The 72089-nt window shown below is 37.1% G+C and overlaps 1 protein-coding gene across 1 annotated transcript; it reads right to left on the reverse strand.

The window, feature by feature from the left end:
- Positions 1-27155: 27155 nt before the first annotated feature.
- On the reverse strand, positions 27156-27975 carry LOC149193806 (uncharacterized). Its single transcript, XM_089407442.1, has 2 exons — positions 27947-27975; positions 27156-27585 (listed from the first exon to the last, which is right to left on the reverse strand). Exons 1-2 carry the CDS (start codon positions 27973-27975, stop codon positions 27156-27158), a joined length of 459 nt encoding a protein of 152 aa, XP_089263568.1.
- Between the last annotated feature and the right edge of the window lie 44114 nt (positions 27976-72089).

Consider the following 72089-nt stretch of genomic DNA (forward strand, 5'->3'; position numbering starts at 1 on the left):
TGATCTCTACTATCCTTATGGTTTTATGGTTGAATTTCTGAAGTGTAATTTTTAATTGATAAACTGTAATTGTTAAAATAAGATCTATATCATTAGAAGTAGTTATCTGTATTTCAAAAATTTGTGCTTGTATCTATTGCATTTGAAAAATCAACAACATCAACATGGCGTTCCCATCAAGATATATGAATATACATCAAGAGGAGAGAACTATCCACATCAATTATACTCCCCTAAAAGTTACTCGATTCATCTATCCTTAGCCAAAATCAATAAATAAGATAAAATTACATAAATTCCATACTTGCTAAGGGATTTCTCCCTAAATCACTAATGAGAAAATGAAAGGCAATGCACCTCTATTTATAAAGGAGGTGCTCAACTTCCTTTACATTAAAATAATATTTTTTTATGCTAAAATATCATATTCTAGCCTATGGAGAGGAAAAGGCCTCTCTTTTATAATTAATAAATAAAAAATATACAAAATGAGGGGCATTTGTGGCACATATACAAATATAAGGGGCCAAAATTTCCCATTCACAACCATTTTCCATAAATGAATTGAAAAGTAAGGATTTTGGTTCAGTGTCTAGCCTCAAAAGGCCCTTCAATAATGCTTACTTGTACAATCGAGTCTTCTTTTCCCATCCAAAGTGGGTACATAAGTCCCATACACCAACAACTTCACCTAAGAGGGATTCCTCAAACCATGTTCAAGAGAAAAGATAGGGTTCTAATAAGATTTGAATTTGTTTCTCCTAATAAACCATTTTATCACCATTTTGCTTATAAAAACAACTTGTTTCATCCATTTTCATCCATTCCTATTCCACTTATTCATCATAATTATATTGATTGGGTCTAATGGTAATTAACAATTTTTTTTATAATAAGTTAACAATTTGCTTGCTCTGGTTAATCTTGATTGGCTATAATTTCCATTGTGAAAAGAGCGACTGCAAAAATATTCATCAATAATCATGAGGCTGGGTAGATCTCTTGGACAATATCCACGTTGAGGATTTTCTCTACAACATTAAAGTATGCACCAATCTATACAACCATATTATGGAGATTCTTTGCTGCAAAAAGAAATTTCAAGAAAATAAATCATTGTTGTTGAAACTTTTGTCAGTAGCAATGTGTTTTTCCTTTTCTAAATATTTACTTTTTATTATCATTACTATAATTTAATGCTATTTCAGCCTTATGATTTTGTCTCAGCCCACTTCATGCCAGACAGGAAAAGTATTTAAGCTAGTTTCTGTTTTGGATATGTGATAATTTTTGAGACATCTAATTACTATAACTGAATATTGTTTGCCTCTTTTATTCTGGGAAAGAACGATTGAAAAATAACAAACAATTCTATCAGTTTTTGTATATAAACTATGAGAACCAAAAAAAGGGTGGGGTGTTTTGGACTTTATTATTATCATCTTGTGTTAATAGAAATTAATTGTTTTCTATTCTTGTGAGTGTGTAAGATGTTGCAACCCACCAACAAACTGTAGAGTAAGGGCCACTTTATAGTCGTAGTGGTTATTTTCTTGTTGCTATACATTTCTACATTTTCTTATAATTTCATTTCTTTATTGCAATACTTTCCATTGCACATATTTACTTATTTTACATTTCAAGCATATTTCATCCATTTCTTAGTGCAAGAAATCAATTGCGTGTATATTTCAGTTTCATAACATTTATTTTTCAGCGACATACTCTGATTTCTGTTCTTTGCATTTTTACTTTTAATTAGTTGTATTTTATTTCTGTAACAACTTTATGTTGATTTATTTTTCTTTAGCATAATATATTAGTTATTTTTGCTCATATTTAGTTTCCTTTGCTAATTAGTTAGCATTGTTGTAGTTAATTTTGTTTTCTTTTTCTTTTGTGCTAAAATAGGAACTAATTTAGAATTTTCTTCATAATGGTTTATACAGTTTTTCCTGCAATTAATTGTAGTTATTTGTAAATAATTATAATTGATTTCCTCACTGCCTTTGTAACATCCCTGGTGAAAATTTCATGTAATAAAGGTTAATAAAGGCAAAATAAGACCACGGTTATGGGACATTTATTCCAAGAGGAATGTTGGGAAAATATATCTTAGTGGGCATCACTGAATATGTTTTGGCTAAGGAAAATTGGCAAAGGCTAGGGTAAAGGCATTAAAAGGCAAAAAATGAATTTTGGCACATTTATTTATGTAAGTAAAGGAAATTAGGAGAAAAGCAAGGTGAAAGGTCACAGGTTGCATGTGAGGAGGAAATTAAGGAAAATAATGGAAAATGAAGAAATTAGAGGCCTATTGCATAAAAGGGCTTCTGAGGATCAGTTCATGGCTTTTGTCAAGTTCAAGTTTGGAGCTCTCTTATTATTCTCTCCCTCTCTCTCTCACTTTCTTGGTCACTTCTAGTTTTCTTCGAGCACTCTAGCTTTGGATCAAGGAAGGAAAAATAAGCAAAGGGAAAGGAAGAGAAGTAAGGATCAAGGAAAGGAAAGCGAGATCAAGCAACTTCAACAGAAATACTTGCAAGTAGCCTTTTGCATGTGTGATTTCCTAGATGGTTTGGACATGCATGGATTTACATGTTGATGTATGGTTCTCTTGTTGTCGGTGGCATGGTTTTGCTGGGTTATGACAGTGGTTTTCAGCCTAGCCTTGCCTTTTCCTGAATGCCATGGTGTTGGAATGTTTATTTCGGTTTTTGAACTTTGGTTTGTCGGATGTATTTCAGAATCTAGCGTGGAGGCGGTCTCAAGTTCTATTCCCAAAGGCATAGAAATCCCTTAACTGGTTTTGGCAGGATACACGGTAAAGCCTAAGGGAGATGTCTCGGTTTAGGGCCTAGTGATCCGGGATTGGATTGCGGTAAAGCCCGAGAGACAAAGAGATGGGAAATTCCTCAAGGATAGTGATGGATTCTGGATGGCATTCCAAGTTCTGTTCAATTGTGATTGGAGCACCGTGTTAGAGCCTAGATCATCCTCAGGCTGAAGGGAGGCAATCTTAGGATAACCACAAACCACACTTAACCTGGTAGCTAGCCCTACCAGGTCGGGAGAGGGTTCTCTCCTTATCAATCTCAGTTAAGATGACTGCAATTACAGCTTGAGATGACTGAAATGAAATTAGATTTTAGGCTAGGTATAGTAGCTCAAGGGTTTTTGGTTGATTTTGATGATTGGTTGTTGGATCAAATGGAGCAGGCAGATTGGGTCTGGGAAATCAACTCAGGGATACAGTCATGTTCTATGGGGCGAGGTCGACAAGGGTTTATGTATTAGAAATGGATTGAAATGGTAGTTTAAGATAGCTGAGGAGTTGAGGAGGGCATGAAGAAACCATGAATCCTCTTCAAATTGTTGAAAACATAGAAAACCAAATGCATTCTCTAGACAAAGCACTGTAATTTAGTGTATTTTGCCTTTTCACCTTGATTCATTTAGTTTTAGAAGAGAAAGAGAGATTTTGGATACATATACAACATAAGAAAAACTCATTACAAAGAAGAAACAATACATAAACTCACTATCACAAGAATCCCACAAAAATAGCTATAAAACCTCGTTTTATTCCTTGCCCAGCTGCAAATACAAATGTACAATGAGTGCTACCACTTCCACAAAAGTCCAACCTTTTCTAATGACTGAAAAAACACATCATATAGACATCAAAACCACCTGAGCTATCCATTAGGGGTCGAATCGATGAGAAAAGTGGTGGTTTCAACCATATCTAAACTAGGAACACAAAAGTAGGCAGTGGAACAGCTTGCCTCTAAATCCAAGGAAACTAATTCATTCAGCTCAAAACCACCTTTGACTTGATGTATCTACCCTATCAAGTGTTTTACATCCATAATTACATCAAGTTACATTATTTACCATGCTAATTTCACCAAGAGATAAAGAAAAAGTCAATTGTAGAGAAAACTAGGTGAAATTTGGCTTTCCTAGTAAAAACTGGCAAAATTCATTTAATGCGCAGCGCTAGAAATTTAATGGGCAGTGCCACTTTAGAGGTCATTTTGAAGGTCTTCCACTCATCCAAATTATGCCCAAGATGGCTTGCTGGAAAGCCCTGCCTGTATAGTTTCTGGAACAATTTGAATTTCCTAATTTGGAGGTCGTTTGCCCCTCCAAAAGTTGATTTTCCCAAGGCTGCTTCCTGTGGCTAAAAAAAAAGGCAGAGAGGGCACTTTTTGGGTGTTTTTTTGCCCTTTTGGAGGCCAAGATCTCATCTAAAACTTCTAAAACTTTTTGGGTTTTCATATTTTTCCATGCTGATTCCAAAAATGCAAACCATTTTGTAAAAGGAGGTCCCCATCAAACCTATGGAAAAATTTCCAAAATTCATAAATGACAAAAAATGCTCAAAATTTCTTCAAAATTGGCAAGAGGCATCTTCATTAAGTGCTTTGCTGATCTAATGAAGCTTCAGCCAAGATTTTGAGTTTATCATGCTCTTTTTTGCTCCTTAAGGCCTTTTTCAACTTAGCCTTAAGCCTTTTCGTCCTTGAGTTACATATCTTGTTCCAGGTCAAATAGTGATAGGCCATGTGGTGAAGCATTTTCTTCTCTTTATTGGCCTTCTCAAGTAGTTTCTCAAGGTGAATGTTCACCCTCTCTAACCAAGCTTCTCGGTCATTCTCAATTTCTTGCTCAATGGAGATCATCTTGACCTTTGCTTTCTTTGCCCTTTGCCGGTTTTCTTTGATCATTTGTAACTCCATGAGGTCTTGCTTGTCTGTCAACTGTTTGTTTTCCTACTCAAGATAGTTAATGATCCATTTGGCGCTCTCTAGATTTATTGACAAGGCTTGTACCTCAGCCTCTTTCTCTTTGATGATCATTTCTTTGATTCTTGAGCCTTGAGAGCATGGTAAACTTACTTGGCACAAGAATAAAAGTGATTTTTGAGAAGTTTGAAGGCGATTTGCAGTAATTTGGTCTTCCACAATAGGTGTGTAGCGAGAGTCAACAGGTGTGCAATGCACTTTTAATGTGCAACACCAGACCAAAATTTCACTGCCAAACTTCAATAGGTGTGCAGCTCACTTTTAATGCGCATCGCCGGGGAAATAATGCGCAGCGCATGTGAATTTCAGCGAAATTTTCCCTATTTTTCCTTGTTTGCTCATGAGGGTTAGAAAAACACAATTTAGGAGCTCTCCTTGGTTTTCAAACTTGCAAGAATGAGAAATGACTTGAATGAATGGGGTTTTATACCTTTTTTGGTTTTGATTTTTCACTAAACCAAACCCACTTTCCTAATGTTTTGATAGCCTTTAGAAATACTCTGTTTTTATGATATTTTCCTTTCTGACCTTTGTAGGTGAATTGATACTAATCTGTTTGACTTTTTGCAATGGCAGGAGCTGGCATTGTCACCAGGGGCAGCTTGTGGATACTTATTACATATAGGAACAATAAAATTACATAAATTACATGAAATGAAACTATTTAAGTACAAATGCTCTATTTTACCTCAAAACAGAGTTTTGAGGTTAAAGAGCTTTATTCAGTTTTCAAAAGAAATATAATGTCTTTATGAACTTTTTCATCCTCCTCATGTGTCTACTGACGATTTTTATTCATTTTGAATGACCATGATGATAAATGCTAAAATCTAAGGAAACCCTAACGCTAAACCTTAGGACTGGTAGAAAATGAAATTGAACTGATTATGGACAACTAAAAGATGTTTGAACAAGTCAGCAGGTATATGACATGATGGAAATTGAAATGAAACCACTATCATCAGTGGATCCATGACCTAATGGAATGCAGCTGATCGAATGAGACACCTAACATGGATGCAAAAGAGTAATTTTGATCACCGATGGCAGTGTGAAGACATTGACACTAACATTGGCTCCAATGGGGATGGTAGCTCCTTGGAGGTGCCAAGAACTGCAGATATTTGGGAGAGCAGACCAGTTCCTTATCCATTGGGCAATGGAATCAATATCTTGGCAACAAAAACACCAAAAACACAAGACTCAAGACTCAAAAGTCATAACTGAAATGACTAAAAAACCGAAACTCACTCAAGACTGATACTGACTCAAGTACTTACAAAGCTTTTTAATGGTAGTAGACCATCGAGATTTGAGGGCTTCAAATCATGATGACAACCACCCGCCTATTGATGAAATATGTACAATCATGTGAAGTGGGCCTTCCAGTGTAACCAATCCAGCAGATGGCTACTTATTGAAATTATGCTCTCACTTTCTCTGAGCAAGAAAAACAATGTACATGTAGGCAACTCACAATAACAACTAAAACCAAGGCTTATGCGAACAAACTAGGCAACATTCATCTTTTCTAATGATTGCAAAAGAATTCCAAAGGGATCTTGAAAATCCTGAAGCACTAGCTTGTCTTGAGATCCAACAACAAAAATACAAGTACTCCCTTCATTCTGATCTGAAAGAACATTTGGTTGTTGATTGATTGGAAGGCATATAGAGGTATAATCTTCTACCATCTGAGTGTTAGGTGTAAATTCCTCGAGCATGAGAAATTCTGATTCGATTTCTGGCATATTGTCTCTCTAAGGCTCATATTCCTCAATTTCATAGTTTAAGTCATTCTTAAACAGAAAACAATCTTCAAGATTATCAAACATGACAGCCCTATCATCTTCATGAAAGAAAACATTATATGTTCGCTGATCTATAAATCTAATTTCAAGATTGTCATAATTTTCAAAAGTGGAAGAAGTTTCACCAACACCTTCTTGACCAAATGCACACTGCAAACCTGCATTAGCTTGGGCTTTAACCTGACCTTTCAGGAGTTGATCTATCTCATCTTCAGATAGATGAGATAATAGTTTTTGTTTTCTTTTGCTCAAACAATTATTGTCGTCTTGAAATAACATTTCAAAACATGAAAAACCTGAATGATAGTCCTCAATTCCCTGGTCTTCTGAAATTTGAAAACATTGTTGATGATCTTCATATGTCATGGCAATCAAATTGTCATGTTTCTTATCGCACTCACCAGTCATACGAGGGAAACCTTCAAATAGTTCTTGAAGCTCAAAACTAACACTTCTATCATTTACCACTGAGTTATCCAAAGAACATTTTTCACTTACATGAACAAAGATCTCATCTTGTTTTTCATAAAAGCACTAGATTACCTCCTCGTGAAGGCTTTGTTCTAATGAAATGAGAACACTTGGGTCAATAACTTTGTCTTCTTCTTTCCAGATGATCTCAACAACAAAGCTCTCCTTCATGGGATTCAGAACAAGGTACTCTTCATCATCATGATCTAAATCTAGATCTGAAATAGCCAACTTGACATTATCACAATCTAAAATTGAAACTTGATTTCCTACATACTGTCTTCTTCTATGAGCAGATCTAAAATAAGACCTTGTCTTCCATCATTTCCCATTGTACTAAGATCTTGATCCCGCTACAAATTTTCCTAAGCAACTTGATAAGTATCCTCTAAGTTCTCTTTATGCTGCTGAAATGGATTTTCATATAGGGCTTCTATGATCTCATCGTCCATGAAATCATCATCTTCATAAACTTTCTCAATATTTTCAATAAAACTATAAGCATGTCTACAACAGTTCTGAACTAAATTTAAGGATAGATACGATTCTTTATACCTTTTAAAGAACATGGTATGAAAATCTTTCAAACAGTGAATATTAGCAGGCAGCAAACTTTCATACCAAGATCGGGCTTCTCCTTCCAGAGTGGCCATGAATATCTTCATCAAGTAGTCTTCAGGAAAATCAACCTTCAACTTGCGAATATGCATGTGAAATCTAACCAGATGTAAAGTAGCATCATTCCTATCATCATCTTTAAACATAGGAAAATTCCTTTGCCAATCTACCTTAGGAATTTTATTTGGGAAATCTGGAATGTGATCTCGGCTCATGGGAGCATACCTTCGATCCAGCGAATCCATTTTGATAACAATGAATTTAACCAAGAAATGCTTCAGGCTATTGATTCTTGAAGAGTATAGTTGCCATAAAAATTTTGAACCTTGGGATTTTTTGACACTGGAGTCGCCAGCTGAATGATTTCAGCATTTCGGTGTCTGATCATTGTCCGCCATCAACAATCAGATCTAAACTTGATACATTTTGCTGAGCAACATAAAACTACGTTCCCCAGTGTGGTCGCCACTATGTTAGAGCCTAGATTGCCTCCCTTCAGCCTGAGGTCGATCTAGGCTCTAACACATCGATTTTGGTGTGAACATGGTTTGATGAGGGTGGAGGTGGGTTAACTTATGGATTCCCTTGGTTGTTTTTGGATTGATTTTTCTATCAGATCCTATATTCATGCTTGGTATATGGCATGGGGGTGATTGGCTGAAAGAGAGATTTGGTTCAGCCATGTCTATGGTCGGGTGGTATGTGGAAGTACCAAACCTAGTCGGATTTGACTATGATTAATAAAATCTAAGTTCTCTTACTTTTGCACTGATTTATATGTGGATTTAATGGTTGTCTTATATATTATATTTACATGGATTTATGTTGGTTATAAGCATGGTTAAATGATTGGTTCATGTCATGATTATTTCATGTATTTACTTGTAAATATTAAATGGAGGGATACAAGACCTAATTGATGATGCAATAGTTCACTGGAGAAGGAGGTGATCCTTCTGGTTATGCTTTGTAAGTTGTTTCAGTCATTTATGCTCTATCTTGTATCCTATATTGTAAGTTGCATTGATGCCAAGTGTTTGATAGACTGTCAGTCCCGATTAGGGATGCTCAGGCCTAGTCATGAGGTTAATTTTGATTGATGAACGTTGTTATCATGTCTTTAATGAATTCTGAAAGTTGTAGCAAGTTTTGGGAAAAATCTAGAATTCTAGGCTAGAAAAGTGGATTAAATATCAGGGTCACTGACACAAAACTAGAAATTTTGGTCCATGGTTCCTAGTAGGCAGGCCTGTGAAAGTCACTTTAGGTTTTTGGTCACTCCCTTGCCCATAGCATGAGAGTGATTATGGCCTACGAGATCCAGAACAATAGTGGGACCCAAGGACAGGCTGTCTGAGTGGCTGAATTGTCTTCTAAGGATTTTTTTGATGATGTTGGATGACTATGTGTGATGTGATTCCATTTCCTTAAGGTCACCAAGGACATTGAATCCCTTATAGCAACCTCTCTCATCACATGTTTTCCTAGTTACTTAGCTGCTTGGCTGGACTTGGGAGGAGGGGGTGTTACAGATTGGTACCAAAGCATGGTTCACCCCTCAGACTAGATGGGTTGCGTGTGATGGTCATGCATGCATGTCAGTTGCATGTGTGCTCTTACACTTGTGTTCCATGTGCTTGTTGCATTGCATCATGTTGATCATGGTTGTAGTAAGGTTATCATGAGGAACTTGATGTGATTTAATGAAACATAACGTTAGAAGTATATGTCTGGTTACTTGATTATATGAAACTTATATACAACTTGATTATACACAACTTCATTACATCCTTTTATGTGGGTTGTACTCTTGATTGTTTGATTACATGTATTAGTCTTGTAGGTTGGTTACAAGAATTGATTGCTTATGCTCGACTACATGCAATTATGTGTATGTGTAGTTGATTAGGAATTTCTTATGCATGTTGATGGTTTCATGTGGCAATGTGTATGATGGAATAATGGTTGTTGTCATGCATAAGGTCATAGAATGCATTGCTAATATGGCCTTGCATTGATGACTGGGCCCTACCTAGAAGGATGTTTATGTGTTGATGCATTTATTCGATATATGTCTATATGATATTATGATTATGTTATATATGTATCACACTAATTTGATGATATTGCAGACAAGTTATCCTCCCCAAGTTATGCTAAGGTACGTTGGTTTATTATAATTGGTTTAGATGACATAGTATGCCTTGCAGGAAAGAGATCAGATGGCTAGCAAGGTGGTAGACTACATAGGATCTCCCTATGCATCAGATGAGCAACGTGGTGTGTGGCATTCTTCTGATTTGGAAAACACATTGAGAAGCTTGTGGGAAGGAATAAGCAAAGTGGAAAATGATAAAATCATGCAGGCACAAGAAAAACAAGCATAGCTTTAGAGTTTGTCAGAATTGTAGTGGCAAGGGACACTTCGTATCAGTGCTAGGAAAGAGGAAAAAACTAAGGGGGCATGTGGAAGTAGATCTCCTAGTAGACATAGGTCTTATGGTGGACACAGGTTGGATAAATCTGACACGATTAGATATGGCAAGTTGTTGGACACTCCAGACATGAGAGGTACTAGACATAGGTATTATTCTGGTTCTGGTTCTGACAGGCATCATGATCACCCTTATAGGAGGGGTGATAGGGGATACTTTCTGGATGAGTTCAAGAAAGAGAAGCCACCTACCTTTGATGGAGAGATGAAGAAATCACAAGATGCAGAGGCATGGCTGCTTGATATGAGGAAATTATTTAGATTGCATGATTATTTAGAAAACATGAAAGCAAGGATAACCCTTTTCAGTCTCAAAGGTAAAGAAAATATTTTGTGGGAAGATGTGAAGAATGTTAAAGGTAGTGATGAAGATGATTTGACATGGCATGCATTTGAAAGGCTCTTGAAGAATAAGTCAAAGATGTACTATGATGACAGAGCTAAGGAGAGTTGCATATGGGTTCCATGACAGACGAGGAGTATACTAGCAGGTTCTCAGATCTGTTGAGATATGTGCCTTACCTCAAGGAGGAGAAGGCCAAGGTTCAAAGATTCATCAGTGGATTTACAATAACATACAAAGATCAGATTGAGTTCAATGAGCCTAGATCGTTAGAGGAGGCCATCTGAAAGTTGAAGCATTGTTATGAGCAGTCAAAGCGCAAAGTTGAGCTGAAGCGTGACTTGAAAGGAAATGAGAAAGCTAAAGGAAAATGGCCACCAAAGCGAGGAAGACCTCAAGATGCAAGTGAGAAAGAGAATGCAATTCCTTACAAGAGATTCAATACAACTGAGAAAGGACATGGAGAGCAGCAGGCTAGAGGCGGTGGTAGAGAACCATTGCAGTGTTGGATATGTGGTAAGGATCATTGTAAGAAGGATTGTCCGTAGTATCAGAGTGGTGGTAGACCCCAGATCTACAGTGCTCAGGAGGCACATATAGTTGGTGATGTTGGTCATAACATTCCTCAGATCTATGCAACTGTTGACAATAGGTAGGTAGCTCATCAGGCATCGATCATTGAGATGGACAGTAATCTTTGTGATCAGGTTGTTTATATTTTTATTGATCTGGAATCTAACTATAGTTATATTAGTCTTGACCTAGTGGATAATTCTAGTTTGAGAAAAGAAGTGCATGAAAAATCTTGGTTGTTATAGTTGGCTACTGGTACAAAGGAGCGAGTTCACCATTGGGTAAGAGCTTGTGCATTTGATTTAAATGGTATGCCTACAACAACACACTTGAATGTGTTTCCATTGGGATCGTATAGCATGATTTTGGGTATGGATTGGCTATACCTTCACAAAACCAAAGTGGACTGCTTCGACAAGGCCATTGAGTGTGTGGATGATAGTGGGGAAAAGAGGACTTTGCAAGGAAAGAAGAAGCCTACATCAGTGAGGATGGTTACCACTATGCAGGCTAAACATAGTCGTAGAAAAGGTTGTGTGATGTTGTAGTGCACATTTATAGTGACAATGGTAAGGAGGTTGAGGACGCAGATGTGTTAAGTAAGTACCCAGTTTTGTAGCAGTTTTAGGATGTATTCCCTGAGGACATTACAAAGTTTGCACTTCATAGGGAGGTAGACCTTTCTATTGATTTAGTGCCAGGGGCAACTCCAGAATTAAAAGCACCTTATAGGATGAGCACACTTGAGTTGGTTTAGCTAAAATTGCGGCAGAAGGAAATGTTGGACAAGGGGTACATTAGGCCAAGTGTATCACCTTGGGGCACACTAGTGTTGTTCGTGAAGAAGAAAGATGGCACTCTTAGATTGTGCATTGACTACAGGAAACTGAACAAAGTAACGATCAAGAATAGATACCCTTTGCCAAGGAATCAAGATTTGTTTGATCAGCTAAAGGGAGAAACAACGTTCTCTAAGATTGACCTGAGATCGGGATACCATCAGGTATACATCAAGGAAGAGGATATATTCAATACTACATTCAGGACCAGTTATGGACATTATGAGTTTGTTGGTGTTCCATTCAGTTTGACTAATTCCCAACTACATTTATGTGTTTGATGAATAGTGTTTTGCGTCCTTATCTAGACAAGTTTGTTATTGTATTCATTGATGACATACTGGTATATTCTAAAAATGAGGAAGACAATGCCGAACATTTAGCAGCAGTGTTGAGGTTGCTAAGAAAGAATCAGTTGTATACTAATCTTAGGAAGTGCAACTTCTTTCAGACTGAGGTACACTACTTGGGACATGTTGTCTCCAAGGAAGGCATTGTAGTAGATCTAGAAATATAAGGGCTATCATGAAGTGGGCAGCTCCTAAGAATGATGAGGTGAGATAATTTATGGGATTGGTAGGTTACTGCAGGAGGTTCATCATGAACTTATCATGCATTGCATATCCTATCACATCATTGTAGAGGAAAGATAACAAGTTTGAATGGACAAAGGAATGTGAGGCTAGTTTTGAGCAACTTAAGAAGTTGTTGACACATGCACCAGTGTTGAATATTATGGATTCGAACAAGGAGTTTATAGTGTGTACAAATGCTTTCAAGAGAGGACTTGGTGGAGTTCTCATGCAATAAGGACAGGTAGTCTGTCATGAGTAATGAAAACTGAATGAGAATGAATAGAACTACCCAACACACGATATTGAGCTAGCAATGATTATACATGCATGAATATGTGGAGGCACTATCTTCTTGGAAAGAGGTTTACATTGATGAGCATCACAGTGGGTTGAGATATTTGTTTGATCAACCGAATCTGAATGCCAGGAAAGCTAGATGGTTGGCTATTCTTAGTGAGTTTGACTTTGAGATTAGATACATCAAAGGGAAGGAGAATTGGGTTGCAGATGCTCTTAGTAGGAAGGTACAGGTAAATCATATAATAGCTATGAGCTCTTATGGGGCAGAGTTATAGGATAGGATCTTGCAGGCAGGACAACGAGATGACAAATACATGGATATCATGCATAGGTTAAGAAGAGTACATGTAAAGGTGATCAAGATGTAGACTATCGTCTCACGACAGATGGTTTGGTGACATTCAGGGACATGATCTATGTTCCGAATTGTAGTGAGCTCAAGAAGCTTATCTTGAGGGCATTTCACGTCAAGCCATACTCGAGTCATCTAGGATATCAGAAGACATTGACGATGGTGAAAAAGTTTTACTATTGGCCAAATCTAAAGAAGGAAGTGGTAGAGTTCGTGGTTAGATGTTTAGATTGTCAGTAGGTAAAGGCATAATGTAAGCATCTAGGTGGTCTACTATAGCCTATTACGATTCTGGAATGGAAATGGGAGGTCATTTCCATGGATTTCATCACAGGTATTCCGAGGATAGTGAGGCAACATTATTCTATTATGATTGTGGTTGACAAGTTGAGCAAGGTAGCTCACTTCATTCCATTGAAGACTACATATTCAACCAATGGGGTAGCATAGGTGTTCATTAGAGATATAGTGAGACTACATGGTGTTCCAAAGAAGATTGTGTTAGACAGGGATGGAAATTTCACTTCCAAGCTTTTAAAGGAGCTATTTGTAGGCTTGGGCACAAAGTTGGCCTTTAGCAAAACTTATCATCCGCAAAAAAATTTACAGACAGAGAGGGTCAACATGATCTTAGAGGATATGATGAGGATGTACATGGTGCACCAACAGAGGAAATGGGAGGAGTATATTCCATTGGTCGAGTTCACATACAACAATGGTTATCAGGAGCCATTGAGGATGAGTCCTTTTGAGGAATTATATGGATGAAGTTGTAACATTCCCATCAGCTGGATTGATCCAGTGAATAAGGTACTTATTGGACCATATATTTTGGTAGACATGGAGAAGGAAATGCAGGTTATAAAGAAGAATATAAAGGCAACACATGATAGACAATAGATTTATGTGGATGAACACACGATATTCAAGGAGTTTCAAGTTGGGGAGCATGTGTATTTGCGCATCAAGCCCAAGAAAATCTCTTTGAGGAATGGTTCATGTGCCAAGATAGCACCACGATATTGCGGGCCATTTGAGATCCTTGAAAGGACTCAACCAGTGGCATATCGACTTGCATTGCCTCCAACAATGAAAGTGCATGATGTTTTCCATATTTCATTTCTTAAGAAGTATATAAAGGATCCTGATCATGTTATTGATTGGTATGTATTGCAAGTGCAGCAAGAAGGAGAGTTCCAGCTGGAGCCTATGTGCATATTGCAACAAAAAAATCTCATGCTCAAGAAAATATCCATAGAGAAAGTTAAAGTGTAGTGGAAGCACTTTGGGCCTGAAGAAGCTACATGGGAGATGGCAGATTAGACGAGGGCCCTATATCCTTCATTGTTTGTCAGTTGAGGCAAAGTAGTTTTGGTTTGATGTTGGTATATGTTTGGCATATGTCCTTTTGATGTTTTGGTATATGTATATGGATGTAAATAATGCCATGAGCTAAGTTATAAAGCTCCAATAAGTGGTAAGGGTGTCATATTATTATGGTTGTTATCTTTTCATGTTGTCATTATGTTTTTCTTTTGAGCAGGTCTTTCATTGTAAATATTGCAATGAGCTAAGTATAAAGCTCCATATGCAGTATGTTCACTTTTCAATGGTTTTGATGAGGTCATGGTTTGGTTTAACACCGAGGACAATGTTCCCCCAAGGGTGAGGGTTCTGTAGCATCCCCGGTGAAAAGTTCATGCAATAAAGGTTAATAAAGGAAAAATAAGACCATGGTTAAGGGAAAATTATTCCAAGCTGAATGTTGGTAAAATATATCCTAGTGGGCATCAGTGGATGTGTTTTGGCTAAGGAAAATTGGCAAAGGCTAAGGTAAAGGAATTAAAAGGCAAAACATGAATTGTGGCACATTTATTTATGAAAATAAAGGAAATTAGGAGAAAAGAAAAGTGAAAGGTCACCAGTTGCATGTGAGGAGGAAATTGAAGGAAAATAATGGAAAATGAAGAAATTAGAGGCCTCATGCATAAATGGGCTTCTAAGGATCAGTTCATGGTTTTTATCAAGTTCAAGTTTGGAGCTCTCTCATTATTCTCTCTCTCTCTCTCTCTCTTGGTCACTTAGAGTTTTCTTGGAGCACTCTAACTTTGGATCAAGGAAGGAAAATCAAGCAAAGGAAAAGGAAGACAACTAAGGACTAGGGAAAGGAAAGCAGGATCAAGTTGCTTTAGCAGGAATACTTGCAGGTAACCTTTTTCATGTGTGGTTTCCTAGCTGGTTTTGACATGCATGGCTTTGTATGTTGGTGTATGGTTCTCTTACTGTTGATGGCATGGTTTTTCTGGGTTATGAGAGTGGTTTTCAGCCTAGCCTAACCTTTTCCAGATGCCATGGTGTTGGGATGTTTATTTCAGTTTTTGAGCTTTGGTTTGTCAGATGGATTTCAGAATCTGGGGCAGGATACATGGTAAAGCCTGAGGGAGATGCATGGGTTTAGGGCCTAGTGATCTAGGGTTGGATTGCAGTAAAGCCTTAGAGACAAGGAGACAAAAAATTCCTCAAGGATAGTGATGGATTCAAGATCACATTCCAAGTTTTGTTTGGTTGTGATCAGAGCATCGATTTTGGTATGATCACGGTTTGATGAGGGTGGAGGTGGTTTAAGCTATGGATTCACTTGGTTGTTTTTGGATTGGTTGTTCTATGATATCCTACATTCATGCTTGGAAAATGGAACGGGAGTGACTGGCTGAAAAAGAGATTTGGTTTGGCCATGTCTATGGTCGGGTGGTACGTGGAAGTCCTGAACCTGGTCAGATATGCCTATGATTCATAAAAGCTAAGTTCTCTTACTTTTGAAATGATTTATATGTGGATTTAATGATTGTCTTATCTCTAACATTTACATGGATTTATGTTGGTTATAAGCATGGTTAAATGACTGGTTCATGTCATGGTTATTTCATGTATTTACTTGTAACTATTAAATGGATGGATGCAAGAAATAATTGATGATGCATTAGTTCAATGGAGAAGGAGGTTATCCTTCTGGTTATGCTTCATAAGTTATTTTATTCATTTTTGCTCTATCTTGTTTCCTAGACTTGTAGGTTGCATTCATGCCAAGTGTTTGAAAGAATAAAAATCCTGGTTGGGGATGCTCAGGCCTAGTCCCAAGGTTGATTTTGATCGATCAACATTGTTATCATGTCCTTAATGAATTCTAAAGGTTGTAGCAAGTTATGGGAAGAAGATGGGATTCTGGGCTAGAAAAGTGGCTTAAATCCCAGGGTCGCTGGCACATAACTAGAAATTTTGGTCCATAGTCACTAGCAGGTAGGCTTGTGAGAGTGACTTTAGGTTGTTGGTCACTCCCTTGCTCATAGCATGAGAGAAACTATGGCCTAAGAGATACAGAACAATAGTGGGGCCTAGGGACAGGTTTTTTGAGTGGCTGACTTGTCCCCTGAGGATTCTGTTGATGATGTTGGATGACTGTGTGTGATGTTTCATCGATTCCATTTCCTTAAGGTGACCAAGGAGATTGAATCCCTTAGATTAACCTCTCTCATCACATGTTTTCTTGGCAGCTTGGGTGGACTTGGGAGGAGGAGGTGTTATAGCCTTGAGCTAAGGAATTCATAAAGCCCAAAATGCATATATTTTTCTTAGATTTTTGTGAGTATAATGACTCTAGACTGGTATTAAAGTAAGGCTTATATGAGAACAATGTAGAAGCTCATCACTTTTTGGTGTTGTTGTCAGAGTAACACCAATTCTTGGAATATTTTTGGTATAAGAACTTTTTATAAGAGTGAATTGAGAATGAATGCAGAGAAAGAGGGATACATTGGGGTGCTTTCTTCCAAAACCCCTCCAAAATCAATTCCAAACAAAGAAGTAAAGCAAGAAATTGCTTCTAGCTCAATAGTTTTTCAAGAAGAAGCACAAACAATCATTAAGTACAAATGCCTAAAATATAGTCTTTTTGCATTTGAAATAAAAGAGGAATCATAATCCATTGACCATGAATTAGAATCAAATTATTTCAATACGAGTGGTCACGAGGAAGACAATATAAGAGGAATATAAGAGAAGAAATAAGAGATGATGAAGAAGAGGAATAGTCTCCTTTTCCAATAAGGGAAAGTAATGATGAGGCCAAAATGAAAAGTATTAACTATTTTGTTCTTCCAGTATTCTATGGATTACCTACAAAAGACCCCAATTCTTCCTTATTTGAATTTGAAGTTCTATATAGAACTTATGATTATAAGTCAAACTCTTAGATGTTAAGGTTGTTTCCTTCAATTCTTAAATATGCCACTTTAAGATGGTTTATGGGATTAATAGGAGGAAGATCCATATTTATGAAGGAAAGAAATGAAATACATATTTAAACAAGAACACAAATATACAATGAAACAAAACTTCAATTAATAAATAACAAGTGTTGAAAACTATTTACATACATAAGAGAAACTTGACTAGCTCGGGTGATGGTAGCTTATCTCTAAGGACAGATGCAACTACTACATTCCTTTTGAAATGTGTTACAATGAGGCTCGCTACCCTTTTTATCAACTAAAAATAATGGAAAACTGTAAACATCGAAAAACCTAACCCTAGGAGATGTATAGCCAAAAGCTTGTGGGCCCTGTTAGGGTTAGTTGGAACGTCAACTTCCCAGGGTCATAACTTTGGCATACGATCTCCGTTTGGCACACATGATACCTTTTTATAAATATATATATGAGGAAAATAAATTTCGACTAAAAACCCATGCCATAGAGGACAAACTTTTTAGAATGAATCAAAGACCATATAAAACTTTAGAAGATTATGTTGAACATTTTCAGTTTAGCTACAAAAGGTCAACATACAAATTGGATGATGAGTCACTAAAGTTAGTTTTGCTTAGGAGTTAGAGAGGAATTAATGGATGCTTTAATTATTATAACTACTAGAGACATTTATCAACTCACCTATTGTGAAATTAGGGAACTCTTTAGGAACTACTCAAGAGAAAACATGAGGTAAGATAGAGGAACAAGAAGTTCGGTAACTATGACATCTAAGAATAGTTCATGAGTAACAAAAGATGATATTAGAAATTTATTGGAGGATATGAAAACTGAAATATTAAATTCATTTTCTATGCAATTATATACTTTGCAAACAAAGAAGAAATAAGAAGACAATGAAAATCATCTAGCTATATTTTTCCTCGATGTACTAAGAAACATCCTAGGAATGAGTGCTTGTTAGATGCAGTAAATTTTTTCAATTTTTTTCCCTGAAAATCATAATTTCAATAACTACTTAGAACTACCGTGTTTGAATTAAATGTACCAAACAACTAATCAGCATGCCTAACAAGTTGATTTTATTAATCAACAACAATTTGGACATTTTCAACAATCATTTCCTCGAGGAAATTAAGATCCTCAATCTTTTAATCAACCTTGGTATAATCCTTAGATCAACCAAGGAAAACAATTACTTTCTTCTCAATTTTCCAACAATCCACAACCTTGGAAACCATCTATTCCAAATCCTTGGAATTATACACTTCCTTACAACCAACAATTTTATTCTAATCCACAATATTTTCCTATACAAGGTAATCAATGGCCTATACAACAATTCAATAGACCATATCAAAAATTGCCACAACAACAATTTTATCCTTTATAACAATGCATAATTTCAATCAACCACCTAGGCATAATTAATTACTTGCTCAACTGAATCCAAATCCAAATATTTTAATGTGTCAATAAAATCAACAACCATAATCAAATCAAGCGATTAAATCAATTCAAGAAATTTATACTAATGACTCTAGGGAATCTTCAACCCTTACTTTTGCTACAATTAAATCTCAAACCACATCTTTAAGATCAAGAAGTATTTTAGAAGACCCAAATCTACCTAGGATTAAGGATGCAAGTGAAGAAATGAATCAATCTAAGGAAGAAAAAGATGAATATTTATTGTTGAACTCTCAAGATTCAAATCAAATAGAAAATCAACAATCTGATCAGTTTCAATCTCCACCATTTCTTGAAAGGCTTACAAATACTAAGATATCTATGCAACTAGTATTTGATATATGAGAATAATCGAAGAATACATGTGTAAAAATCCCTATAATCCAAGAAATAAGGGACATATTGATATTTAACAAGGTTATAAGGGATTTATGTATTAGGAAACCAAGTAAACAGAAACGAGATCCTCCTAATATCCAAGTAATTAGTCAATTGTTTTGAAATTATGCTTGGAAAAAATTTAAATTTGAAATATGTGATTTGGGTACTCTTGTTGTCCAAGTAATTCTAAATACTCTAATTTATCTTGAGTAGCCATTAATTTGATAAGTGATAAAATTATGAGGATTTTAAGTCTTCAGGGTCTCCTAAGGCAAACCCCAACTTTATTGCAAATGGATGATACATCAATTGTTAAGCTAGAGGGTAATTTGGATGATATAGTTATTATTGTAGATTCATGGGAATAACCTACCGATTTTATTATCTTGAATACCAAACCAATATAGGAGGATATTCATTAATCTTAGGATGACCTTGGTTAACAACCATAGATTCTTATATTTGATTTTGGTCAAGAGATATGACAACTTATCAACAAGAAATAGTGAAGAAAATAAAGTTATACCCTCTTACAAAATCTATTGAAGAAATTGAAGAACCATTATGGATTCCTGTAGATGATGAAAATTATTATCTTGATGAATATTCCACACCGATATTTACTATAGCCCAAGCACTAACTCTAAAATAACCAATTTATGAAAGGATGATATATAACTATATGCATAATATTTATTCCTCCACAGTTGACATAAGAAAATCCAATAGATGAGAAGAAAAAAATAAAAAAAATTCAATTCATGAATCAAGTTCATCAAAAGCTTATCTATTGATCATATTGAATTTTTAAGAGAAGAAGGAAGCATACATCAATATCTGGAAGAATATTTTACTAATGAATATGTAAATGCAAGAATTAAAGAAATTGAATTATTTCTAGGAAAGTGTTGACGATGCTAGATTTTGCCAATATAGGGGGTCTCCCTAGTATGTAGTCCCATTATCAGACCTCACACTGTTTGGAGTAGGAAACCGATTTAGATAATGGATTTGACCACCATAACTTAATGTTTTTCCTTGGCTACAATAAACAACATAAGAGAGTATTCACATAACCTTTGAAACAAGCAAGTTGACATTGTGGAGCATACAATTGGAATGTATATGAGCTAATTTCACAGACGAAAGAGAGAAAGTGGGATTCTAGAAGAAAAGTAATAGTACTATCCTAATAAAGACACATGGGAGCATATAAATAATTGTTGATTAACTTGCAAAAATCATTCACAAGGTAACAACAATAAAAAAAGCAAATAAAAACGCACATTCAACAAGATTTATACCAAAGCCAACGAAATAGTTCATTTTCCTTAGTATATATCAACCAAAAAATATACTGCAAACATTAAAAGAATAGTTTTACAACATCCATGATACATGGTTGAAAGTGTGCTAGCTTTGAGAGTGTTGGGGCAGGTTCCCCTATGGTAAATTTTGTCATTAATTTTGTTATAATTGTAAAGTCTTCGCATTTTGTGGGAGTGGAGCACGAAGGTCATAGGAGTCAAAAGGGGATTAGTTTGTTAGTTTGTTAGAAGATAGGTGGTTTTGTGATCCACCCATGGTTCACAAACCATGATATTGTAAAAGAGAAGGCTATATATAAAGGAGTCATAACGAGTCTAGGAGATCATCATAGAATAGAAGATCATTGTATGGGAAAGTAACCTAAGGTAGGAAAGTTTGTTTCCTATACTTAGGCGAAGGGGAAGGATCCTGCTATTGAGTGCACAGAGACCTTGGTAAGACTACAGGCTGAGTGTGCGGGCCCCTATAGCTGAGTGCACAGGGAAGAAGAGTCTGTAACAACAAAGAATACATCTAATAAAGACTATTTTGAGCCATAATTGTGTATCTGTGCATTTGTGTTTACTTATGAAATTTTTGTATATTCATTGTGTTATTATGAAATTATATGAATAAATGCTTAATTGATGCACGAAAGTAGTAGATCTGCTTATTTACTTACTGTTATGAATGTTTAAAGCATTTCACAAAGACCTTGATTCAATTTCTTGAACGTTACTGTAAATTATCTATATTATAAGGGTTAGGGTTCACGAAGTTTGAAATAAGCCCTAGAAACTGTAGGAACCCATCACACCAATCTCTGGCTACATAAACCTCATTATGTCATCCCCCAATACTACTTTGGGTGAGACTATAGCCTACGGTACGTGGGTTGTTTCCGAAAGGGCCAGCAGTTTAGGGTTTTGTTGGTTGGCGCATCTAACTCTGAACCTGGGTCAGGACCAATTAAGTGAACAAATGGTTTCATTGCTGGGACTGGGATCTATCTAAGGAATGTGTGATGTTGAATAAATGGTTCCCAACTAAGAAATAAATTGAGAAGTGGATGGATCAGAAGCTGCATGAATTCGCGACTCAAGAAAACAGGAATTTGTGCCTGTCAAAAGAAGAGTGGATGAATAGATACCTATTCACAGAAGAACATGAGATCTTCTTTTGCTCTTTTCTATGCAAATTACATGAGTGGTTGTCTAAATTAGAGGATAGTCAGGGTACCTTGATGGACCTATTATGTGGACCCTAGAACTGGTGATGCACTTATAGGCTTCAGAAAACAAAATCACGCAGGCTATGGACTACTGGATCAATAGCATTTTGGGTGGATTCATCCATGAGTTTGCGATCGATACATTTGTAAGTTATAGCGAAGTTGAATGACGATTCTTCAAGGGACCTAGAGGTAAGTATCTAAAATCCCTAAAGACTTGGATTAAAATGTTGTTGTTCGAAAAGAGGGTTATGACACTAAATTAATGTTTAGAAGGGATTTGATGGGAGCTATGCAGAGTGGAAAAACATTCAGAAGAGACCTAGACTTAGGTGCTGAATACAATCCCTTGTTAGGAACGTAGGACAGTGATGAAGAAAGCAGTTTTATGAGGACACCGCTAGGTGCACTATAGGCAGTAAGATAGGGTATCACAAGGATATCGAATCCATCCACTTTACCTTCACCATCACCTCCGCCTCACACCCCTACACCCACACCTCCGCCTCCACCTCCACCTCCATCATTCAACATGGTGAACGCGATGAAGATGCTTGTCTTTAAGGGTATGGGGACTGAAGACCATGAATAATTCTGGGTCGCGCAGATTACAGATGATGATATAAACAAAGTGTAGTTGGTTACAACGCTATAGGATAGAGCGTTGAGTTGGTATATCAATTTTTTTGCGGGTAAACCCAATGCAACTATGCTGGAAACACAACAAGCACTAAAAATGAGTTTAAGAAGCCTAAATCACAAGCCTAGTTAGTGATGAAATTTAAATAAATCCAGCAGAGGGTAAATGAGTCCGCGCGGGAATTTGATCAAAGACTGAAGTGTTTGATTCAACAGGCTAATATGAAGATCACATATGATTAACACAGAGATTTGTTGAAAATAGCAACAAGAAATGCTAAATATAGAAGTGCTAAATTTTGTACTACTATAAATAACATTTCAGGATACCTTCCTATTTTAGTTGGTCCCTGAACTAAAGTAGAGAAGTAAAAAATTCGAATTTTATCTTAGCAGCTATTTGTAAAATAATTAATTAGTTCACCATGAGTTAATTAGTTGTAGAAAATCAAACATGACGTCTATGTGGGGACATGCAACAATTTCTCCATTAATTGAGGAATTTATCCTTCAGTTAAAGAGATAAGGCTGACTTGTAATATTGAGTTGTAATTAGTTGGCTCAGTTAACTGAGTCAAGTCCATTTAGATTAATTCAAACAATTCGTTGAATTAATTATGAGTTTAGTTAGTTAATGCATGTATGCATGTAACTGCTACACTTCAGATAACTGAATATTCTGTCATAAATAACTCATGCATGTCAGTTCAGACAGAGACGCAGTTGAGATCAAATGGAGGGGCAGTGTACTATCAGTTGTAGGAATATTCCATTGTGAATATCTCTTGCATGCAGAAGGAATTATTTCCTTGAGGATTGCGCAATTACTTCTTCAGTTTAGTGAGTGTGACGAGGTCAATTCACACATGTGAGATCATTGGACCCCAAGAAAAATTGTGGAAGGAAATAGGAGGCTTGGAGGGCTGAGGGAAGGCATATCTAGTGTCTACTCAGTTTGTGAGTTGTATTGTTTGATTGCAGAGAGAGAAGGATAGCTTGAGAGCTGATTCTTTTTGTAACTTGAACATATTTCCACTTGTATGATAATACAGAGATTGGGGTTTTAGGTTGAGGCTTTCCCCAAGTTATTTCTTCTGTGTTATGTGTGATTGATTTCTCATTCTCAATTATATGTGTTCTCATTGATCTTGCTCATATTCGGTTAAGCTTCCGCAAGTTTGTTTGTAGAAGTAGATCAAGTATTTTGCTTTAGTATATTGCATTATCAGGTGATCTATAGTGGGAATTTCAACATGGTGTGAGAGCAAAGGTGATCAAAGCGAAGAAAAATATACAAGAAGGGAGAAGTTCGAAGTTTCAAGTTCCTGAATATAGAAATCGAGTTCTTATCACATCTCAATTTCACCAATGGTGTTCAACGGTTTAAGACTCGAGTATGCCCTTGATGGCAGCTCAAATTATATAGCCTGGAAGGATCACATGGAAGTAGTATTTGTTAAAAACACATGGGAGCGAGAGAAAATATGAAAGATAAATCATGCAGTACATTTTTTATTAACATGAGATATACATTTATAGTACAATACGTGACTCTTGGGTTTCAAATCCCAAGGTCTCTTGGACTGCTTTGGTCTATTCGGCTTCCACACTAACCCATTTAGGATTAGGTGTCCAACATTCCCCCCTTAATCCGAAGGGTTATGTATGAGTCCAAGAAGAGAGCTGTAATACAAAATGTGCAAAAAATGCATGGCAGCACTAGGCTGAATGTGCTCTATGAAATGTTGGTATAAAGGGCAGTGGTTTAAGGATGACCACCAACACTGGAACGCTTAGTGCAGTTCCTGGAACTCTTCCAAAACTGGCAAGAAACTGAAGTTTTCTGCTAGAGGAAGTGATCCTATTCTTTTAAAGAGGGAAACCTTCAACCATAAAAGGGAGGTCTCACCCTGCATAAAAGGTAAAACTTCAACCTGAAAAGGGAAGTCTCAACCTGTGATGGTTTAAGGATAACCAACAACTCTGGAATGCTTAATGCAATTCCTGGAACTCTTCCAAAACTGGCAAGAAGATGGAGTCTTCTGCTAGAGGAAGTGTTCTCAATTTTGTTACTGGAATTCTTCCAAAGCTGGCAAGAAGCTGAAGTCTTCTGCTAGAGGAAGTGTCCCAGATTGCCAACTAAAGGCATGTTCATGGGCATCTTTGTCTCTGGCTACAACTCTGAAACTGGTGTGGCAGGTTGTGGCTCAGGCTCGCTTGATGTGACTTTGAAGCTTGTGGATGACCATCATTTCCCCCCCTGTCAGATACAAGGTGAGATGATGGAGAAAACTCAGCTGCAAGACTTTTCAATACTCTGGAACAAGTTCTGACATGTGTTTTGAATATCTTCTTGGCTGTTGATGCCCATTGCCAAGAAGCGATCCATCCAAGATGAATCTTTGTTCTTGCAGGACGTTTGTTTTTGAAGCATCTGTGTGAAGAATGGCTAGTTTTATGACAGTGCTTACATGGATGAAGATCAAAACAGTGATCTTTTAGATGGCCAACTCGGTCACAGTGTTGGCATTTCACGATCTATTGTTGTTGTTGTTGCTGTGGAAGAGGGGCAAAATCTAGAACAGCTGAAGGTGAAATGTCATGAGGAGCAGGTGAACTGTCATGAATGAATCCAGCACTCTGAAACTGAATGGGCTTGGCATAGTCTGGAATATGAAAGGACAAGTCCTTGTCATATCCAAGACCAGTTCTGTGCTTGTTGTGGACAAGCTTTTCCCAAGGTCTGATGATGGGCTTAGGAAGTGCAGACTGAGTTTCTGCATTTGCATGTACAACTGCTGCTTTATTTGAATGAACTGTAACATTATTGACTTGTTGTTTATGGGAGTCTGTTTCAATCTTCTGAATAGAAACAGGTTCAGAATGATGACTCCATTGCTGTAGTTCTTCCTGCTGTAGCTTTGTCTCAAGCTGCAAAAACTCTATCTTTTCTTGTGCATTTTGTATACATTTTTGAATGTCAACAATAATGTCTTTATTGATTATGATTGCGCTGTCAGCAGTGGATACGATTAGAGTTCTCAATAACTCTAATATTCTTTCAAGCTTAGCCATTTTTCTACACCTTAAAAATCCTCCAAAATCCCACAGAAAAATGTCAGCTGCTAAATATCTTCAAGTTACACAAGAAAGCCCTGTAGCTTAAAGGGAAAAAACCAACCAGATATATCTTGAAACTATGAAAATTATACAAATATCACCGAGTCCTTCTATATTTAGCCGATAGTTACCCAAATCCTCTAATATTTTGAAGAAATCCCTCGACTGCTGCAAAACTATCAGCTGCTAAATATCTTCAAGCTACACAAAGAAAATCCTGCAGATTAAAGAAAACCACAGGGCAAGCCACGGATATCCTGAGATTTTTCAGAAAATCTCCAAGATATTATCCTTCAATATTTAGCCGAGAGAATCCAACATCATCCAGATTCCTTTTTCTGATTTGGTTATGGACACAAAGGGTTTCTCAACTGTGCCAGGGGTGAATTTGTGCAACTCCAACTCCTTTCCTTTACTCAGTTACTTCATTCGATACTCAATACTGCCATATAATATTCTTATGTTGATATTGTTCTTCTCCTCAGCAAGAAGCTCATCAAGAGATAGTACTCTCCGATATTACTCCTGAGAAATAGACAGTCAATGGCAGTCCACATACACAGCTCAGTCACAGAAGAAAACTCGCACTAGGGTAGTGGATAGGCTGTAGACATAAATCGATTTACTCAGCAGAAAAACCACATGGTACTCAGGTACAAACTTCATTTGTCACAGCCATATGGACTCGTCCTGTAAAATCCACTCCTTAAGAATACCTCTGTTCTACAATATATTTCCGAGTTTTATGGGTCCATTCTTTTTTTGGAATTCTGGCATATGAGTGGCAAGGTGTCTTCCAGAATTTTTGACCCGCTCCAAGGGAACTTCCAGCAGTGTAATCTCCAGGTGGCCGAACCCAACGATAATGCGTGTTATCTCCACTGATACGGTCTCCAAATTAACACTGCAAACACACAAAGCCAGCAAAGATATATGTGGAGCCTTAGACTGATATGCAGGGTCTCTTCATGTCCACTTCTTGATCCTAACTTGACCCATGGAGATGAATAACCTTTCCTCAGTGGCCACGCTCAAGCACTGAATGGTACACGGCCCAGGCAAACAACGGTATCAGCCCTTTGTAAACAGGTAATGCGTAGCTCCAGGACAATGCGTATTCAATATTTAAAACAGCGCACATTCAACAACGCATTCAATATTATTGAATCGTTTCATATATCAATCTAAAACTTCGATGCGTAATGGTTGTCATGCGGACACACTCGTTTGGAAGTTTGGTCTGCGTGAAGGTCGGGGTTTCGAGTCTGACGAGGGCGATTATGTTCCTTTGAAGAATTACTTGGATGCTCAGTACTTCGGAGAGATTGGAATTGGAACTCCAGCTCAGACTTTTACGGTCATATTTGATACCGGCAGCTCAAATCTTTGGGTGTCGTCTTCCAAATGTTACTTCTCGTTGGCTTGCTATTTCCATTCAAGGCATCCGAGTCAAGCACCTTCAATCTTCATCATCATTGTATACATAATTGCAAACCGCTGACAAAGCACCCGTGACCGGTGAGGATCGAACGAGGGAAATCACAAGACTGTGAATTAAGTCCTCAATTCGCCTGAAAGACCGTCGGAAGCTTTGACAGACAAATCTCTTTCAAGGTTTAATATTTTTTGCCTTATATACAAAGTTATAGTGAACCACAGGCTGGTTGCGGGTTCGTGCGAGCCATACTCCTGGACATTCGTCGGATGCACAGGAAATAACTCCAATGTCCGACGTTCACCCGAGTTGCCAGCGTTTAATCCCTCACTATCATCTTTAGAAGCATTCCTGTGCGATGTGCCGGCGAACGAATGTGGTTGAGGAAATTGATTGGTGGGTGACACTCTCTCTTCTTTCTGTCTCCGTTCTGCATTTTTGCGATTTTGAAACCAGAAGTACATGCTCTTGCTTTGAATGGCACCATACGTCTGCAGTCGACCGGCAATCTCATTAATTTGATCGGGAGTCAGATTGCGGATCCCTTCCCTGTATGCCCACGATGGCCTTATGTATACATTCGAAAATTCTATTAACTATCCATCGTTCGCATTACAAACCATAAACCCTTGCCATTCGTACCTTTTTCAAACCACAACTGTAAACACCTGATTGATTGAGTAGAGGAATGAGAGTTTACCGCACCAGCGTAGCTCGAATTTCCTGATACAGACGCCCACACAATAATGGAGAACGGGGAAGGCACAACCTCTTCCCGCGGGCCAGCTAATAACTCCTCTCAAGCATTTTGGACGCAAGAAGACACCGCAGATGTATCCGGGGCTGCTACGAATGTCGAGCTTCTAAAACGGGCCTGGAGAAATGAGAAAGCTGCTCTAGAAATTCTTACCTTCCAGAATGACCTGGTTCAGCGCTCATGGGGACACTGACCGCTACGAGACCCGGTTTCTGCAGCTCGAACCGCAACGGCACTCTCAACGCATCCAGATGAACAGAATGTAAGGTGAATGTCAGGCGACGGTTTAATGGAATATGGCAGAAGAGCAAACGTTCATCAGGCAGTCAAAGAGGGCAGGTAAGGAATATGGCAGACAGGCACAGGCAGTGTCAGACAAAGGTTATGCAGAGATGAGCAGCGCAGAGGACAATACAGGAATATTAATGAACAGCTGATTATATGAAACAACGTCAGGGGCAGCGCAGCGTTACATGCAGGTGATTATAAAAAACGGTCAGAGCAAAGCAGGAGCAGTGCATAAAATGGCGCTGGAGAAATGACAGGTCACAGCTAAAATTTAGCTGATAAAATATTCATGAGATGCAGAATTGATGGCAGAAATGATCTGCGCATAAAGGCCATAAAACAAGTGGCTCAAAATAATTATGCAGGGCAGGAATACGCCTGCTCTGATACCATGTTAAACACACATGGGAGCGAGAGAAAATATGAAAGATAAATCATGCAGTACATTTTTTATTAACATGAGATATACATTTATAGTACAATACGTGACTCTTGGGTTTCAGATCCCAAGGTATCTTGGACTGCTTTGGTCTATTCAGCTTCCACACTAACCCATTTAGGATTAGGTGTCCAACATATTATAGGATATCCGTCTAAAGGAATTCATTGATCAAGAATTCCCCAAGTTGACTGACGCTACAGAATTGGCGGAATGGAAGAAATGTGTGGCCAGAGCAAGGAGAATCCTCCTGGAGGGAGTTTGAGACCACGTTGTCTCGAGCCTCCATGGGAAGGAGACACCATTTTTGATGTGGAAAACATTGAAAGATATATATTAGAACAACAGTGATCAGAGGAAGCTGGCACTGAAAGACAAGCTTCAGAAAATCAAGTGTGAAAAGGGCGACATGATCTCTACATATCTGAACAAGCTCACCACCTACAGGGATGAGCTTGGAAGTGTAGCGATCACGGCCACTGATGATGACATGGTGAGTCTTGCACCCCTCAGTCTTCCTAAGTGTTGGAATAACTACCAAGACTCGGTTAATGGAAGCGAAAAACTACCAGATTAGGAATGACTTTGGTCGGATCTGATGCAGGAGGAGATAAGAAGAATCACCAGAGATGGATCCTCGTCAAATCAAGATGATGAGGAAAATCTAGCCTTAGTGAGTAAGGTGAGGAAAGGGAAAGGGAAGGCATCCCATCCCAAATCCAGTTCTTCCCATGGTGGGAAGAAGTTTAACAAATCGAAAGTGCAATGATTTCATTGTCATGAAGTGGGCCATTATGCTACAAATTGTTCATAGAAAATATCCAAGAAGGGATCCTCGAAGGGATCTGATGGTGAGGCATTGGCTTCACAGTTGGAGTTGGATTTCTCTCTTATCACGTGCATGGTTTCATCCATGGTGGGATGTGTGTGGTACCTGGACAATGGAGCTTCATTCCACATGTTAGGTGACAAGAATCTTTTCAGTACCTTGGAGAAGAAGGATCTCCAAATATGGATCGAGATAGGTGATGATGGAAAGTACCATGTTTCAGGTGAAGGTACAATTGTGTTTCAGAGGAAGCATGGAGCTCCCCTCACCCTGACTGATGTAACGAGTGTACCAGGTCTGAAGAAGAATCTTGTGTCTGCCGCTATGCTAGAAGATAAAGGCTATGATGTAGTCTTTAGTAAAGGAAAAATATTATTGAGGCATATTGGTATTGGACAAACAAAGCGATTAGGGATTCAAGTAAAGAATATCTACAAGCTAGAGGTAGACGACTGTGCTGTGTTGAGTTCCAAAGCTGAGATGGTGTAGAGCCAAGATGTTGGTGAGCTATGCCATAGAAGATTGGGCCACTTGCACCTTGGAGCCCTGAAGATCATGCAATAGATTTATACCGGACTTCCCAAAGGAAAACCGGAGCAGATGAATACATGCAAAGGTTGTACCTTGGGTAAGTATGCGAAATCTTCCTTTTCAGATCGAGACAGTAGAGCTGGAGCAATCTTGGAGTGAGTTCACTCAGATGTTTGTGGACCTTTCTTTATAGCTTCCACCACTAAACAAAGGTACTATGTTATTTTTATTAATTATTTTTCTCGTAGATGCTGGATCTACTTTATGCAAAAGAAGGATCATACCTTCTTGAGGCTTTGTGAGTTTAAAGCCTTGGTAAAGAAAGAATTTGGAAAGAAAATAAAAGCCTTGCGTAGTGACAATAGTGGAGACTATGTCTCTCAACAATTCAAAGAATTCTGCACTATAAAAGGAATTAAATGGGAATTGAGGGCACCCTATAACCCACAACAGAATGGGGTGGCCGAAAGGAAGAACAGATTTATTGTGGGAGCAGCTTGAGCGATGTTGCACGACCAAAGCCTACCACTGAATTAGTGGGCCGAGGCATGCAATACAACAGTATACTTGCAGAACAGAGGCCCGCATCGTATACTGGGAGTGAAGACACCTATGGAGGCCATTTCCAGGAATCAACCAGATGTGAATCACTTCTGGATATTTGGATCATCAGTTTACTACCATGTGACCAAAGATGCCCGAAAAAAGTTGGATCCAACAGCTGAGTTGGGAATACTTGTGGGGTATGCTGATACACCCCACAACTATCGGGTGTACCTACCTACCAGTCATAGGACAGTGGTACACAGGGATCTGAAGTTCAACAAGTAGAAAGCCATGCGATTATCACTTGAGAGGGAGCTCAAGTTGCATGCAGAGGAGGAACTTTCAGTTCCTAAGCAAGAGGAGCCTTAGATTGATGCAGAGGATTTAGGAGTGGAGACATCCACTCATGTTGAGACTTCTAGAGATGGGCGAAAACACTCAAGGGAAGCTGATAGGTTGATGCTGGATGTGCGGGAGAATGTGGGAAAACCATCTTCTCAGCACAGAAAAAGGAGGTTGCCTGAGTAATGCACTGGGTACATGGCCTTGGTTGGGGAGTGTGTAGATACCGAACCTTCCTCATTTGAGGAGGTAGTGTAGCAACCAGTCTGGGTTGATGCAATGGTAGAGGAATATGACTCTATCATTCGGAACAGTGTGCGGGATGTTGTCCCAAGACCTCAGGGCAAGTCAGTGGTGAGTTCTAGATGGCTTTACAAGGTAAAGCAGGTAGCTGATGGCAGTGTTGAGAAACATAAGGCAAAGTTTGTTGCCCGAGGTTTCTCACAGGTTGAGGGGATCGACTACGATGAGACATTTGATCCTGTAGCAAGGTACTCATCTATCAAGTCAATGTTGGCACTATCAGCTCAAGTGGGTTGGAAGATCCATTAGATGGACGTGAAGACAACATTCCTCAATGGGAAGATTGACAAGGAGGTGTCTATTGAGCATCCATAGGGTTTCGAGACCTTCGATCGTGAATCACATGTGTGCCGACTCAAGAGGGCTTTGTATGGGTTGAAGCAAGCACCCCGTGCTTGGTACACCAGGATCGATAGCTATTTCACCGGGTTGGGCTTCACCAAGAGTAAAGCAGATGCAAACCTTTACCACATCATGGTAGAAGGTAAGCCATTGATCATTGTTCTTTATGTCGATGATCTGATTTTGATAGGTGATGATCAGCTGATCCAGTCTTGTAAGGAGGACCTTGCAAGACAGTTCGAAACGAAAGACATGGGACTTATGCACTACTTTCTAGGCATGGAGGTGTGGCAGAAAGATGGTGAAGTATTTGTGTCTCAAGGAAAGTATGCCAATGAGATACTTAGGCGCTTTCACATGGAGAAGTGAAAACCCATGCAGACTCCTCTAGCTAGGAATTGGAGGAAGGAGGATGCTACTTCAGGTGAGGTAGTAGCTGCTACTGTTTATCAGCAACTGGTGGGTTCACTTATGTATCTGGGGAGCACATGACCTGATTTATCCTTTGCGGTGAACCAGCTGAGTCAAGCTATGGTTCAGCCTACCAAGATGTTTTGGAAGGCAGTGAAGCATGTGCTGAGATACCTCAGAGGCAAATCTCAGTTCGGATTGTGAACAAACGGACAGAGTGAGTGAAGCTTCAAGGCTTCACAGATGCAGATTGGGCAGGGAGTCCATCATACCGGAAGAGAACTTTTGGAGGAATCTTCAACCTTGGCTCAGCTGTAGTTTCCCGGTACAACAAGAAACAAAGGTCAGTTGCACTTAGCTCAAAAGAGGTTGAATACAAGGCTGCTAGTCAGGCTGCATGTGAGGCCATTTGGATGCGGAAGATTCTAGTGGAATTGTTTGGTTAGAGGATGGATCCAACCGTGATCTACTACAATAATCAGAGTTGTATCAAACTCTATGAGAATCCATTTTTTCATGACAGGTCCAAGCACATTGATATCCGGTATCACCATCTTCGAGACTATGTGGTCAAGGGGATCATGTTGTTGCTGTATGTTTCGACCGAGGAACAAGATGCAAATATTTTGATGAAGGCATTGTCAAAATGCAAGTTTGAGTTCCACAAAGACAGGATTGGGGTTATTGATAATCCATTTCTTGTTGAGAGGGAGTGTTGAAAATAACAACAAGAAATGATAAATATAGAAGTGCTAAATTTTGTACTGCTATAAATAGCATTTCAGGATACCTTCCTATTTTAGTTAGTCCCTGAACTAAAATAGAGAAGTAAAAATTTGAATTTGATCTTAGTAGCTGTTTGTAAAATAATTAGTTAATTCACCATGAGTTAATTAGTTGTAGAAAATCAAAGATGAAGTCTATGTGGGGACATGCAGTAGTTTCTCCATTAATTGAGGAATTTATCCTTCAGTTAAAGAGATAAGGACGAGTTGTAATTAGTTGGCTCAGTGAACTGAGTCAAGTCCAGTTAGATTAATTCAAATAGTTCATTGAATTAATCGTGAGTTTAGTTAGTTAATGCATGCATGCATGTAACTGCTGCACTTCAAATAACTGAATGTTCTCTCATAAATAACTCATGCATGTTAGTTCAAACAAAGACCCAGTTGAGATCAGATGGAGGGGCAGTGTATTATCAGTTGTAGGAATATTCCATTGTGAATATCTCTTGCATGCAGAAGGAATTATTTCCTTGAGGATTGCACAGCTACTTCTTCAGTTTAGTGAGTGTGACAAGGCCAATTCACACATGTGAGATCATTGGACCCCAAGAAAAAATGTGGAAGGAAATAGGAGGCTTGGAGGGCTGAGGGAAGGCATATCTAGTGTCTACTCAGTTTGTGAGCTATATTGTTTGATTGTAGAGAGAGCAGGATAGCTTGAGAGCTGATTCTTTTTGTAACTTGAACATATTTCCACTTGTATGATAATACAGAGATTGGGGTTTTAGGCTGAGGCTTTCCCCAGGTTATTTCTTCTGTGTTATGTGTGATTGATTTCTCATTCTCAATTATATGTGTTCTCATTGATCTTGCTCATATTCGGTTAAGCTTCTGCAAGTTTGTTTGTAGAAGTAGATCAAGTATTTTGCTTTAGTATATTGCATTATCAGGTGATCTACAATGGGAATTTCTACAAGATTGGTACATTGCTTCATTATTGCCTCGTTTGAGACTTCCACTGTCTCAATAGAAGATAGGAACACAAGCTGAAGCCTTAGATATTTCCATGAGATTGGAGGCTTCACCCATGCAGGATACAAATCTTGGGGTGCAATAGATTCAATCACAGTTGGATAGCTTACACATGGAGTTGCAGAGCCTCAAGAAGGGAAAGGAAGTTCAGCTGGAGGTGTGTGCAGAAGTCTGGTGCCTGAAATGCAAAGGCCATGGTCATGATAAGGACCATTGCCCGGTCTATCAGAACTATCTTATAGGGGGAGGCCCTATCCCCCTGAAGCCAAAAAATGCCACTGGGCCAAGTGCAGGAGTAGCATTATGGTGCACTATTTGTCAAATTTCTGGGAAGCACATGACGGATAATTATCATCTTTTGCAAAAGTTTGTACAAATCTTGTAACTTTTTGTACTTTCTGCAAATCGGTAGGTCATGATGAGCGCAATTGCCATAGTTATGAACTAATGATGGAGCGGACCCCTACGTATAGGATGTAGGCAGAATATCGGCCTCAGGATCAGGGCACAATTGTGGCATGTGGAGGATTCCAAGTCCGAAGAAGAGGGCAAGGAGGAGGAGCTGGAAGGGGTCGAGGACAAATTATCTATTACAACTATGGGGAAGCAGGTCATTTCACGCATGACTGTGAGAATCTGACACACCCCTCCTGTCAATATTGTAGGAAGTTTGACCATGTCATAGAAGATTGCTCGGTACTTATAGTGAAGATGCAAGAAAATAAGACTCAGACCTAGCAACCTAAGCAAAATATCTAAATGATGAGGTTGGAGCCTCGTGAAGATGAACCTATTGTTAATATCGTTACGTGAAGTGGTATCGCCATTGGAGAAGACAAGGGGAAGCATCCAGAAGTTGAAGAATGGGTACACAAGGCTGTTGAAAAATAATTTGGGTTTGATTTAAGCAAAGAAAAGGAAACCTTTATGGAGGCTAAGAAGAGCTTCGCGAAAGCTTCTACATCAGGAAGTCAGGGAAAATCCGAGGAAGCGATAATACACAAGACATAGACCCTTCGTTGCTAGCGACATTTTTGAAGACTTGCATGAAGCTTCTAAGGGATAGGAAGGTGGTAGAGGGGCTACAAGAACTAATAGATAAATGTACGGGTAAAAATAAACCTCTGTCAGAACAACATGCAGTACGCAAAGTGGGAAAAAGCAAGAAGCGAACCGGTCACGAGATGAGACTGACTGCGCAAATTGGAGAGTACGAAATGGATCAGGTAATTCTTGATCTGGGATCTGATGTGAACGTTTTGCCAAAGAAAACTTGGGAGAGAATGGGGAGACCTACGCTGTAGTGGTCTCCTATCCAGCTACGAATGACGAACCAACAAAATATCATTCCTATGGGCCACCTATACGGGGTAATGGTAGATATTGAAGGAGCAAGTTCTCTAGCTGATTTTGAAGTGATTGAGATAGTCGATCAGAGAAACCCTTACCCTGCATTACTTGGCATCGATTGGGCCTTTGATACAGACATGGTCATTAATCTCAAAAAGCACATAATGACATTCGAAAGGAAGAAGCTTAGGTTTATTATTCCATTGGTTCCAACTGAAGGTGCATGATATACTGAACCAGTCCGTGATTATGAAGAAGAAGACAACCTTGATCAGATCTATAAGATCACTGCACGTGATGAGGACTGGATCAACCCCACTGTGGATGGACAGATCACGTGGGATAAGGATAGTTCTTGCACTTCAGATTACAATGAGGAGTTTGAGCATTAGAAGAACCGACTATATGAAGTATCATCGCTGTGCTGTAACAGGCCTACAAAGTTGCTTCGATGCATATCCACTGAGGTATGGAATTTACCTTATTATGATGGTTTAGAAGATGTCAATTTGTTTTTGAATAAGTTTGAAAGGGATGTACTGGAGGAACATTGGTTCCAAGCTCTAGATATTGTGCTATGAGCTATGCCTGCCCGATGGTGGGGTACACATAAAGACAACTTTGCCAATTGGAAGGAGTACCAAAGAATGATGAAGTTGAGGTTTAGGTACACCAATACCCGCATGATGGAAAAATACACAGGGAAGGATTATCGACACGAGCATTTGGCGTGATGGATGAAAGCATGGGGAGAAGAATCGTAGCTAGAGTGGGTTCATATATTCTGCCACACATGGATACAATACCAATGAATTGGTATTTGGAAACGGAGCTGTGACATGGGACCATAGAATGGGATGTTTTGAAATAAAGTTTTCTATTAAATTTTAGCTTTGAAGATGGGTTTGAATGTATAGATGAAGCACTGCAAATGATCAAAGTTGTGATATTCAAGATGATTGAAGAACCAATTGTGTGGGTATAGCCAAATTAGAGTATGTAGTTGTGTCATGCACTTGAATGCTATAATGTGACCGCAGAGGAGGGTGAAGAAGGTCCCAAAAACATCAACATTCCTGATTCTGAATGAGAGCACAAAGTCGAGGGACCTAAGGCGGAAATCCTTGATATATTAGATCCTTTAAGCACCAAGCAAGTGAATATTGGATCAGAAGCACAACCAAAGTTTGCAAAGATAGGCAATTATGGGGATGAATATACAGTTGATAAAGTCACAAAGCTATTTCATGAATATCATGACTTGCTTCCCACCAAGTTCTCTGATCTCAAAGGGATAGTAGGGGATCTAGGTGTCATGAAGATCACTTTGAAGCCAAATGCAAAGCCAGTAAAGCAACACTCCTACTAATTAAATACCAAGTATAAAGAAAAGGTGCGCAAGGAGTTGGATAAGATGCTGGAAGTTGGGATCATTGAACCTTTGGAGGAGTCAGACTGGGTGAGTCCCATGGTGTTTCAAGAAAAAAAGAAACAGGATGAATTTCAGATATGCATAGACTTGAGGAAGTTGAATGATGCATGCATCCATGATCCATTCCCTACGCAATTTATAGATGAGGTACTGGAGAATGTTGGAGGGTAGGAAGCCTACTCATTCACAAATGGGCTCTCATGGTACCATCAGGTCAAGATTGTGCCAGAGGATTAGAGTAAGAATACCTTCGCAACTGAGTGGGGTTGTTTTCAATACACAGTGATGTCTTTTGGACTGAAGAATGTGCCTGCAATCTTTTCATGAGTGGTAATTGCAACCTTAAAGGAATTTATCCAAATTTTTTTGGAGGTCTACCTTGATGACTGGACAATGTTTGGATTTGTAAAGTGCCATGTTTCTAGTATGCACCTCATGTTGGACACCTGTCAAAGACATCAGATAGCCCTTAATATGAAGAAGTGCATCTTCTGTGTCCCTTATGGGATACTCTTGGGTCACCTGGTTTGTAAGCAGGGATTGATGGTCGACCCTGTTGAGATAGCAATCATTGTTAATTTGGAGGCCTCGAAGAATGTTAAGTAGTTGCATGCAACGTTGGGCCATACCGGGTATTACAGGAAGTTCATCAAAGTGTATGCACAAATCACTGCACAAATGGAGAAACTGTTGAAAAAGAATGTGACCTTTTGTTGGGACGAGGATTGTCGAAGAATTTTGGATGTTTTTAAGGTTAAAATGGTCACCATGCCAATTTTAGTATTCCTGGATTGGAAGAAGGAGTTTCATGTTCATGTAGACGCGTCCTCTATTGCGCTAGGTGTAGTACTAACCCAACCAGGCGAAGGAGATATTGACCACCCAATAGCATTTGCAAGTAGGAAGTTGTTGAAGGCAGAAAATAACTACTCGACCACAGAGCGCGAAGGACTAGCGATGGTCTACGTGCTGCAAAAATTTCGGCACTATCTGTTAGGAGTGCACTTCAAGATGTATACGGACCATTCTACTTTGAAATACTTGGTCAACAAGCTTGTTTTGGGGGGGGGGGGGGGGGGGGGGGGGGAGATTTGTAGGTGGTTGTTACTATTCCAGGAATACAATTTGAGGTGATTGTGATGCCAGGACGCCTGATTGTTAGTCCTGGTCACCTCTCGTAGATTGAGACTGGTGATGAGCCTATGAGTTTGGAGGAAGGGTTTCCTGATGCGTAGTTCTTCACTGTTCGCATCACAGATGATCACTTTGTAGATATAATTTAGTTTTTGTCTATAGGTATAACCCTAGAAGGATATTCAACGCAAAAGAAGAAAGAACTGGTGGTTTGCGTGACTGATTTTTTTGTGATTGCTGGACACTTATACAAAATGGGCTCTGATGAAATATTGCATAGATATGTCCCAGAGTATGAGTGGCCAAGAATTCTTGCAGAAGCACATGGAGAAATAATGGGAGGACATTACGTAGGATGAGAAACTATGCAGAAAACCCTACACATAGGACTATGGTGGCCTATTGTGCATAAGGACTCTAAGACCTATTGCAGGGCATGCGATGTTTGTCAAAGGATGGGGAGACCATCGTGAAGAGATGAATTTCCCTTGAATCCACAAGTGACGTTGCAGGTGTTTGATAAGTGGGTGATAGACTTTATGGGTCCAATACAACCACCAGGGAAAAATATGGGGGCTAGATACATTATTACAATTATAGAATACTTGACTAGGTGGGCGAAGTCATAACCTATAAAAGATTGTAGCACAACTATAGCCGCGAAGTTTATCTTTGAGTATATCTTGTCTCGGTTCGGCTGCCCTAAAATTTTAATGAGTGATAGGGGTACGCACTTCTTAAATGAAACAATTATTGTGTAGCGCTAGGAATTCTAAGTATATAATCAAAAGAGTACACCTTATCACCCTTAAGTGAATGGCATGGTGGAAGCCTTCAATAAAATTATGGAGAGTGCCTTGACAAAGATTTGCAACATGAAATGGAATGACTGGGAAGTGCACATACCATCGGTCCTTTGGGCGTACAAGACTACTTGTAAGAAGTTGACAGTCTATACCCAGTTCAGATTGGTATATGGGCAAGAGGCTGTAATGTCCATGGAATAAATTGTTCCAATTCTGTGGATTGCAGCAGTTATAGACATGGATGATCACGATACTATGGAGGGGCATCTCACAGCTGGTAGAACTGGAAGAAGATCACTTCTTGGCAAGTTTTCATCAACAGGTGCAGAAGGATCTTGAAAAGACATTGTGTGATCACAATATAAAATAATGCACCTTCTAGAAGGAATATTTGGTATTGCTTTATGACAGTAGATTTACAAAATTCCTTGAAAAAATTAAAATGCATTGACTGGGACCTTATGTTGTTAAGGAAATTACAGATGGTGGCGCAGTCCAGCTCGCGAAGTTGAATGGGAATTATTCCTGGCAAAGGTCAATGGAAGTCGCTTGAAGTCGTATAGGGGTGATCCCGCCCCAATGCAATGACTATATGATTGCAGGATACTCTTAGTACTCTAGGTAGCTACAAGGAAGTAGGAGACTATAAACTACACTGCCCTGAAAGTTGGAAAACCGAAATGATGAGGTTGCACGATGAATTGAAGTAAGGCGCCGAGGGGAGTTGCGGCAAAGGAGCTGTGCCACAAGGTTGGGTGTCGTGCAGCTTGGCCAAAAAGTGACCGTTGGAAGAACTGTAGATGATTGGATGGTGGAATTTTTATTGCAAGGAGTGGGGAAAACACATTTATGGAGCATATCTTTGGAAATATGTAGCCAAATATGCATTAATGACTAGGAATTGGAGGGAACAATTGGATTTGAAATCATATTGGTCTATAAATATGGCATGTCGCTTCGCATTCAAACACTTTTATTCCTGAGAGTTTGCCTTAGCATTTTTCACCTTGATTTGTGCCAAGAACTGCATTGTATGTTTGGTCCAATTGGGAGGAACTCTTTTCAAGACCAGGGTTGGAAGACGTGCCTGAAAGTTTCCATAAGAGTTTCCTAGAAATAATGATTGCAAAACCCCCTAAGACGACACCTCAGTCTCCCAAACCTAAGACTTCTAATTCCAAGGCAGGAGACAAGAAGTAGAAGAAACCTCAGCAGGTCCCCATGAGGTAGTCATCATGGAAAAACCCCACAGAAATCTGCCAGAAGGGGAAGATGGATTGGGGGCTGACAAAGCCGATGGATTCCGATGAAGAAGAACTGCATGGAGGCATAGAAGAAATTGATGATGAGGAGGGTGAGCCAATGTCTTAACTGCCAAAATATATTTCGTTGCGAAAGCCCACAGATAAAGTACCAAAATATCTAGACCTCACAATGTTCATGGTGTCCACGCCACTATTTCTGGAGAAAGTGATGTTTGAGGGTGCATTGTTGGCCTGCATACTGACCCTAAAGATGGAGGATTGGGACTTAGGGGACCATGAGAAGTTCCCTCAGTTGGCACTGAGCAAATACATGTCCCAGGTTTAATATGAAGATTCGGAGGTCATACGATTGGAGATGATGAAATGGGTAGCTGGTTTTGGGGCAGTGGGGCTCCTCAATATGCTATGGGTGCCGCACTTTAGTCGCACCAATATAAAGACCATCTGTGTGCGTCAATTTCTCACACTAGTCCATGATGGGTGTCTCTGGATGGGAGAACCCATCCCTATAACTGACATGTTTTTCCATCGGATTACATTGTTGTCGTACCAAGGAGTGGACCCTGCAGAGGCGTTTGGAGGAAAAACGCGAGAAAAGAAACTTGCGGACCAAATGAAGAGTGAGTTTCGTATGATGAAGAAGTTGCGAGGATACTCCATTCGCTCTATCATGGATCCCATGGTGCAGTTTTCCGCCTAGATATTAGTGGGAAAGATTATGTGTAAGTGTTGCACAGATGAAGTACCAACATTGGTGATCACTTTGGTTGCGCAATGCACCAAAGGGGTTCAGTATAACTGTGCTTAGTATTTATGCAAGGAGTTTTTGGAGAATTGTAGGGAGGCCTAAGATGAGGGCAAGGCATTCCATTATGCCTGGTTGCTACTCCTGATAGCACTGGTGGCTTGGAGGATACCTAAGGATAGCCAGTTTCCTCTGCATGACTCAGACCTGCTTCGCTCTGGACTACCAAGGATGTTGCGCACATCACAGAGGTGAAGATTTTTTGGGTTTTTTTGAGATGGAACTAAGGATGGTGATTAGCCAAAGGTCGAGGCTATCACCCACATTGCACACACAGTATGAAACCATAGCTGACTTTAAAGCAGATTTCCACAATCTGCATATTCGTGCGAAGAAGGATGCCATGAGGGTATGGCACAAGTTTCATTACTTGGTGGCCGAGGAGGATATAATAGGGGTCATCAGCAAGTGGCCAAATTATTGTCTCACCCCTTCAGATGTTGGTGCAGGTATCAGTAAAGCCGTGGAAGGTTCAACCGCATAGATCACAACAACTAGGAAGACAAAGGAAGCATAGAGGGCTTCCACTTGGGCAAAGCTACACAGAAGGAGGAAGTTGTTGCATGAGAGAAAGAAGAGGCAACCACAGAAAAAGAAGCACAAGAGAAAATGATGTCAGAGGCCACAATTGATGTTGAGGAGTTAGAAAAGGAGAAAACACCGGAGGAGGAAGAAATAGAGGAACATGATGAAGGGGGTGCGGAGTTAGAATCCCCCTTCGTAGTTTGAACAAGGAAGAAGCAAACCTCAACTGGGTTGCGCAAGAAACAAAAGTTCGACAGATCAACATGTGTGACCCCTTTGGTCCTCACAAAAGGGGACTTAGATGAAATAAGTGATGTGGTCCACGACACGACCTTAGATCTTTGGGGCCACTTTGAGGAACAATACTAGTAGGCATTGGGAAAGGTTCAACAAGACCTGCACGAGTTGCAGGTCCAAATAGGTAGGATACAAGTGAGCATGGGATAGGCGAGCGGGAAGCAAGCGAGCTTGAGTCAAGTGAGCGGGTCAGTTCTGGACACAGAGATGACCTTGGATCTCTACACCATTCAACTACTAGAAGGATCTCTGCACACCAAGATAGAGGAAGAAAGTGCCCAACTGATGAAAATGAAGAACTTGAGCTTGAATCTCGCGGTGCTCCCCATCCAGACCTTGCATGAACTACACCAAGGGGTGTCTAATGAATTGAGGGTTCGAGAGAAATGCACATTGTTCATAATAAGTGAAGTCAAGACAAATAATCAACAGATTTTTGAGGAGAAGGCACAGGCGCTTAAAGAAAAAGAGGAAATCACAGCGCGAAGTCAACAGTTGGAAGTCTCCCTTGCACAGGCCTGTAGTGAGCTTCTAGAGCTCAAGATCCTGACAGAAGTGGCCTTAATAGAAAAGATTCAGAAACTGGCCGCTGCAGTGAAGGAGTCCAAGGATGAAATAGGCCAAGTCTAGTTCGAGCTAGAGCTATAGATATTAGAGTTACAACTTAAACTGCAGCCCATGACTCCTCTAGAAGTTAGAGAGTAGTGCAAAGCTACTATCAAAGTAGGCATGGTAACCTTGGAAGGTGCAATGAAGGGCTGCACTGAGATTTTTGAGAAAGCCATGGAATTGTGGACCTCACTATAGGAGGATCCCACTCTGCAAAATATTGTCATTGACATCAGGGATAGGTAGAGGCAATTAGACAAAATCAGGTAAACAACTAAGACCTTAGCACTAGTGCAAATGTTCACCAGACTACAGGAAGGCAAGTTAATTTAGAGCGAGATCAATGAGTTGTGCTACAAGGAAATGATCATCTATTCGAGGATGCATCCATGGGTAGATGAGGCCAGCTAGTTTAACCTGTACATGTAGAGTAAGCTCAAGGGCATGTAGCAGACTCAAAGGACCATGGGCCTTGCAGTTGAAGGCCCAACTATTGAAAATTTGGTCGAGGAGGTGCAAAATGCTGCTACGCAAGGAACTACAGACCTGCAAGTTTTGAAGATCAAGTTTAGTGAGCTACAAAAGAAGATCGAGGCGCTACCAGCAGAGTGACTCAAGGACGAGTCACCAAATTATGTTGGGGGCCTGTTGGGACAGGGTCCCCTGGGGTACATTTTTTCATTAATTTTGTTATAATTGTAAAGTCTTCACATTTTATGGGAGCGAAGCACAAAGGTCATAGGAGTCAAAACGGGCTTAGTCCCTTAGTTTGTTAGAATATAGGAGGCTTTGTGACCCGCCCATGGTTCGTGAACCATGGATTGTAAAAGAGAAGGCTATATATAAAAGAGTCATAGCGAGTCTAGGATATCATCATAGAATAGAATATCATTGTATGGCAAAGTAAGCTAAGGCAAGAAAGTCTATTTCCTGTACATAGGCGAAGGGGAAGCCTCCTGCTGCTGAGTGTGTGGAGACCTTGGTAAGTTTGCAGGGTGAGTGCGAGGGACCCTACAATTGACCGCACAGGGAAGAAGAGTCTATAACAACAAAGAACACATCTAAATGAACACTATTTTGAGCCATAATTGTGTATCTGTGCATTTGTGTTTACTTATGAAATTTCTGTATATTTGTTTTGTTATTCTGAAATTATATGAATAAATTCTTAATTGATCAATGAAAGTAGCAGATCTTCTTATTTACTCACTATTATGAATTTTTAAAGCATTTTGTGAAGACCTAGATTCAATTTTTGAACGTTAGTGAAAATTATCTATATTATAAGGGTTAGGTTTCACGAAGATTGAAATAAGCCCTAGAAACCACAAGAACCAATCACACTGACCTCTGGATGTAGAAACCTAGTTCTATCATCCTCCAATACTACTTTGGGTGAGATCGCGACCTGCGTTATGCGGGTTGTTGCCGAAAGGGCCAACAGTTTAGGGTTTTTTTGGTTGGCGCAACTAACTTTGAACTTGGGTTAGGACCCCTTAAGCCAATAGAGAGCTTCAAATATTAAGTGAAAGTTACAAGATACAATATTACAATGATTCAACACTAGCTCCAATACTGGAACATTAAGTTGTTGATTAGTGGTTGTTATTGATGTCAACCCAAGCAACACCAGGTTCTACCCCAATCTTGCATGGGAATTTCGACATGACAAATTACTCTATTTTGAGTCAAGTATCTTCTATATGGAATCTACTCGTTGAGATGTTTCCTTTGATATATGGCACACCATGTAATTCTTCACGGTTTGAGAGATATTTGTGTTTGAAGTTAGTAACCCCAGTTAGTGGGATAAAACTCTATGGAGTTGTGGCATGGAACTCATAATTGGTTGTGTTTATTGAATAACCAATAATAAATAATATTTTTTTTTTCTCCTAAATTCCCTCCAACGTTCACTTGTTGAGGACCCTCTCAACTCAAGACATTCATATAAATAGTGACCCTCATATCCTCCTCTAGTAGGGATTTTGTGGCTTCAAAAGCTTAAATTAAAACACATTTGACCCTAAATCTTGATGAATGTCTTTACTAAATTTGAGATATTGGTTCACTATAATTTTGGAGATATGATATGAGGACGTTAGGGTTTTTGCAGGCTCTCGAATTCCATGTCAAACAGGTGATGTTGCGAAAATCGTCATAACTTTCTCTCTGAGCATTGGATTCAACTTTCGTAAATAGTGACAGAAATATGACATACTTTAGTTTTCTGGATATTGTTTTCAGGGCCGAGGGTTGCAACAGTGACATGTGGCACTTCATACAAGTTCATTCTACTGAACTATTCTATAATCATGCTATCGTGGGAGATTGGGCATAAATCTTTATTGAAAAATCCAATATTGATCAAGTCTGTGGGGTTGGAAAGAGGAATTATAGGGCTACAAAAAGATGAAATTCCAGACCCTGGAGATCTGAAATTACATATATAAAACATAGTCAATATCGAGCTCTTAGAAGGAAAGAAAAAGCATGCATTCAAGGATCATTGTAGTAAAGGCCACACATCAACAGTGAAGGGTGAGTCTCTTACAACAAGGTACGTATGATTAATGTTTACATTTGAATTTTGAGTATCATCTCTAACATATGTTTTTTCAGGACAACGTAAGTATATAAAGGGTCTCGGTTATATCTCTATGTCTCTATATGACACAGTTAGTTTTGATACCACATTTTAGATGTCCTATTCTTAATACTACACATTTGATGCTACATATTCTTGACGCTACACCAAGTCTGATAAATCTATATGATGTTGTAAGTTCATGTTACTTTTCTTATCATAGTTGATAGAATGTTCTCTATTTTTGTACTTAGGATTTGGTCCATCACAAGTCTAGGGCATGCCATTAGTTTTTATTGTATATATCTTTAGGTCAGTTTTGGATATAGTCTTGCATAGAGTCTAGACCTATATCAAGAGTGGGAGTCTTTGTCTACTGTTGAAACATGTAAACAACAAAAGTGACAAGCACACTTCAGGTACACATTGTAATTTTAAATTACATTTTTTCATTATTATGCACTTACATGTGTTTTGCAGGCAGAGGTAAGTTAAAGGGTATTTTGTTTTGTTTTGGGATTGGTTTCACTGGGAAAATTTTGCATACAGGTAGAAGAAGATTCAGGTACAACATCAAGCAATAATTCAAGAGCAGAAGTATAAAATCAAAGGAAGCATTATAGCAGGACATCCTTGAAGACATGATAACCATCCAGATATCATGAAGTATTGTTAAGGTCAAGAGTCATCATTGTAAAGTTGTAAAAGAGTCATTTATAAAAGAGTCATCATTGTAAAATTGTAAAAGAGTCATCATTTTAAAGATTGTAAAAGATTCATTTGTGAAAGAGTCATTCTTCCTAGAGTCAAAGAGGCAGTGTTGGGAGGTATAAGAGTCCCTATTGGGATGATATCATGGTTGGGTTATAGGTCATAAAGTGATTGGGTATTTGGTCAAGCACAAAAAAATCATTGTACATCTTATTGTATCATGGATTGTTGTCCTTGGTTTGGGAATCCATAGTCTTGTCTTATTTCAGTCACTATAGGGTGGTAAGGAGGTGCTAGGCAGGTGTATGAAGTCACCTACAGGTTGGGGCCTGTGAACTTTTTAGGGTGGTAGGGTGTTTCTAGGGCGAGTTGTGGCTCGCTAGGGTGTTGGGGCATCCATTTAGTTGATTACTGAAAAAACTAGGGCATTGGGGTGTCCTTCTAGTGGGCGCTGGAGAAGAATGCTTTTCTAGAATTCTAGGAAGTTGTTGCTTTCATTTCAGTTGGGGCTGAAGTTTAAAGAACTTATTAGAAAAGTGTTTGGTGGTTTTTGACCCGGAGGGGGTTTTCCACCTAAAATTCTTGTGCCTACTATGTTCTTATATTTATTGTTATTACTGCATAAACATTAATAATAATTGAAGATTAACTAATTCTTTGAAATATTTAAAAGTGTTAATTTATAAGGAATACTGATTCACCCCCCCCTCTCTATTTCCAACAATACTAATACATGGTTGAAAGTGTTCCATCTTTGAGAGCTTCAAATATTAAGTGAAAGTTCCAATACACATGATTACAATGATGCAACACTAGCTCCAATAGTGGAACATTAAGTCACTACTTGCTCCTCCAAAGAATGATCTTCTCTCCTATTCCAAGCTAGAGAAGGCAAGGTGAAAAGTCATTTTTCTTGAGGCATGAGGATTTATTTATAATAAATGAGGTGAACTTTCACCTCCCATGTGATTTTAGACCTCCTTCTATGGGGGCTTCACTCAATGAATCTTTGACATATCATATATGTTCGTGGCATACTAAAAAATACCCTTAATTTGACTACATATTGGAAAATACCTATAAAAATCACAATATTCAACCCCTACCAATACGAACCCAATACATCTTCCCAATTTTAAAAACCCCTACTTTCACTAGGTATTGTAGGTATCCATTTTTTCATTAATAGTTTTATACCCCTTTATATTTTTTCATTAACTTTGAGCTCATTTTTTTATACTTGCCAATATAAAAACCCTTTACCCCCTATTATATGCTCAATATATTATTTCATTATTTCCTCAATATATATCCCCCAATATGTATGCATGTGGCATGCTATTTCCCCCCAGTGAAGCCTTCGTGTCTCCCTCATGACTCGTCAACTCCCATATGAATTTTGAGCTTCTATCTAACCTTTGAGTTCCTACATGACTATAGGACTTCCTAGTAACCTTCCACATTCCATCTGTGACCCTTAGGCTTCCACATATTTTCCATTTTACTCATTTTTTGAAATACAAAATTACATGCCACAAATTGTGGAAAAGTACATAGACAACATAAGACTTTTGTGATGACACTTTGAGAGGCCATGATTTGGCGATTGTGACATGAGACTTCGGTGTAGTGTATCAGTGCCAAATTATCCTCTTTGATGCTATGTATTCAATCCTTCATGATAGATATAAATTTTACTTCATATTTACTCTCCAAAGAGTTTGGATAAGTGTTGAAACCTTCTAAGTAAACATGAGTTTCCATCTCTCTATCTTGGTCTAGGATTCCTTTACTCTTGCATAATAACATATTTGTGTCTCATCTCCATGAGTGCACTTCTTGTAAGCTCTTCTTTCTAACCTCCTTGGTCATAATATTGCCATGATAGGATGATAGTACATGCAAATGAAGTTTACTTATGACAAGAAAACATTAGTCCCAAAATCACCTATTCTATCTTATGCAAATGGTGATTGTGATGGGACAAGGCACAATGTTGAGGGAGAGGCCTTCTTAGGCAAAGTGCACAAGGTCAAGAGGTAGGGAGTGAGGGTCTGGACACTGTGATTATGTAATGCGTAATTTTAAGGAAGAGGAAAGTCTTGGATTTCGCATTGGGAAAGTCCAAGAGGCAAGGATAACAACCTTGGGCACTATAATTGCACAATGCATAGTGGTTGAGGAGGAAGCTCTTGGAATTGCATAGTTGGGTTTTGCAGGGGTCCAGAGATGACCCCACTACCCATTGAGACAGTGAAATGCACAATATAAGGTAAGTTTGATCAAGGAATATGTAGTGCGCAAGTTCAAGAGATAAGAATGATGGGCTTGAGCATTGTGACTTCACAATGCACAATGATTGAGGAGGAGGGTCTAGGTATTGCAAAGTTGATGGATGAAAGGGCTTATCCACTAGGATTTTGTAGTGTGAAATGAAGGAAATGTTGATCAGGGACTGCATAGTCGGTGAGTGTAAGTAAAAAGGTTGAGGCTCTGAGTTATGAAGTTTCTCAATGTTCAATTGAAGGAGGCTATCCTCTAGGATTGCGTAGTGCGTAGTTCCAAGAGATAAGGACTTCACCACTATGGTTTGGAAATGTGTAGTGTGATCATCACTGATTCAAACTTAAAGAGGAAAGCAACAAATTACAGATATAACCATAAATATAGAGATTCAATAGAAATAACACTTCATTTCATTACCATCCAAATACTGAAATATGCTTACAAACAGAATAGAAATGTACTAGCTTGGGCGATGGTAGCTTATCTCTGAGAAGAGATTTGGTGGCTACATGCCTCTGAACTATGTTAAAATGAGGCTCAAATGCTTATTTATTTTTGGGAAACAATGGAAAACCCTAAACATCCAAAAACCTAACTCGAGGAGATGAAGCATGAAAACCGTGAGCCCCGTATGGGTAAATTGGTACATCAACTTTCCGGGGTCATAACTTTGGCATACAATCTTTGTTTGGCTATCGTAATACCTTATTTCATAGATATTGACAAGGAGGTTGAAAAAAAATAGAAATTTGGTTTGGAATCTTCCCAATCTATCTTTTTTTCTCTAAAAATGGGTTTTAGTCCCTCAAAATGGCTCTCGAAGTTTAGTACTTGAAAAACTGCCAAAAATAGTAAGTTTTGCTACAATTAAGGAAACTAAAAGAAAAAATGATGGGGGTCCAAGTGGAATAGGCGGGTGGCCACCAATAGCCACCTAGATCAATCACTTAGATAGAAGTTGATTTTTCTTGTGAGTTTCACAAGATGTGAGGGATGGGAAGAACTCCAAAATTGACTAGGTGTGAGATCAATGAGACAAGAGAATAAAAGAATGCAAGAAGTCTCGAAAATTATCACACACATATATACACTCCTACACATAGAAAGAAGATACATAGTTTGCAAAAGGAGCAAGCATACAACAAAATGATATTAGAGCGACACTTATCTCCAAGTGCGACACTTGAGATGTACCTTTACGACACAAGTGTTGACTACAACCAAAAGTTTCGTTATTGCATTAGAATGTGTCCAACACATGTTCTAATGATAAATAACATCAAATAATGCAATAGAGTGTGTTGGAGTTGCTTCTAGAAGGAGTGATAAGGTGACTTTAATATGTGTGAAAACAAGTGAAAGTGACAGATGCAAGAGTAAAAGAAACACATGAAAACACAAAGAAAACACAAGAGAGGCATGCAAGAATGAAAGAAAGAAAAATTGACACTTGCAAAAGATAGAGCAAGAAAAATGACACATGTAAGAGCAAAAGAAAATAAAAGTGACACTTGCAAAAGAAAAAGCGAGAGTTGAGAAACTCACTCAAAATATGGGGAATTTGTAACCATGGGTAGGAGAATGCTACTTAGCTCGAACAATGCATAGAGCTAGAAAGAAAAATATGAATATAAGGATGGGCTCTAGATTGCACTCTTTATATAGGGAGAGTGGACATGTAATTAGGGTTAATATTGGTGAGTGTTCTTAGTGCATGTTGGGAAACTACGAACCAAGAGTGAATTGTCTGACTTGAAGAAGTACACTCTCACTGTCTACAAAGAGCACACCATCACTATTTGTAGAGGATGCCCTTACACTATCACTATCCATAAGGATTGCACAGTCTCTGTCTCTAGAAATTGTGCAAGCACTGTCATAAAGGATTTCACAAGCATTGCCACCAAGGGTTGTGCAATCACTGGCATCAAGGATTGCTTAGTCACCATATTTGGAAACTACACAATCACTGTCATTAGGCACTGCGCAATGCTTGAATTCCAAGGGTAGACATTGACTACTAGGATTGATTAGAAGAAGTTCGTTATGCAGGAATCACAAGATAAGCATGTAAATATAGGTCACTTTGACACTTAAAATTCTTAAATAAATAATTGAACACTTGAAAGACATGATGAGCATGACCTTAATGGTTTGGAATGAAAGATGTCATGACCATAAGGAAACTCCAAAATTTGGATGTAGTAAAAATTCTAGAGGGTATTTGTCGCAATGACAACAATTGATGATTCAATGGAAGAAATCCAACTTCTCTATTTAGGTATAACTTTAAGTACAAAATATCACTCTTTTAGGATGTATTGATTCACCACGTAGATCATCCCACCTTCACCACTTATCATGATTAAAGATGTAGTATCCTATCCATTTATTATCTTTACATACATTTAGAAGACTTGCCATATCTAATTGTTTCGATAGGGAAGAAGGATAATGAGATATAGAGGTTTTGATGTTCAGAGTTAAGCACTTTCCTTGGTGTTTCTCTGGTGGTAGTAGGCATGTTCAACACCTGCCCCCCGAAGTTGCTTGCTTCAACTCTCTGTACAAGATACCTTTCTCTTCTTCACCCTTTATTTTTATTTTTCAATATGCGTTGAAATTTATTAGGATTTTATTGCACCTGGGTGGAACAGGGTTTCTGACTTATTTAACGAGCAAGATAGGTTGTTCCTTTTTTTAAGGGATTTGAAAGATATCTAAAATTGATATGATCGCTTAAATTTTTCTCCTTTCCCTTTTCTACTCAATTGAGTTGACAGGTCGAAACACCATTCAATTACAAGGTCAAGTCAGGAATGAAGATCCTAAAATAGATATGGGCTTTATAGTTCTACCAAAGGCTTTTTGTCGGGAATGAATCATATTTTCTGTATAGACATCATTGAATTTAAAGGTATGTAACCAAAGCAAAGAATGGGATCATAGGCTAGAAAAGCATTGTTCTTTGTCACAATTTCCCTTTCCAAGATTTTCCACATTGTTCTCTTCGAGCTAAATGGGGAAATTTTCATGCAGAGCCTTATTAAAAAAAGAAAAGAAAAGAAAAGAGAAAGGACTTCAAAAGAGAGACAGAAAGCATGAAAACAAAGGTAAGAAAACACAGGCAATGTAAAGACTAAAATGAAAAGTAGAATACAAGTATGGTTCAATGAAAAAGGAAAAAAAAAATGCACCTAAGCCTAAACCTAACCTAACAAGCTAGAATATCAGGGTTAAGTGAAGTGAAATTTCCAATGCAACCACAAAAGTTTCTTTTGAATAGTAAACTAAAAGATACAAACAATTAATAACCATATAAAACAATGTGTAGAAATAAAGATATTTACCTGAATTACTTGCACATGAGGGTGAAGGTCAAAGATGAAAGCATAAAGGTGTGCCTCAAAATATTTCTCTATCCAACTTGTAAACTTACCACAATATATAGGATGATAAATATGAATAACTTCAAGACATTACTCAAAAATACATCCAAACGTGTTGAGCTCAAGATAGCGTTGGAACTTATTATTAATAAAATAACTCATCAGCTACGATTCCTCCAACCAATTACAAATTGGATCATAAAAATACTATCTTGAAAAGATCGAAATTCATACAAAGACAAGTTATCAATTATTAGATCCATCTTATGAGAAAGATCAGGTGAAGAAAACATAATCCGCTTGCATTTAGAGGCATCATCAATACTGTGAGAACTTGACATAACCATTAGCGAATGTTGAAGTGTCTCAACCTCTTCTCTAATATCTGAAAAATGAGGATATGAATCGAATATAAACCAACAACTATCATCAGATACACTAGTGGGGAAATAATTAAAGGGATGAAAATTGTTAAGGCTAGTGTGTTGATCGAATCTAATGGTCAATGCATAAAATGTTACATTATTCAAAGATAAGGATGTGTTTTTGTAAGTATAGTTGTAGATATGTGGTAAAGTATATTACAGAGAGGAGGTTGTCAATTCTTGTAATTCAAAGTCTATACATTTATGAAAATGATGATAGCAATGATGTAACTATGAAATTGTTGTTGGATTAATACAAATGCGGATCTATAATGTTTTGGATCACTGGTGGTGTGAATTAAATTTGATTTCGTAGCTTCATAGGCAGCATGGCACCCATTGGGAAGACCCACCAAGTCAACCCCCATAGCCCATTCTTTTCCCTATTATAATATAGTATAACTTTGTTGTTATTCTTTTATTATGATTAATGGATTATTTATTAATTGAATGTATCATTTACTTTTATTATTGAGTTTTGTGTTGTTTGCAAAGGCAATATTGGTCATTGAAGGATTATAACACACACTAGAATCCTCCAGTTTGCATAACCATTTGTTTATTTTAGTGTGATAGGCTTGTGTCTTATCAAGCAGGAGATTTATGTACAACCCCAATGATCACCATGCTTCATCACTTCTCCCTTTATTTGATTGCACTTAAATTTCTATTTTGTTAGAAAAGAGATTTATTTCTGAAGGGACATATATGCATTTCAATTCTTATCTGATTGTATGAACACTCTATTTGGTCACCATGAAAGATGATAACTTGTGGCGAAGGAGATTTACATTGAAGCCCTAGTTAGAACACATCTCCTTGATTTATTTTTTAGATGAATGCCTTTTTGTTTCTATCCTATAGTATAGATTATAAATCCTACCGATGCTTGGAACTCTACACATATTGTGAGACATCTCTAAGTTTAGAAACTCATGTTGATCATTTGTGTTGGAATTATTAAGTAATTGTTTTACCCAACACTACTTTTGTACATATGGATCATTTCCCCATTAAATAGTTAATGAACAAACTGATTGTTATTGGTAGAATACTTCATTGGATTTTAGTTCTTCAAGAATTTGATCTAGCTATACTTGATAAACCTAGTCATGATAATGTGGTTGCAGATTTCTTATCAAGGATTACTAGTGAAAAATAAACTGAAGCATTAGATGATTCCTTTTTGGATGAACATCTATTTGTAGTATTAGTGATGACATTGGTTTGTAGATATAGCAAACTATCTAGTGGCACACAAGTTGCCTCAACATTTTTCATCTAGGGAAAATAATGCTTTAACTAGAAAATTTGCACCTTGTACTTGGATAAAAGGATATTTATTTAGAATGGGACCAAATCACTTTATTAGAAGATGCAATAGGGAAGATGAAGTATATGATATCTTAAGGTATTATCATGATGAACCATGTGGTGATTATTTTGTAGCCACAAAAATTGCAAAGAAAGTACTCTTTATAGGATATTATTGGCTAACACTACATAAAGATGCAAAAGAGTATGTGAGACATTGTGATGCATGTTAGAGAATGGGTCAACCTACTAAAATAGAAGAAATTCCTATGCAAACCCTGATTTCATTGGAACCATTTGAAAAATGGGGAATTGACTTTGTAGGACCATTCAACCCACCTTCAAATCAATTTAAATATATATTAGTATGTACAGACTATCTAACCAAGTGGGTGGAAGTGAAGCCATTAAAAAATATACAAGAGAAGAGAGTGGATGAATTTTATATGATAACATCTTCACCAGATATGGAGTGCCCAGAGAAATTTTGTTAGATAGAGGGACACAATTCACATCTAGGTTAGTGGAAAATCTCATGAATTTATACCAAATAAAGCACATAAAGCCTACACCATACCATCATCAAGCTATTGGGCAAGTAGAAGTAACTAACAAGGAAATAAAAATTATAGTTACAAAAATTGTTCAGCTTCACAAAAAATATTGGGCAAACACATTTTGAGAATCAGCATGGGCCTACCAAATTGCATGGAGAACTTCAACTAGATTTATGCCCTATGAATTTGTGTTCGGTAAGAATATACTATTTCACATTGAATTTGAAATCAAAACATTGAGGAAAAAAATGGAGCTAGGAATTAATTTTCTACAACATAAAATAAGAGGGTTGCTCAACTTAATCAAATGGATGAGTACATAAAGCAAGCTCTGCAACATTTAGAAACAACTTAGAAACAAAGAGTTCGTTGGCATGATGAACACATTAAAAATAAATCATTTCAGTAGGGTGATTATGCATTACTATATGACTCAATGTTTGAATATTTTAAATGGAAACTAACTACAAGGTAGTTGGGACCCTATGAAGACAAACACATATATGAAAATGGAGTTGTAAAGTTGAGGAAAATTAATGAGGGGAGTTTACCATTATTGGTAAATGGACATAGGTTGGAGTTGTATAAGAAACCTAAATCCAAGGAGGCGTTCACTAAAAAATTGTTCCAGAATCAAGACCCAAATACATTAGAATGCTCAATTGGGTCATGCATTTCTTGATTCCTATAAATACATGTTGTAAAAAAAAACTTAACTTACAATGAAAACTAGTAATGGTGTTGTAGGCTATAGTATAACTAGTCCTCGAAAGAATATAACACATATCCAACATTATCCCACTTGTTGTTTTCTTTCCACACAAGGGGGCACAAGAGTGCATAGTCATTGGTCTAGGGATACAATTTCCATTGTTTCTTTACACCAAGAAAACTTCTCAGTGATCATAGACTTTGTCAATGCATCAACAATATTCTTCAAAGTTTCCACCTTTACAAACAACACCATTTTTTCTTCAACCATATCCCTCACAAAGTGATACTGAACATCAACATGATTTGTCTTTGAATGATAAGTATGGTTCTTTGCCAAGAAAATTGCACTTTGGTGTTGTTTTTCCAAGATTTGATTAGTGTTAATTTTGATGTGATCACGCAATTCCAAAAGACCTCCAACATGGCTCTATTTATAGTGGTCGATGTGAAGGGTAATGACCCTTGAAAAGCCATATTTTGACCATGGAGCCAACCTAATATTTAAGAAGCCAACTTGACCAAAATAAAAATTTAATTTTGTCTCCAATAATATGTCAATGACATTACCAACTCAAGCTACATTTTTAATGCTCCCTCTTAGCTAGCGAGGTACTCTTTATTCTCTCTCTTATGATCCATCTCCCTAACCAAGTCATAGGTTTCATAAAATATCAAAAGGGAGAGATCAAACTCATTATAAGGAAATATATATAGTCCAATATCTTTCATAGAGATAACTCATCCTTCATCAAGAAAGTAAGGGATCAAACCATCAATCTTCCCAATCATACCACAGGTCTCACAATGGGAGAGATGAAAATAGTACACGATCAATCTCCTCTTAGAAGAGATGAAAATAATACATTATCAATATCTTCTCATGGAGAGATGAAAAAATGCACTATCAATATCCTCTCATGGAGAGATGAATTTTTTTTTCCATCAATATCCTCAGATGGAGAGAGGAAACTAATACACCATTAATCTCCTCACAGGGAGAGATGAAATTTGTACACCATCAATCACCTCTCAGGATAGATGAAAGCAACACACTATCACTCTTCTCTCAAGAGAGATAAAAATAATACACCATCAATCTCCTCACATGGAGATATGAAAACAATAAACCATCAAGCTCCTCATGGGGAGAGATGAAATTTATAGACCATCAATCTCCTCCCAGGAGAGATGAAAACAATACACCATCAATATTCTCTCAGGAGAGATGAAAACAATATACCATCAATGTCCTCTCCAGGCTTCTTACATAAACATCAACATGGTAAAAAGTAGAAAAAGTAGCCATGGTGGATTTTAGCACTTGTTTCAATAACAATATCCAATTGTTTATCCATCTTTAACTATATCTTTGTATATAAGCAAACATCAACAACCTATCAGGCTCTTTCTTAAATTAACGATCCAAATCAGTACATTACTAGTAGAGTTTTGCAACTTATTCTTCATTAAGAAAGAATCCAAGGAATCAAAATCCATCATGTCACATTGTTAGAAAGTATCTCATCAAGGTCAATCTACTTCATCTTATATTGAGGAGGTTCCCAACCTTCGTCAGAAACACATCATCAACAATCGTAGAGGATTTCACGAACTCATCTTTTAGTAAATCAAAATCATCGTTCAAGACTTAACGCCAATATCGTGGGTCAAAAAATTCTTCAATTAGACTGATCTTGTCTACTCCCTCTAACTCTAGGACTCATCTAATCATGAGTCATCTCGTCATTATAAGGAATCATATGTCAATATCATCAAAAAAATCCACATCATCGAGGAGTCCATGTCATCACGGAGTGAGCCATATCATCAAGAAGTTAAATTTCATCCATTTCATCATCAAAGAGACCACATCATCGTGATTAGGGATTCCATATCATCACATCATCAAGGAGTGATATTAATAAGGGATATATCATAAAGAAGTATACATTAACATTCAAGTGTTATCAATTAGGCTTAATGGTCCATAAACAATTGATTTCCTTCTCCAAACCATACCTAGGGTTTACAAGAAATAAAAAATCCAATGTTAGTAATAATTAAAACAATAAAAGAGATACGAGATACTCATCTTGATCAAGGCCACTCCCTCTTGATATTTATCCCTCTTAATTTAAATCTTATATTTCATAAATAAATAGATTTGAATTAATGTCATGGTCTTGATTTATGTACTACCATAAATATTTTTCACTTAGAGTGAATTCCATGATGGCTTGAGGAAACTACGTTAGGATGACTATATGAGAGTAATCACGACTTCAAGGTGACTGCTTGAAATCAAATTAATTAGGTAGGCTCCCGTGAAGAATGGTAGACATTATTTTATGTATAGAACCTTGACAATTATACAATCATGCCTCAGGCTTCTGATCAAGGATCCAGATTCATCATAGAATCTAATCTATACCCTCAGACTCTAGGTCATATCTTAGAGAATAGATTTCCTTGAACACAATATAACCTTGACAATTATACAATCATGTCACAGGCTTCTGATTAGGATCCATATTCATCATAGAATTTAACTTATACTCTAAGACTTTAGGTCATATCTTAGAGAATAGATTTCCTTGAACACAAATTCTTGAGGTTGTTAGCAATGCCACATATCACAGAAATAAAGTGCCTCAGGGACAACTTTAACCATAGAAGAATATGCTTCTATATAATTGCACGAAACATTATAGCTTCAAGAAACTTGAATGGTTATAGGAAAATAGTGTTTCATGTAACACACTAAATCAAGTATTAGGAACATGGTCACTATCATCACATATCATAAATAAGTTATTATCTCATAAATGTAGTTACTATCAAGTCATATCATAGTCACTATATCATTTGTACAATCATATGAATAGGATCTTTGTCATCATATGTGTCATTTCCATAGCTTCTTTATATTATGGAGACAGGGGACTAGAGTTTTTCACATCATAATGGATCAAGATCTTCTTCATATGACAAAAGATGAGGACTCTTTGTATCAACAGTGATTTTGGTCCACTTCACAACACAATGATCAATATAGAGGTGATTCCACTGATGTTATGTTAGAGAGTCAACACTACTATTGATGCTCTAGAAGCGATGCTCCATTTTGTAGTGACGTTACTATATAATTCACTGTATGAAGTGATGCTCCACTGTGCAATGATGTCAATATAGGGGTCATTGTATGAAGCGATGCCAAATTATTTCTACAAGCCACATTGTTGTTGATGCCACAAACTATTAGAAGATAGAGTGAGATTCCTATACATAAACACGAGATGCCAAAATGCATAGGTATAGATTTCTGTGTAAGTCACATGTCGTCCATGCTAACCATTATTGTGAAAGTGAGTGTAGATGCGAGTTACAACTGCATGTGATCCAGTGAGCAACAAATGCATGTGAACATATTGAGATGAGTACGATACATAGAACACAAGTTATGGAGAAAAAGGATCGAGCCATACTTAAGTGCGAATGAAACTGGTTTCAACAGATTCGACCTTCCATTATGTAATATAATGGTCTATTGTAAGTCATATTATAGGTCGAATATGAGCCATATCAAATATGAGACATGTTGATATATATATATATATATATATATATATATATATATATATATATATATATATATATATATATATATATATATATCTATCTATATATATATATATATATATATATATATATATATATATATATATAGATATATAGATATATATATGTGGACCATGATGCACAGAGTGAGCGAATGTCAGTTATGTGTGTCACAGGGTATAAACAAAGTGAGCCATGAAAATCACTATGCATGCCAAATGTGAGCCCCAGAAGATACAATATAAAATTACTATTATATGAGCTTCATATTCATCATGATGTAATTTATTGAGATCATATACAAGCCATAGGGATCATGACACAAGGAAATAGTGAGCATAGAGAATATAAAGAGATGTGTGAGACATGGTGATTGAATTATGAAAAAGAACATTCAAACCACAAACTTATGTATGCAAGTCTCAATAATTCTAAACCTTTAAGCCACTAAGATAACGCATGCCAACTTATACAGATACAGAGTGTGAGCATAGTATGTCAAATTCAAGACCATTGGGTAATTTTATCATGTCATAATCATATCCAAGGATATACTATGTGTAGGATTAAACCATATAATCCATTGTGTCATTAATGAATCCAACCACATGAATGAGATAAAATATGTCACAAAGATTATATGAGTTATGCCATACAAACTTTTCCATAGATAGTTGTCCAGAAAGAGCCACATTTTCGAGTTTATTTTCCCGAGAAATTACTATAGAAAATCGTCGACATTTCTTCCACAGAGAGACTAGACAAATTCATAGACAAAGAAATATCCCTTAAGGATACATCAGATTTTGATTCAAATTCCAATAGGGTGTGATCTTCAGTCCTCTTCTAAAAACTAGCTTAGCTTTGATACCATGTTATTTTACCAGGATCTGATTAGTGTTAATTTTCATGTGATCATGCAATTGAAAATGACCTCCAATGTGGTTGTATTTATAGTGGATGATGTGAAGGGTCATGACCCTTGAAAATCCACCTTTAGACCATGGAGTTGACAGGATATTTAAGAAGCTAAATTGACCAGAATAAAAATTAAATTTTGTCTCCAATAATATGTCAATGAAGGTACCGATCGAAGCTACATTTTTCAACATTTGGCTATCAAAATATATCCTTATAGATTGTTGTACCAACCCCATCCCTGAACACAATATTTGCAACCAAACTGCTTCCTTGTTTGCATGAGTGGATACCATGTATTTAGCCTTTGTAGTTGACAGTGCCACTATAGACTATCTCTTTCTCATCCAACTAAGTGCTCCTCCAAATAGGTTAAACACATACCCACTTGTAGATATTCTCTGATCCAGATCTCCAACCTAATATACATCAACAAAGACATGTATGTATAGCACTTTGTCCAGTCCTAATCTTCCTTGGTAGCACAAACCATAATCACTAGTGCCACACAAATCCCTAAAAAATCACTTCACTACTATCCAATGCTCCTTCCCTAGTTTTGACATAAACTTGATCAATACTCCCACTGCATGTGAAATTTTTGGTCTAGTATAGAGCATTGCATATAGCAGGCTACCAGCTGCACTTACATATGTAACACAAGACATTTCCTCTTCCTCTTCCTATGTCTAGGGACACTATTTAGCATATAACTTTACACCTACACGAATATGAACCTTCACTCGTTTGTTATCCTGCATATTAAACCTCTGCAATATTGTCTCAATATACTTCCTCTAGTTTAACTAGATCTTCCTCTTTTCCTTATACCATTTTATTTCCATGCCCAAAATATATTTGTAGCACCAAGATCCTTCATGTAAAATTTAGAGGAAAATCGGGTCTTCACATCCTGGATAATTTCTTTGTCATTTCCAACCAAAAAAATATCATCCACATTTAAGACCAAATAAATAACATAGTCACCAATTAATTTAAAATACACACAGTGATTTTCTTTTCTCCTTGTGAAACCAAGTACCCATATATATATGTATCAAATTTTTGATACCACATCCTTGGTGACCACTTTAACCCATAAAAATATGTTTTTAACTTGCATACCAGTTCTTTCTTACCCTTCATTGCAAAGCCTTCTAGTTGCTTCTTGTAGATCTCTTCTTCCAGATATCCGTGAAGAAATGTTGTCTTTACATCCATTTGTTCTACCTCAAAATAAAAAGAAGCAATTAGAGATAAAAGTAATCTAATAGAAGCTAACTTGGCAACAGGAGAAAAAATATCACGAAAATTAATTCCCAACACCTAGGAATAACCTTTTGCTACTGATCGAGCTTGGTATTTCTTCACTTTGTTTTTTCATTCATCTTCTTCTTAAACACCAATTTTCTGCCAATGGTTTTCCTTTCATTTTGTAAATCCACCAGATCCCAAGCCCCATTTTTGTCCAAGGATTCCATATCTTCAACCATGGCCTTTTTCTAGAGTTTTCCATCTTCTAAATCCACTAACTCCCTGACAGTTATGGGATCATCATCAGTAATATATAAATCAAAATTTGAACAAAAAGTAGATGGACTATACCTCTCTAGCTACCTTCTCTCTCGAACTAATCTCCTCAAAACTGGAGTGTGCAATTCTTCCTTTTCTTATTTTGATTCTTCTGTAGAGTTTGATTCTTCATCCTTTAGTTCAAACTCTATTTTTTCTATTCCCTTTTCCTTTGGGATGACTTCATGTTTAATAACATATTTCACTTCTATAAACACCACATCTTGATTGTACACAACTTTATTTGTTTATGGGTTCCAAAGCTTGTAACCTTTTAAACCATCTTTATACCCAATAAAGATGCACCTTTCATATTTACTATCCAACTTGGTTATATTCTTCTTTGGAACATGTACATATGTATCACAACAAAATACCTTGAAATGTGTGAGAGAGAGAGTTTCTTACCAGTCCATACCTCATGTGGAGTCTTGTACTTCAATGATGACGAAGGTGATCTGTTAAACAAGTAACATGCAATATCCATTGCATTTGCCCATAATTTTTGTCCTAACTCGAGACCATTGAGCATGCACCTTGTCTTTTCCATCAATGTCCTATTCATTCTTTCTACAAATCCATTATGTTTAGGTGTGTATTCAGTAGTCTTCTGTCATGATATATCACACTTCTTACATAACTCATCAAATTCCTTCTTGCCAAATTCTCCATCATTATATTTCCTCGAAACCTTAATCTTCTTCTCTATCTGATTTTACACTAGAGCCTTAAATTCTTTAAACCTGTTAAAGACTTCAGATTCCTTCCCGAGAATATATCCATGTATTCCTTGAGAAGTCATCTATAAACAAAACATTATACACATATTTACCTAGTGATGGAACCGACATAGGTCCAAACACATCATTGTGCACAAGCTTTGTTGCTCTAATATCCCTTATGTCCTCTTAGCACCAAAGGAGAGAAATTAGACATACCTTCTACCATACCATTACCATGCAATATTCAAAGGCCCTTCTCTCCAATATGTCCAAGTCTTTGATGCCACAACATAGTCTTTTTACTAGAGACTACAAGATCTTCTACTCCAATTTCGAGAACCATAGAACTATTGCACTAATTAATAATAGTACTTCCTAACAACTTGTACAGAGTTCCGATCTGAACTCCCCCCATCAATACTAGTCCTCCTCAAACTATATTTCATGTATCTTTCTCGAACAACATTTCTAAACCTGCATCATCCATATTACTTACATAAATTATATTTCTAGCTACTATAGGAATGTCTAAAACACTAGGAAGTGATCTAATCCTTCCACCTTGAAACTTTAACTTGACTCTTCCATATTGTATGATTCTTGTCTTTCCATCATCACTTAGGAATACATCACCACCATCATATTTCTCATACTCATAGAACCAATATCTATGGGGTGTCATGTCAAGGGATGCACCTCAGTTAATTAACCATGCCTCATGATCTATGTGTGTACTAGAAGAAGCCAAGTCCACATCCCTGCCTTCATCTGAGATGGATTTCTCCTTTGTAGAAGGAGCATCATCAATCCCTTTCCTTTCTTAGGATTTTTATGTCTACATCCTTTTTTTTTAGTGCCCTTTTTTTTCACATTTCCAGCATACCTTTACATCATTTCTTGGGGGTTTGGGTCTCCCTCTATATTTATATCTCCCACTTGAGGAATTATTCTATTTTTGTTATGGAATCATCCTCTTGCAGAAAAGGAATCTCCATTTTGGCTCTCGACATTTTTCCATCTCATCTCCTCTAGCAATAAGGATGAAACTATTTCATCAAACTTCAAGGTAGTTGTATTTCTACCTATATAAACAACTAGAATATCGCATGATTTTTGTAGAGAACACAACAAACTGATGCACTTATCTTCAGCTGAAATTTTGATATCAACAGATATCAATTGAATTACCATAGTACTAAAGGCATCCATATCCTCTATCACTGATTTTCCATCCTTCGTTCTCTGGTTATACAACATTTTCCGTAGGAATAGTTTGCTCACCAGGGAATTAGATTGATACAAATTCCTTAAGTTGTCCCACAAATAATTTGTCATAGCTTCCCCTCATAAATTCAACAATATTGAATTTGAGAGACACAATCGTATTGTGCTCTTTGGATTTCGATCTAACTTTTCCCAACTTTATGTCTACATTCCTATTGGTTTCATACCTAGATCTACAACAATCCACTAATCTCTATCCACCAACAAATCCTCCATCTTGAGATTCCATGACTCAAAACAATATCCATTGAATTTCTCGATCCCTATCTTTTCACTGTTGACCATCTCCTTTCACCACAAGAATCGATCCCATAGATGTCCCACTATAACAGGTTATACTACAAGCCTGAACAAAAAACCCTCAGCCACAAATATGTCCCCTCATACCTGAAACAATTCTGATTGAAATGTAGGTTTTAACCCTGTACAAAAATTACCTACAAGAAAATTCTTTAAAACTAAAAGAATATACAATAGTGAGAACATAAAAAATATACACAGAGATTTTCTCATGGAACCCAAAATCGGGAAAACCAGATTGATTTTTCATTTTATTCCTTTCAATGTTACAATAAATTATATATATGTTGAAGCATTCATAAACCCCAATCCATTAAACCTAGTTTAGAACATAACCATAGTCCCTTAACCAAGTCTACAAAATACCATGGGAAAAACCACCATTCCCAAAACCATGCACAAAAAACTATGCACAAAACCATGGGTGGGTCCTCCTAAACATTATTGGGTTCGCATAAAAGAAAATTTCTTCGGGCACTACCCTAGACCACATGCAACGGGGCTACCACCCCCTTGTAAACCCCCTATTGGCGGGGATTCCATCCCCCCTATGACCCCCTTGTTGCACCTAGCGCAACATAACACCACCTCAAACTAGTCATGGAAAGAATATAACACAGACCCAACATACATTCCCATAGAGAATTTTCAAAAATGCATACATGAGGAAAAATAAAATGTTTTTGAATATTGTAGTAGTGAGGAAGAAAATAATTTGGAATCTTCAAGAAAATAATAAATAGTTGCATAAATAAATCGCAGCATCTAAGAAAAACCATGAAGAAGAAGAATAGGTAATGGAAGAATAATTCATGAATTAAAAGCACAAATTAATAAATTTTGTGAAGTATCTTATGAGTTGATATTGTGTTGACCTCCATATCCAAGATACACATTATATTTAAGAGAACAAAGGATTCGATTTTAACTTGAAAGACTAATTTCAAATCTTCCTATGGAAAATAGACCTTATGGTAGGAATATTTTTTCTCTTTACTTTTCCAGTATTCTTGAACAAAGAAATATAATATGTGAATTCTACTTGCATAATTATTTGATACCTATGAGTTCAAATTGGAACCCAAATCATTTCTTTAAGGATATCAATTTGAGAGCATTTCAATCATGGTTATAAAATGAATTAAACATATCTCATGATCAAGAGTTCATTAAGCAAAGGAATTTATTGACCCTTTAGGATAAAAATACATGATATTTAAATCGGAAGAGTTATACAAATATTGCATAATGAAATAATTAAAAATTTTAGAAATTTCATAAGCAATTGTGAATTTGTAGCCTTATTAGCATGCGAGGAAAGGTGGGAATAATTGGATGATAGTCTTAAGGACAAAGAACCCATTCGCTTATAAATATTCATGCAACAATATATTGGAGAAAATTGTATGTGAGATCACTGAGAACTAAGGGACTAGAATGGATTGGTCTTAAATTTAAACATCCTCTAATATTATACCTCTTTCTAGATTTTCGAGGAAATTTGACAGTCAAAAAATAAAGAGAAAGGAGAAAACATGAAATGATCAAGATATGAATAGGATTATATGCATTAGAAACTAGCACATAAGTAGTTTGTTAGGAATTATGGGCTATCTATGAAGAACAACATACTCAAGTCATCTCCTCCAATTGTGATTAGTTGCACAGGGGATGTGCAAAGGATTAAGTTGGGAGGTAATGATGAGGGATAAATTTATCACTTGTAATCACCCCTTTTATCACCATTTTCCTTATAAAAATTGCATATTTCATATATTTTCATCCATTCCTATTCCACTTATTAATCACAATTAAAGTGATTGGATCTAGTGGTAATGAACAATGTTTGTTAATAATAAGTTAGCAATTTTACATGCTCTGGTGAATGTCAATTTCTTATGAGTTTGTAGGTATCAAGTAGGACACCCTTTTATGATTTCGATTGTGAAAAGAACAATTTTAGGAATATTCATCAACAAACATGACACTAAGCAGATCTCTTGGACAATACCCACACTGAGGATTTTCTCTACAACAATAAAGTTTGTACCAATATGTGCAACCATATCATGAAGATTATTTGTAGCCAAAATAATTTTCAAGAAAATATATCATTTCTATTGAAACTTTTTTCAGTAGCATTGTGTTTTTCCCTTATTAAATAATTACTTTTTATTATTGTTACTACTTTTTATTGCTATCTCAGCCTTACGATTTTTCCTCAACCTACTTTGGGTCGTTTGACCCATGAAGATTGAAAATAGGTTGAAGAAGGGAAATTTAGGAAAAGTAGTTAAGTTATTTTCTACTTTGGATATGTGATAATTTTTTAGACATCTAACTGTTATAACTGAAAACACTTGTCTCCTTTATCCTTGGCAAGAATTATTGAAAAGTAGCAACAAATTGTGTCAATTTTTGTATATAAACTATGAGAACAAAACTTAGAGAGTTGGATGTTTCGTAATTTGTTATTATCATCTTTAATAAAAATAACTTGTTTTTTCTTGTGAGTGGTTAAGACATTGCAACCCACCAACAAACTATAGAGAAAGGGCCACTCTATAGTCATGGTGGTCATTTTCTTGCTAGTATATGTTTTTACACTTTCCTGTAATTTAATTTATTTTGTTGCACATACTTTCCATTGCACATATTTACTCTTCTTATATTTCAAACATATTTCATCCATTTTCATAGTGCAAGAATCATTTATGTATATATTTCAGTTTCACAACATTTCCTTTTCAACAACATACTTTGTGTTTTGTTCTTTGTTTTTTTATTTTTAATTAGTTGTATTTAATTTCCATTTCAACTTTATTTGGATTTATTTTTCTTTAGCATAATAAATTAGTTGGTTTTACGCATACTTGATTCCCTTTTCTTATGAGTTAGCACCATGGTAGTTAATTTTGTTTTGTTTTACTTTTTTGCTTAAATAGGAACTAATTTAGAATTTCATTTACCATTATTTATACATTTCTCCTGTAATTAATTGTAATTATTTATAAATGCCTATAATTAGGTTCCTCACTGTCTCAAGATAGGGAATGCATAAAGCCCATAGTTAATATGTTTTATCAAGTGTTTTTTAAATAAAATGACCTCAGATTGATATTAAAGTAAGGCTTATACAAGAATGTTGTAGAATTCCATCAAGTTCCAAAGTGGAATATCCAACTATCCTTCAAATTCCATCCAATGATTAGTAAAACCCCATAAATAGGGGGAAACTCATCAAATTGCTTTCCTCACTTCAAAGTGGATACTTCAAACTTTTAAAGGTCCTTCTAAATTTGATTTCCCCACAATTCATAAAATCAATGTCTAAGTATACATATGTGAGGGATTTTAGCCTTCAAATTGCTAAATCATGCAAACAAAACCTCAAATTTTCCTTTATTTTTGGACTTAAGGACTGGAATGTTGCTTCTATCCCTTCATCGTGTGAACTGATTGAAAAATAAAACTTGACTTGACATCAACTCAATTTCTTCTAGGCGTTGGCTCAACATTCTCTTTGATTCAAAATTATCCTGGCAAGTTGGTCATGGACATATTTTACTAAAATTTGCAGGCCAAGTTAGCCCTACAAACCTTTATTCATGTCATCTCCAACCCAAAATTTAGATAGTTGTTTAATACACATACATTCATCTACATGAAGTTAAGTGTTGCCTCTGGGTGAATTTCTGTGTAGTTTCGACTTAGACGTTCCTTCCAAGGGAATTTTTCCATGTGTCATCTTATAATGATGTCTTAAAGAGTTCCATTTTCTAGTTTTATACTTTTTTTTCACTAGTATATCAATGGATATGTGGTACAAAACAAAACTAAAAATACCTCATAATGGTGTATCCTTATTAGGTCGAGGTCTATACCAATTTGTAGTAATAGATTCCATCTTTGAGGTAATTAAGACACCTAGTATGGTCACCATCTTGAGTAATTTCAACTAGCACCTACACAAGGTCGAACCATTCTCATGTGGTGGTAAACTTACAATTTTCTCCAACATATGGCCCCTATGAGATATATTTCTCATAGCCTCAGTAGCGACCATTATTTTCTAATAGATATCAATCTCCATCAACATGATGTTTAATACAAGTAAATTAGTTTGCACATGGTATGCCAATAGCTACCATAAATCCATAATATCTAGCTAGAGAGGATTTATATATCATGGGATTCAATCTCCCATATATTTAGTTACATCATAATATCCACTAGCATCTATTTCCTAGTAAATTGTTCATGGAGGAGACTATTTCATTGCAATTAATTGTTTAATCAAGTCATCAATTAAACCAATCTTATCTACCATACCATAAAAACTAGTTGTTGAAGCTATATCTATTCAAAATCTTAATTCCTTCCATGATTGTCTCCATGAATCACTTTTCATGTGTACAACATTCTTGGAAATGAATTCCAACTCTTCTTAAAAAAAATTTGGCTCCCCTTCTCTCATATCTAAGAATGCCATCCACTCAATCTTGATGTGAGTCACTTCTCTTATAGTTATGCACTTGGACACCTACAAGAATGGCCAATGTAACATAGACTATATTATCACAATTAGATGAAATAGGTTAAAATTTACCCAGAAACCTAAACATTGTAGAAAGTATCTGTAGACCTGATTTTAGACGACTTTCCAATCTCATAAGAGATTAGGTTTTGAGAATACTTGAATTAAAAATGCTTGAGTCACATTCTGGGAAACATCCTTGCCACTTGATATATTTTTCCTCATCCTATTTAACACCATATGCACACCGTAAGGCTTGATTACCCCAATTTTAACTTATAAAAAATTGTGGGTAACATCCCACTCTAACTTGGGGAAAAGTGCTCTTCTCAAGAGTGCATTAGAACCTTAGAATCTCTTTGTGAAAGGAATCCATGCCAAGTTAAATAAATGACACAATGTAACCACTTCAAAGTATCAAACATGTAATTTTCCTTTGTTCTTCCAATGGATTCACCTAAATGAAAACATCATCAAGCCTAAACTTCATCCAAAGTCATCTTCTAGTCAATGGAATTTATCCCTATTAATGGCACCAAAAATGTTCTAGAAAACTCTTGAACTTCTTGAGATAAATTCCAAAATCCCAAATGCATGACCCATTGCACCTAAAAGGGGGCCATTTCACCTCACCAACCCTCTCCTTTCTTTTGGCCAGTTCTCCTTCATCTCAAGGCGCGTTCTCCGTAGGATAAAATTTCTAGGTCTTGGTTATTCTAGGATTGAATTCAAAGGAACTTCACCAAACAAAAAAAATCAAGGAATGACCGAATGACCTTGGAGTGGAAACCATATTAAAATGGTTTTAAGAATTACAGAGAAAATGGGTAATGGCGGCTATAATATTAGTACCTTAGCATGCTAATATATATATTCCAGGGCATATGGAGTCAAGGAGCAAGACATTTGGAGAGAAATGGAAATGAATTTGGGTGTAGGGAAGCAAGGGAGACAAACATATGTGCCTTCTAATCCTAGTGTCCTTGAATATTGAAAGATGTGAATGTAAGGGAGTGAACATACCTAAGGTCATCTCAAAAAGAGCTTGATGAAAGGTTCAAAGAGGCTTGGAGCAATTTTAGCCTCAAGGTGTAAGGAAGTTGTTGCTGCTACAACACCCTAAATTTTTTTGGCATTCACTGAATTTTGGAGCCTACTTTGATACTTATATACTGTCATCGTAAATATTAAGACTTATCACGTATGTCTTCTCTAAGTGCTTTCGTCCCATTTGTGAGAAAATTAAAATGTCGTCTTTTCGCGTGTTAAGTGTCGCAGGATGTACATTAGCTTCTTCTGGTGGTTTAAAGAGGTTATCTTTGAGTAAATGAGTTGATCTTACCATGTATACTTCCGTCACACTCATTTCGAAACTTTTAACCATTGTCGCACAAGTGTCGTCACGATCTTCGTAAAGTGTATCTTTGGTGTCGCACTTGTCATCGCAAAGTTGTCGCATTGAGGGAAGTATGTTGTTCATGTGTTTTGTATGATATATGTTGTGTCGTCAAGTGTTCTAAGTGTGTGATCATAGTGAATTCTTATCACTGTTCACATCAACTTCATTGATCCTGCACTTAGCCAAATTTGGAAAACTCTCCGACCAAGAAACTTAGCCTCATTGAGTCCTCCTAAACTACGCATTGTGTATTCTCATCCCTTAAGTAGAAACCCTGACTCTTAACATTGTACAATACACTATTCCTGCATCTCATGACTATGCATTGCACAGTATCAGTGCTCAAGCCTAATCCTTGAACTCCAAAACTGCGCATTCATGCCCTCCAGCTAGACCTAAACTACACATTGCACAATCTCAGCCCTCAAGCCCAACCCTTGAGCTCCTAAAGCACTCAGTCACTTGGTCTCCCTGTCCTTCCAGCACTATGCAATGGAAGAATTCAGTAATCAATCCCTTAGCCTAACTCCTTGAGCTCCCCAACCGCACAATCATCATTCTCAGTCCAACCTGAACTACACATTACGTAGTCTCGAGGCTCAAGCTTGACCCTTGACTACCCGAGCTACGCACTTGCACAATCACTGAGCCTCTCCCTCATCTTGAGACTTGGTTCGATATCAATCAATGGATCATCATGCAACATCTTAGACTATGGGTTTATCAGGCCGATGTCGTCTTGTCATGAGTGAATTACATGTGCAGGTACTCTATCATACCATGACAGGATCATGAACAAGGAGATGTAGAAGGAGAACATGCTAGAATACACTTATGCAAGTTGATTAATGAAGAAGAAAGTAAAGGGACACCAGTTTTCGATCACAGCTCAAGACTTGATATCATTGAAGACTCCTTATCTCTAATCCATATGGAGGTGGACAGAAGAACATTCTCAAGAAGACACATAGCAAGAAGCAACAAGAATGACTTGACATTTCCATGTCATCATGCAATCCATGTCATCAGTGTCATGTCATGTCATGAGTCACCATATGCCACATCATTTTTGTGGATTATGTAAATTCCTATTCAAAAATGTATTGTAAAGTGGAAGTCCAAAGGACATGTACAAAATATGAAGAGTCATGTAAAGTCGAAAAGTCATAGGAAGTCAAACAATCATGAGGGTAGTCAAAGAGTCACAAGGGAGGTGAAGCATCACCCCATTGGTTATATATACACCCTCATTGTATGAGAAAATGACTTTTTCACCTTGGCTCCTCCCACAAGGCATTAGAGAGACAAGCTAGTTCTTTTGGGGAGCAACATAGTTACCGATCAAACGAGAAAATTACCTAGTACCCGTTTTTTTGAGGTAGCAAAAAATCACTTGATTTTGAAAACTAGTGATTCAGAATACACTTTTTTTTTAGCATATTTTTGGCACTTTAAATTTTCTTATGTATCAAGTATGAACATTTTTTTTTTAAATGTTAGTGATTTTCATGCTAATTTTGAAAAGTGTTGATGGAACATCAACACATTTTTTTAGAGGGCTTATTTTTGACACTTTAAATTTTTTTATGTATCAAGTATGAACATTTTTTTTGTTAGTGATTTTCATCTTGATTTTGAAAAGTGTTGATGCAATATCAACCCTTTTTGTTTAGAGGGCTTATTTTTTACACTTTAAATTTTCTAATGTGTTAAGTGTAGATATTTTTTTTTAAATGTTGGTGATTTTCATGTTGATAATAAAACATAAAAAATAAAATTAAAAAACATGACAAAAAAATCAAATATATAAAAATATATGAAAAAAAAAAGAAAGAAAAAAAAAGGTGAAAAAAAGCAAAATTAACTTGTAAAAAAAAAAAAACTAAAAAATTTAAAAATATCAAAAGGTTCAAATATTCAAAAAAAAAAAAAAAAAAAAGCAATAAAAAAACACAAAAAATAATACAAAAGAAAACAAATTTTCAAATATTGAAAAAAATAAAAATAAAAAATAAAATAAATAATAACAAGTAATAAAACATAAAATAAAAAATAAAAAAATGAAAAAAATATCAAATATAAAAAATATATAAAAAAGACAAAAATTAAAAAAAAAAAAAAAAAAAAAAAATTCAAAATTTACTCGTAAAATTTAAAAATAAATAAATAAATACATGGAAAATATTTCAAAAATACAACAAAATTTAAGAAAAAACAAATTAACAAAAATAATAAAAAAACAATTTTTTTAGTAAAAAAAAAAATTGAGAAAAAATAACAAAATTCAAAATAGTAATAATAATAATAATAATAAAAGGAAAAAATTATTAAACATTAAAATAAAAAATAAAAATAAAAAATAAAATAAAACATTATAATACATATTTGCTCATATAATTTCAAGTATGAATATTTCACCACAGTTACCAAAGATTACCAAGGGAAGACCTAGCACAGTTACTCTACAAGGCCTTTATGAGTATATAGAGTCTTTAGAGAAACGTAGAGAACAAAGAGAAGCCAAGCTACAAAAAGAGTTAGAAGCCATGCTGGAAAATAAATTTGCATCTCTTGAAGACACGATTCAAAAACAAATAGAAAATAAAATAGAACTACTAGAGAATAAAATGGAGGCAATGGAGACTAGACTGCAAGTTATAGAAAAACAAAACCAAGATACTAACCAACCATCCCAGCAAGGAGATGTTGATACTTTAGAGAGTCTTAAAATGAAAGACATGATTAAAGAACTAGAAGAAAAAGTTAATAGCCGCCTCACCCTAAATAATGTGGTAGATAAGTTAGATATCAAACCAATTAAAGATGAAATGAAAAAATTAATAGAATTAGACCACGAACGTAACAAAAGGGCCTTAAACCTTATAATATTCGGTTTAAAAGAGGAAGTAGATGAGGATACTTTAGCCTTAGCCCAGATAGAACTACATAATAGATTACAAATTGAAACATTGTGTCTCACAGAAGCAACAAGGTTCGGGAAATTAACTGAGAATAAAGGAAGACTAATCCGCATAAAGGTGAGCTCCACTGATCATAAGCACGACATACTTAGTAAAACCTCAAGTCTAAAAGGAACGGGAATATTCATAAATGAAGATCTCATTCCAGAAGATCAAGCAGAATTAAGAAAGGAGGTTCAAAAGGTAAAAGAAGCTAGAAAGGAAGGAAAATGGGCAATAATCAGAAATAGAAAAGCCTTTATTCGAGATAGAAACCAAAAAGATAGTAATCAATAGCAATTAAACATGCTCCAGATCCTTTCTTGGAATTGTCGGGGCTTCCCATGGAACAAAGGCCCGAAGCTAAGCTGGATTTCAAATAATGTTGATATTATTTTGCTTGTTGAAACTTGGGAGCACGAAGAATCTAAGGTCCCTAACATAGATGGCTTTACGTTATGGTCTACCTGGAACAAGCGATCCTCCCGTAGAGGCATTGGGGGAATAGCTTGTTACATTAAGAAGAACATCTCCCCCCATGTTAGGATTTATAAAAATGACCCTCACAACCAATATAGTTGGATAGAGATCAAAGACATTAATAATAAAAAGTCCTACATAGCAATATGTTATTTTCCCCCCATTAATTCTAACTTCTATAAGAAGAAGAATCTAGATAAAACTAACCCTTACAATGGTTTAGAGAATGATATTTCTAGCCTAAGGAATGACGATAATATCCTTTTAATAGGTGACTTTAATGCTCGAACTTCAAACAACCAAGCTATTATTCTAAGCAATCATTCCAACCCTAATCCTCTTTGGTTAGACGAAGACCCTACTCTGGCTAGCAGGTACAAAAGGAGCTCTGAAGATCTCGAGGAAAATTTATTTGGGTCGGAGCTAGTCAAGCTCTGTAGTGCTCGGGATCTCATAATTTGCAACGGTCTAAAGAAGTGGCCTAATTCCAGCAAGATGACGTGCATCCATGG

Source organism: Pinus tabuliformis, chromosome 2_2, assembly GCF_031772625.1.
Source record: "Pinus tabuliformis cultivar Carrire ecotype Pingquan chromosome 2_2, CPIR1, whole genome shotgun sequence".
NCBI classification, from domain to species: domain Eukaryota; kingdom Viridiplantae; phylum Streptophyta; class Pinopsida; order Pinales; family Pinaceae; genus Pinus; species Pinus tabuliformis.

Bases quoted from the DNA above. Each gene is read 5' to 3' on its own strand.
- LOC149193806 (XM_089407442.1), bottom strand. From the start codon at position 27,975: ATGAGCGCTGAACCAGGTCATTCTGGAAG. The intron at 27,586-27,946 runs GTAAGAATTTCT...GTGGGCATACAG, and splicing joins GAACCAGGTCATTCTGGAAG to GGAAGGGATCCGCAATCTGA.